The 65,224-nt window shown below is 32.5% G+C and overlaps 7 protein-coding genes, 2 non-coding genes and 1 pseudogene across 16 annotated transcripts; 4 read left to right on the top strand and 6 right to left on the bottom strand.

The window, feature by feature from the left end:
• The first annotated feature begins 15,844 nt into the window (after nucleotides 1–15,844).
• Nucleotides 15,845–17,877, top strand: IQD52 (protein IQ-DOMAIN 52). Its single transcript, NM_001255245.2, has 3 exons — nucleotides 15,845–16,367; nucleotides 16,789–16,995; nucleotides 17,096–17,877. The coding sequence occupies exons 1-3, from the start codon at nucleotides 16,044–16,046 to the stop codon at nucleotides 17,699–17,701; spliced, it is 1,137 nt and encodes a 378-aa protein (NP_001242174.2). The 5' UTR covers nucleotides 15,845–16,043; the 3' UTR covers nucleotides 17,702–17,877.
• A 1,393-nt stretch (nucleotides 17,878–19,270) lies between these two features.
• On the top strand, nucleotides 19,271–19,344 carry TRNAI-AAU (transfer RNA isoleucine (anticodon AAU)). The gene has a single exon. It is a non-coding gene; the product is annotated as a tRNA-Ile (tRNA).
• Nucleotides 19,345–20,773: 1,429 nt separating this feature from the next.
• Nucleotides 20,774–20,914, bottom strand: LOC112999671 (small nucleolar RNA snoR135). The gene has a single exon (XR_003264881.1). It is a non-coding gene; the product is annotated as a small nucleolar RNA snoR135 (small nucleolar RNA).
• Nucleotides 20,915–22,993: 2,079 nt separating this feature from the next.
• On the bottom strand, nucleotides 22,994–24,736 carry LOC100809393 (profilin-4). The gene is made up of 3 exons (XM_003546542.5): nucleotides 24,036–24,736; nucleotides 23,806–23,943; nucleotides 22,994–23,360 (listed from the first exon to the last, which is right to left on the bottom strand). Exons 1-3 carry the CDS (start codon nucleotides 24,156–24,158, stop codon nucleotides 23,226–23,228), a joined length of 396 nt encoding a protein of 131 aa, XP_003546590.1. The 5' UTR covers nucleotides 24,159–24,736; the 3' UTR covers nucleotides 22,994–23,225.
• Nucleotides 24,737–24,983: 247 nt separating this feature from the next.
• On the bottom strand, nucleotides 24,984–29,090 carry LOC100810996 (mitochondrial-processing peptidase subunit alpha). Its single transcript, XM_003546545.5, has 13 exons — nucleotides 28,850–29,090; nucleotides 28,307–28,504; nucleotides 27,903–28,199; nucleotides 27,653–27,820; nucleotides 27,278–27,445; nucleotides 27,080–27,160; nucleotides 26,874–26,940; nucleotides 26,535–26,632; nucleotides 26,055–26,127; nucleotides 25,904–25,974; nucleotides 25,620–25,669; nucleotides 25,342–25,454; nucleotides 24,984–25,252 (listed from the first exon to the last, which is right to left on the bottom strand). The coding sequence occupies exons 1-13, from the start codon at nucleotides 28,886–28,888 to the stop codon at nucleotides 25,200–25,202; spliced, it is 1,476 nt and encodes a 491-aa protein (XP_003546593.1). The 5' UTR covers nucleotides 28,889–29,090; the 3' UTR covers nucleotides 24,984–25,199.
• Nucleotides 29,091–31,669: 2,579 nt separating this feature from the next.
• On the top strand, nucleotides 31,670–35,873 carry LOC100815278 (ATP-dependent 6-phosphofructokinase 3). 5 transcript variants are annotated; one of them, XM_006597112.3, is made up of 13 exons: nucleotides 31,670–31,801; nucleotides 32,205–32,382; nucleotides 32,675–32,721; nucleotides 32,822–32,861; nucleotides 32,972–33,034; nucleotides 33,121–33,258; nucleotides 33,407–33,619; nucleotides 33,796–33,864; nucleotides 33,995–34,124; nucleotides 34,343–34,608; nucleotides 34,941–34,989; nucleotides 35,067–35,221; nucleotides 35,471–35,873. In XM_006597112.3, exons 2-13 carry the CDS (start codon nucleotides 32,281–32,283, stop codon nucleotides 35,642–35,644), a joined length of 1,446 nt encoding a protein of 481 aa, XP_006597175.1. In that variant the 5' UTR covers nucleotides 31,670–31,801; nucleotides 32,205–32,280; the 3' UTR covers nucleotides 35,645–35,873. The 5 variants fall into 5 exon arrangements, with proteins under 5 accessions (XP_006597175.1, XP_006597174.1, XP_003546601.1 ...); XM_006597111.3 differs by having other exon boundaries at nucleotides 31,789–31,990; XM_003546553.4 differs by lacking the exon at nucleotides 31,670–31,801 and adding an exon at nucleotides 31,821–31,979.
• On the bottom strand, nucleotides 35,670–45,925 carry LOC100791181 (DNA repair protein RadA). 2 transcript variants are annotated; one of them, XM_003546913.5, is made up of 15 exons: nucleotides 44,827–45,923; nucleotides 44,395–44,450; nucleotides 43,803–43,861; nucleotides 43,616–43,687; nucleotides 43,133–43,213; nucleotides 42,062–42,169; nucleotides 41,395–41,457; nucleotides 41,110–41,190; nucleotides 39,977–40,042; nucleotides 39,285–39,440; nucleotides 38,783–38,863; nucleotides 38,536–38,574; nucleotides 37,588–37,670; nucleotides 37,265–37,337; nucleotides 35,670–36,062 (listed from the first exon to the last, which is right to left on the bottom strand). In XM_003546913.5, the coding sequence occupies exons 1-15, from the start codon at nucleotides 45,390–45,392 to the stop codon at nucleotides 35,889–35,891; spliced, it is 1,758 nt and encodes a 585-aa protein (XP_003546961.1). In that variant the 5' UTR covers nucleotides 45,393–45,923; the 3' UTR covers nucleotides 35,670–35,888. The 2 variants fall into 2 exon arrangements, 1 of the variants encoding a protein (XP_003546961.1); XR_005888719.1 differs by lacking the exon at nucleotides 35,670–36,062 and having other exon boundaries at nucleotides 37,269–37,337; nucleotides 37,435–37,670; nucleotides 44,827–45,925.
• Nucleotides 45,926–48,190: 2,265 nt separating this feature from the next.
• Nucleotides 48,191–51,786, top strand: LOC100819899 (protein CHUP1, chloroplastic). Of its 3 annotated transcripts, none has more exons than XM_003546561.5 (5): nucleotides 48,198–48,548; nucleotides 48,848–49,119; nucleotides 49,219–49,271; nucleotides 49,920–50,699; nucleotides 50,789–51,786. In XM_003546561.5, the coding sequence occupies exons 2-5, from the start codon at nucleotides 48,972–48,974 to the stop codon at nucleotides 51,593–51,595; spliced, it is 1,788 nt and encodes a 595-aa protein (XP_003546609.1). In that variant the 5' UTR covers nucleotides 48,198–48,548; nucleotides 48,848–48,971; the 3' UTR covers nucleotides 51,596–51,786. The 3 variants fall into 3 exon arrangements, with proteins under 3 accessions (XP_040865722.1, XP_003546609.1, XP_014623728.1); XM_014768242.3 differs by lacking the exon at nucleotides 48,198–48,548 and adding an exon at nucleotides 48,560–48,769; XM_041009788.1 differs by having other exon boundaries at nucleotides 48,191–48,548; nucleotides 48,848–49,271.
• Nucleotides 51,787–52,480: 694 nt separating this feature from the next.
• On the bottom strand, nucleotides 52,481–54,065 carry LOC102668141 (GDSL esterase/lipase APG-like; annotated as a pseudogene).
• Nucleotides 54,066–54,886: 821 nt separating this feature from the next.
• On the bottom strand, nucleotides 54,887–60,009 carry LOC100791717 (putative leucine-rich repeat receptor-like protein kinase At2g19210). The gene is made up of 13 exons (XM_006597116.4): nucleotides 59,643–60,009; nucleotides 58,940–59,486; nucleotides 58,276–58,751; nucleotides 57,769–57,919; nucleotides 57,611–57,682; nucleotides 57,264–57,332; nucleotides 57,106–57,186; nucleotides 56,808–56,968; nucleotides 56,346–56,569; nucleotides 56,133–56,259; nucleotides 55,960–56,022; nucleotides 55,671–55,860; nucleotides 54,887–55,548 (listed from the first exon to the last, which is right to left on the bottom strand). Exons 1-13 carry the CDS (start codon nucleotides 59,800–59,802, stop codon nucleotides 55,152–55,154), a joined length of 2,718 nt encoding a protein of 905 aa, XP_006597179.1. The 5' UTR covers nucleotides 59,803–60,009; the 3' UTR covers nucleotides 54,887–55,151.
• Between the last annotated feature and the right edge of the window lie 5,215 nt (nucleotides 60,010–65,224).

The raw sequence follows: 65,224 nt of genomic DNA on the forward strand, positions 1-65,224 counted from the left end.
AAAATGTTATGGTATTAAAAAAATATATAAATTTCGATGGATTATTTTTTAACATGAATTTTAATAAATTTTAGAGATTTTTTTATGAAAAAATACACATTAAACAATCTTAATAAAATTCTTAAGATTTCATGAGATTTTCTCTCTTTTCCTGCAAATTGACATGCTTTTCTTTTCCTATTACATATAATCTCTTGTCTCTTTGTTGAAAGAGGTAGATATTCATAATTTTTTTTTATTCTTTTGACAAATGGTCAACATGTTCTTATAAATATAAATGAACATGTGATATAGTGAGAAAATTTTCCAATTCTTTGAATTTGGTGAACATCTTGATACGTGTTTATACATATAAATGAACATAAATATATATGATATATTAACATGAGACATATATAGTTTTAATAAATCTAAAAAGTTGATTCATATATACATGAATAAATATATAAATTAGGTTTGGAACAATTTGTGTGCATAATTTTTGTTTGGCGAGATCGTTATTCTGAGAAGAACTACAAGTATTCATCTATCGACAAACATTGTGGTATATAATTTTTATACAATTAACATAATTGATGATGGAAAGAGAATGAACCTATTATGTTTGTTAATATGTTAGGGGAAATTAATTTGTTAAGTAACAATTTTATGATTTTTGTATAAGATGAATTTTATTTAAAGTGTTAGGTGGACAAATTTCATGAATTTTTATCAATAATTTTAAATATTTTTAAAAAACTCATGAAATTCTTTATAATCTTAAAAATCCATAATGTCATTTGAAATCTTATAAATTCATATTTTTTAAATCAATTAAAATCTAAACTACAAAATCATAATTATAGAAGTCTTTTAAAAAATATCTTAAAAATCATTATATTCTTACAAAATCTTTTAAAATCCATAAGATTTTTTAATGTTAAAATAAAATATTTTCTTAAAAGCCTAATCCAATACACTCCCTTAATCTATCATTCCACAAGATAAATGTTTATATATATATATATATATATATATATATATATATATATATATATATATATATATATATATATATATATATATAAAATAAATATTTTCAAATATATAAATAATATTGTAATTAAATTATAATAAATAAATATCCTGATTTAAATATATAAATAATATTTTTAAATTACCATGTATTACTTAAGTTTTGATTTAATTTAAAATATTTTTTAGGCCTATATAAAAGAGTATAAATTGAAAGAGACGGAAATCAAATATAAAGAAAAAAGAAATATAGGTTGGAACTCGAGAGAATTTTTTTTTTCACTAGTTATAGAGATAATGTAAAATTGAGAATTAATAGAGTACCCCAAAAAAAGAAAGTGGAGAAGGTAAAAACTCCACTCTCAAAAACATATGCATTTAATTATTTTACAATATATAATATGAGTAAGTTGTGATGAAAACTAACTGCTGGTGATATTAAATTAAAGGGAAACATATAAATATGTTTGGAAGACTCGTCCATTATCCTTTACCACCGCTATAATTAGGTTATTCATATATATATATATATATATATATATATATAATTTTCATAAAATAATAGTAATAAGAAATATTTTAAATTAATGTTTTTTTAGAATTTCTTTAATATGGTATGAATTGGAACAAACATCAATTTGAATGTTTAAATTGTAAAAATCATATAATTATTATAATTTGATGGGTCTTAGGTGTCAATATTATTGAGATGTCAAGATACCTATTGTGATGACTGTGCTCTCTAAGTCTTTATATAAAAAAGTTTAATTTGCTTCTTTGAATTAAGGGTTTCTTTCGTAAATAACCTTCTTTTTTGTGAAAATAAAAGAATGCTTCTTATGTGGAGGTTATTTTTGTAATTAAAATCATGTGATCAGCTTGGAACCAATTCTGTTTTGGCTATGCTATAAAAAAAACACTTTTGTTGTAGTGTGATACACAATAATTTAATTAACGTGGGAAATCTTCAAGGAAAAGGGAAAAAATAACAAACATGAGAGAATATTTTTATTAAATAGAAGAAAACTATAACTCCTCTATAGTTCTAAAGAGAGAATAATTACACACTGTCTCTCCTATAATAGGAAAATACACTTAAAAAAACTCCTAAGTATTTCACTCTATCTCTCACAATGAGATGCTACTATTGAGATGGAATGCAAAAATGATGAAAGGAAGGGGCTATTTATATATAGCCAAAGGATGAACCTTGGTCTTTAAATGCATTGTAGAATTTTTCTACTCCCGGACCAATTCACATTCTGCTATGTAGAAATTTTACGGCCGTGCTTGTTGAAATTTTATGCCACCAAAGAGGCTTTACTTACTTTCACGGTTTCACAGCTCCTAGCATTTTACAGCATTTATCCATTATGCAGTAGTAGTGATCTATTACTAGTACAATAAAAGGAAAGATTTGATCGATCGCCAATAAAGTTTGAATATGAAGGAAACCTTGGTAATCCTTGAGCTACCGAGATACTATCCATTCTGATCATTATTAGCGAAAATGCTAATTAAAGTTATGAAGATCTCATCATCCGTGTGGAAATTTAAGCGTTCCAAAACTCTAAGCATGCATGTTACAAACAAAAAAAGCACCTAGGATGAAATCATTCTTATCGCAACCAACAGAGTAGGGTTCTAAGGAATGCGATACATTTTCAATTAATTAATCTCTCTCACATGACTCAAATCCTTACATTTTAAGACAAAATAAGCAAGAAATTGGTTAAAACATGTAGGAGCTAGCATCTTACTAGATCCCTTCACAAGAATCACTCAAACAAAGATTCCATAATAAAGAAAGAAATATTTTCTTTATGATCTCTACGGAATTATTTAACAGTCCGCGACAGATAAAAATAAAACCCAAATTTCATAAAAGGTCAAACATATCATGCACCCTGAGAAGGGGCAAAACATGAACAGAAAAATAAAAAAATTATACATCTGATTCCATCCCTAATTAATAGCTAGCTAGCCTCTACCCTATTGAAAAGTGAACTCAGCATAGACTTTAACATCCTTCTAGTTGTATATATGTTATCTATGTAACATGTTTTTTGAAGATAAATAATACATACTAGCCAAGGAAAGAAACAACAACCACATCTAGTTCCTTGATGTTTCCAAAAAGGGGGAACAAAAATAGGTACTAATTAAGTATATAATAGGCTTCATCAATAACTTGCCTGGCTTGAGCCTGTGTGCCGCATGTGTAGACTAGACGACAGTATGAACAAGAGAAATCATGGAGTCATCACCTTCATCTTGTGTTCAGCCATCTCTGCAGTTAGATCCATCCTATTAGGTGGATAGTTTCAGCTAGAACAGGTTCTGAAGCCATGGGATATAGTATATATAGTGAGAATAGGCTGTTAGATCAGTGAGGGAAAAAAAGCCAAGTTAATGGGGTTTGGCAAAATAAGGGTGATGATATATATTGTAGTTGTAGTTGTATATATGAATAATGATAATGGATCACCCATTAGTAACTTTTGTTCTTTGACCCAACCCTTCCTGTATTCTTAGCCAAAGATGTAATCATACAGGTCTGAGTGGGAATCCTTTCATTTTTTTTGGTTTTATTTTTATCCTTTTGGCTTTATATATATATATATATATATATATATATATATATATATATATATATATATGTTTTTGCTTTTGTTGTGCTCTATCAGAGTTCAGACAATTATGGTGGCACACTCGAGCAGGATCCTTTAAAGGGTACAGAACATGATCGATCATGCTCTGGACACTGCGCAAAAATATTCAGTTATATATGTTTATTCACGTTCTTTTTATATATATACTGATGATGATTGGCGAAGTTACGGAATTATGATATTATGAAACGTTCACACATGGGAGTCCCATTTTTTTTTTTTTTAATTTCACGAACATTCTATTAGAGTATATTACACTTCTTAAAATTATTATTGATCCATGTGTATTTTTCCCATTTTCTACAAGTGGGTCAAGGTTGTGAAACTCGTCAACTAGGGTTTGATTTCTTTATGGACAAATAAAAAACAAAGCAGTACTCGAGGAGACTGCAACAATTTGGTTTGGGGCACCTTCGCCAATATATATAAGTAACTCTATTGGCCAATTGGACGCCCTTCGAATTCTTAGTCAAAATATAATGACTATGTCAAGCGGCTATTCTTTTTTATGCATTCTTTTGTCTGTATGATACGAATTTAACAACGAAAAAGAAAAAGAAAATGTATACACCACCGACTCTATCTATTACTATAATTATTATATATTAATATGCTATCTCACATTCGTAAAACTTTACTGATTTTATTTTTGAAAAAAAACGCAAACTAGCATTTTCTTCCTTTTGTAATTTGTACTTTAAGAAACTCGTGTGTGTATTAATATGTATTTGAAAATTTGTTTAGAAAGCACTGAAAGCAGAAAGCATGCAAAGAACATGTAACAAAACAACAGGCCTGCCTAGGCACACACGCATGGGGATTATGGAGTACTGATTATTTAAATTTAGCGGGTTTCAAATGATTAAACTATGAGCTTCAAGAACATATGCTTTAACTTCCGCACAGCAATATAATAAAGTTTTTAAAGCCATCAATTATTTCAATAACATAATTATTGACACCTATCTACATCTTAATGTTAACTTCTATTCCATTGTGAAATTATACATATATGTATATTAAAGGCCAAAATATAAGATGATGTGAATTATTTCAGTGTTATTTGTTTTTCAAAAGGAAATGATTTCATTGTTGTTTCCCATGCAATTTTTGTCGTACTAACCACTACCACTCATCACTACTTGTGTCCATAGCATCTTCGTCTTCTTTAACGCAATTCGTGTCGTACTAACCACTGCCATTCATCACTACTTGTGTCCATGCCACCATCTTTAAGAAACGTATCCATCATAAGTTATCTAAGATGCAAGAAATGAAAGAGCATAACCATTATCGAAATAATGGGATGTTAAACAGAAGCCACGATAAACAAAAGATGTGGGGAATAAAAACAGAGGAAAAAAATAATTAAAGACCAAGTGGTAGTTTTCACTTTCAACGATAGTGGACCACTTTAAGCAAAAACCACCTCACAATCTCTGCAATTGCCTTGAGGAGGATACATCAGAAGTGGTTAATTCCTAATGGCACCTGAAGCCCAAAATGGGACATCTAGTATACCTCAAGAAAAAGCACTGAGAGGTTAAGTTGGTATATCAGATATTTTTTTTGTCCTATGAAATGGCATGGTGTTGCTCTCTAGCAATTAACATTCATATCAACACTGGTCAATATTTTTAATTATAAGCACTTGGAAGAAGTTTTAATTGAAATGTTTGCGTTAATGATTACAAAAACAACATTCTATTATTAAGATTTTATAAAAATATAATCGCCATGGAATCTAAAATTAGTCATTTTTGTCCACAAAATCATAAAAAAGAAAGAATTAAATAAAAATAACGAGGTAATCTAGTATGTATTAATTAAAACAGATTAATTGAAAATAAAAAATCAAACAAACTCTAGTTTGTTAATCAAGGCAATGGATGACATAATGTGATATGTTTAATTAATAGATAAAGAGGTCTTTTAAATATGTATTCAGAGTTCAATCTTTGAGTCCATGTGTAGAGGTGACAAAATAGGTCATCCTGCCAACCAATATGTTAGTCTAACTTGTTCTAGCTGGTCCATTTTTCTATTGTCTAAATTTACATAAATTTTGTTTATAAGGAAAAAATTATGGACTAAATAGGCTTGATAGATTTCGGGCCTACATGTCATCAGTTTGACCTAGTCTGAAGCCCATCGACCAAGTCAATTTAACTTGATTCTTTTGAGTCTAAAATTTAAGACTCTAACCTAACCTTATCTGTGAGTTATTTGGGTTGGACCAAATATATTGCTTTCTCCACATGTATACGAAGAATATCTACTAAGAAAGATCAAACTCTAAAATGAATTTTAGTATCTCCAATGACTAGGTAATGCTCGGGTAAAAGATACCTGACTTTGTAAAAAAAAATTCAACAAGGATAACGCATTTTATTTTCAGGGAAAGAAAATAATTATAGTATTATTTATGATAAACAAAACAGACACAATAGAAATTAGGTAGTGTTACATGGTTGCTTTGGGGTCTCACAATACCACCTTTTTTCGGTTGTGGAGCAGAGTCACAGCAGAACCGGCAAGTGGAAGCAAACAAACACAAAAATCCATGAGGAAACTTGCGGATATAGCAAGTTTTGGATTAGATTACCCAGATGAGATTCTAACCAATTCTCCAAATCCCAATCAAGAAACTCACTAGTCTCAGATACATGTCATATGTCGTAAAGTCCAGCTAATAAGAAATTAAAGAGCACAGTAAACTTGAAAGAATTGGTCAAGTAAAAGTGTAAAACAAGGTAAGATTTCACATCTCATGAGCTCTTGTTTCAAATGTCTACCCGTCCTCCAATTTCAAGTACAGTATCTAAGTGTTTTTTCGAGTTTGGAACTTTTTCTACCTTAAATTGACTGTTATTTTCTTACACTATTTTTTTTTAAAAGCATAGTGGAGAGCAGCTACTCCACTTATGTGTAATCTCATTGGTATGAAGTGTACTGTAGGCAACTTGCCACAAAGCAAACAATAAGTTTGGGCCCTTTTCAGTTCTAAACGAGAAGCCACTTCTTGTTTCACTTTCTCGTGATTCGAATCTAACGGAAATATCACCTTTAGTCCCCACTCTTGCTCATCACGCACACACACGCTTGCTTACACCCAAGAATTTACTCTTCAAGTGTGTTTGGTTATATATCAGAGAAGATTGACGCGTGTTTTACTGAAACAAATCATACCACATCATTTTTATGGATTGAACAATGAAATTTGTTAAGAACTAATTAAACTGGGATTACCTAAAACTTCTTAAGAACTAAGTTGTCATTTGAATTTACTTTTTTGATAGGTTAAAATTAATCTATAACTAGACATAGACCCGGCGATGTACGGGTTTATAAATAATTTAAAAAATATTTAAATAAATAATTTGATTGATAAATAAAAATTAAAAATATAATTATTAATGATATTTTTTATCATTGATGGTTAAATGAGTTAAAAAAATTGTATAAATTAAAATAATTTATATTTATTCATACATTTATAAAAAAAAATTAAAATTTGAATATGATCACTTAATTAAAGTTGAGTAATCTGAAAGTAAAAGTAAGTGTTATGCATAAATATTATAAGAGTAATATAAAAATAAAGTAAAATTGACATATTAAAACACATGATCTAATGTTATGATAACATTAATACTAATTATAAACAAAGTGACTGCTACACATTTTCGTTACACACTAATCAATTATAGTGCGTGTTTGAGTCCAAATTAAATTATAGACAAAGTTATAAAATAATCATAAATTCACCTTTGACATAACATATATTCCTAAAGTTACAAAATAATCATAAATTCATGTTTGACATAGGGTAGTGGAAGACCAATAGGCCAAACCAACATCCGAACATCAGCCACTCATGAAGTATCATATGCCAAAATATTAAAATTAGATCATATTAGCAAGCACACCCATATGATATTGTATATTCATTTAAAAGTAACATTTATGCAAGTTTTGTGTCATGCTAATCATGGTTAGGTTGTCATGGTAAAATATAATATGATGCACATTACCTTGCAATGAAAATAAGGGATAAAAAAATGACACTTAGCTGCTCACTATAGTTAAATAATATTTAAATAATTTATTTGTATTATTATAAAAAAAATAATTTAAACTATATCAAATAGCTACAAGATGAGAGGAGATTAATTACTTGAAACAAGTGTCCCATCAAATTATTCTCACAACTATTGTCCTTCTTTATGCTTTTGTCGTTGGCTAACCAAATGGTCAAACATCTCCAAGACCTCTGTCACGTTGATCAATTATCTTAATATTGTGAAAAAATTGTGATATTCATAACTAACTCCCTGAAGTCTTTTTTTACCCGTAGGTAATGAACAATTAAACATATCTTATTTAAGTTAAAATTTATTCATAAATTGTGAAAAACATTGTTTAACTATAAAATTGAGTTAGAAAAAAACTTCCTTATAGATTGTAGTTGTAAGTATATATTAAGAGCATTCTTTCCTAAGAGAGGAAGACGAGTTAAGTAACCATGATTGATAATGTCCTTAGAAGAGATAAAGTTGTGTTGCTACATTTGGACCTATTATTAGAATTTATGAAACATCTGTCACATTGGTCAATTATCTTATTAGAATTCATAACAAACTCTTTGAACTCTTGGAGGTGAAATAAAATTTCATGAAGCAACATATATAATAAGCATGTCTATACATTAACAAATATGGAGATAAATAAATTAACAAAAATATATAATGACTTTATTTGTTAAAATTAATGTATTTTAAGTTTCTGGGTGATACACGTTTAAATGTTGATCTGATGCCTTTGAGTTATACCTCTGACTCTTATGCTTATTTTAAAATGTCTACATGTATCCTTGAGGCAATGTGATTATTTAAATAAAGGAACATTTTGAAGACACAAATTCATCAACCTTATTAATTAAGTCTAACAAAAGTTCACATTCACTTAAAATTATATAAAACAATAATAGTTCAACTTTCACATAAGTGTGTACATGTCTTTGCATTTGGTTTCTGGCTTATAAAATGTTAATATTAAAGAAGAGGACATAAATCAAACACTTATGTCTATTAGATTTGAATTTAAATTCCAATGACTAATTTGAATTTGAATTTAATACAAAAAACAATTTGCATATGAAGAAATATAATTGTTTACATATCATCAGTTGGATGCACCTCTCTGCTAATCTCCTTCTTCTTTCCAAGTTATATCTTGCTTTTGTAGTGTCTACCCTCTTTTCATATTTTTACATCTATCTATTGAATATTTTTAGCAGAATTATTTTTTATAACGGGAGAATCTACACATCGGAAAAATAAATATATGACAAAAGTGAAAATAAAAATCAACAAAACTCAGTATCAAAAGTCTTGCTTGTGTGTAGGACCAAAACTTTGAAATATGCGATTGTGGAGAGACTCTCACTATGCAATGCAGTATGGCAGTATGCGATTGGGGGAGTGTCCTGCGATTCGGTCTTTCATGTGAAGATGCTTGCACATCCCCAAATTTGTTTAACCGAGTTTTCATCGAGTGTCATGCAATTCAGAGGGTCTGACCGAGGTTTTTATAGAGTGTCTGCGATTGAGAGAGTGTCGTGCGATTTGGTCTTTCATGTGAAGATGCTTGCACATCTCCAAATTCGTTTGACCGAGTTTTCATTGAGTGTCGCGCGATTCGGAGGGTTTGACCGAGGTTGCATTAAGTGTCGTGCGATTCGGGGTTTGATGCGAAGAGGCTTGCACAACCCAAAATTCGTCTGATTGAGGTTATCGTTGGTTGTCATATGTGATTGGAGGTCTTGCGATTCGGTCTTTAATGTGAATATGGTTCACGAAATACTGTTGTTATAGCATATCATCATAATCGCGAACGTAGAATCTCTAATATTAACGCAAATTTGAAGAAAGCAAAACGCGAATGAATGAAGCGATCGAATTTCAAAAGATTCTTCTGCGCCGAAGATCTAGGAGAGGATGAAGTTGTATGTGAAAAACCTTAAGATGAAGAGCAGGTACGTAGAAGGGAATGCATAAGACTGAGGCATTTGGAGGTGAGTATTACTCAATTGAAATGTATTGTGTATGATTTTGGAAAATTGTGAGTATCACTCAATAGAAGAATGTTCTTCTTTCACATCATCATTTTCGCTGACGTGACAACGTAATATGGAATAATTCAGCTTTTATATATTATAAATGGATTTTTTTAAAAATTAAAGTATATAAATTGATTTTAATTGATTAAAAGATTCATTTTTTTTATTTTCTTCTCTGCTTATTAAAAAATATATTAAAAAAATTATCTTTTTAATTTATAGAAAGATTTGAGTCTTGAAGAAGTACAACATCAATTCCTGAAGCATCATTATAGAGTATTCAGTGACAATATATTTAGATACACATCCACCAAGCAATGAGCTTCTATAAGAACTCTCTATACTCAATCCACCATCCATGGCTATCATGTGCTTCTGACTGTCATCGTTGTCTTTTCCCAATTTTTCAGGATACCCAGAGATGGCAGCAGCACAAAGACGAGCAGCACGTGTAATATGGCAGACCTACCAGCGAGGTATCATATATCCATCCCCTATAAGTAGAGAGAGTAGTAAGTTTATGCAAGAGCTATTAAAAGGAACTCCAGGTCTTGAACAATATAAATAGTACTTAAAAACTTCATTATGCAAGAGCTATTAAAAGGCCTTGGAGATCCCACGTTTTACTAGTGATAGCTAATTAAGATAGACTATATAAGAGCGAACAACCTTTACGTGAGAGCAAGTGTTCGAAGTTGAGTCTCAGACTCATCTAAATTCTAAGATTCTGAAAAACTAAACATAGAGAATGGTGATCAACGAACACGCCTTCAAATTTTTTTAAGTTTGCTTCCAACCAAAGGTCATGATCGATGTAAAAGATTGGTTTACACTACCAGTAATTGTGTGATCAATTCTCTACTACAGAGTAGCCAATCAAAAGCCTAATGGTATACCTTAATGTGAATGGAACTTACAATTTTGGAGGAACAGTCTCGCGGAAGAAACAAACTTCATTAGCCATTTTGCATAGTACTCTTGGAAAAATCAGTCCCAATTATTTCTAAGAAAATCTGGGAGTATGGTTGAAAATAAGATTTCAAGTAAGAAGTTTCCTAAACTCATCTCTTAACTCCAATGGAACTTTGAAGCAATATGAAATCACCTGTTTCCCCACTCTATGATGACAACTTGCGGTCATGTATTTATTATAGATTGTTCATATTACAAAATTGTAGCCTTTGTTTAAGACCATTCACACAATTTAAGGGAATTAAGATAAGAAATACTTACCGTTTCCGCTGGAAACAGAAATAGGAAAATGACCATGCCATTTTGGTAGTGCTTGAACGGCAAATCTTAACTGGAAATTTTTTTTGGAATAATGATATTTGGATTTTGGACACTTTAATTTTTTTTATATAAAAAATCCCTTATTTTACTTTTTTTTATATAAATATTTCCTTCTATTTTTTACATAATAATAATAATAAAAAATTGTTTATCTTTTTCCTTTTGTTTTTTTTTTCTTATCAGACTACTTTTTGGTTTTTTTTTTATTTTCTTTTCTCCATTTTCATTTTTTCCCCCTAAATCCTACAAATCATTAGAATTCAAAAGAGCAGATGGCAACATCAAAAAATAATCGGTTGCAGAAGTACAAAAGCAAAAATGTACACCTCTAATTTCAATCTCACAGAACTAAAATCAATAAGAAGGGAAACAGGCAGAAAAGCAATCAGGATTCAGAATTCACCGCATCACCACTGGAGAAGTCTTTATGTACATTGGATAATTAAGGCTCCCTGAAGCCATTGCCATTTACATACAAGGAAATGAAATAGGTAAAACCTGATTCCCTGTTTGTGCGCGTTTGGTTCATTAACAATTGCACATTTTTAGGCAAAACTTCAGTAAAATGTTTAATAAAAAACGCAGAAATTCCTTCACCGAGCTTTAAAATCATGGGTGTCGAATTGTTTACTAGGATTAACTTAAAAATTTAGGTGGGTGTTTGGTTTTATTTCAAATAATTTTAAATTAAAACAACTTTGACTATTTATCTAATTTTTACATCACATTACCAATTTTATATTAAATTTTACTCATCACTTATTTTAATAATAAAAATATCTCAACATAAACGAGATCAGTTCAAAATTAATTTTATCATATTAATAAAAAAACGGACTTGACCTTGGGCAGCAAATGCAAGTTTACTATTTAGTAATATTATAGTCAAAGAGTGCTTGAATAACTTTTTTTCTAGATTGGTCATGGTACTTCTCGTACAATTTATATAAATCAATTAATAGTTGCCAAGGGAAAAAAAATAATTGTTGTTAGTCAAATGAGCAAATTATAGTTGTCAGGCAAAAATAACTTAATTTGATGTCCCAACCATAAAAATGGGTCGAATTGACACCTCAGTTAATTCTTGCCTAACCATATATACAACTATCCCAGTGGCAACACAAAGAAGTTGGTTCCTCAGTTAAAGGGAGGGATGCTTAAGAAAAACCAAATAAATAAGATTATATTCTCAAAAACAGACATGAGAAAAGAAAAGTCTATTAATTAATTACTTCTGAAAACTTTAGCTGTTGTAGTATGAAAAATAGCACGGCATTTTTTATGCAAAACGAAATCATATAATGGGAACCCTAGATTGTTAACAGGACAAGTTCAAATGACTGGATAATTGATTAGTAGGAGACTAATAATTTAATTAATGAAAAGAAAATATACCAGTAAATTTGATATAAAATAATACATTTAAGTTTAACTTTGAAAATATCAGGTGTAAGTGTAACGAAAGATTATATGATGAATTAAGAGCAAGATTTGAATGCTAAAACTGTTTCAAAAGGGTATGGCCAATGCATTCGGCTTTTCGACTTATATATGCATGCAGCACGCCAAATAAAAAACAACTGAGTCTGTGATCGAACATGAATTGTCTACGCAGTACTGCGCTTAAATACACGTAAGGCAAGTTAAATACAATAAATTGTTTGACAAATTTCTCAATTGTCAAAAAGCTTAACCGTTATATCTTGTAATCAATGTTTTTAAATATAATTTATCTTGTAAAATACACTCTCTCCTTTAGAATAGTAAAATCCTATTTAAATAAATACATTTCTCAATAAAAATTACTTTTAACAGTTTAACTGCTTAAATTAAGCTTAACATGTGTACCAGACATACGATTTTTTCTCTCCCTAATTTGTGTCCAACTTCACTCAGCAAGAAAACAAAGCACACTAGTTAATAAAATAAATTTAATCTTTTCTAAAGCAAAAATGTTTTAGATACAGTGTTAAGTATATTTTTTTTGGTTCATAGAGATCGAAGACAGATCCTAAAGATTTAGAATAATTCATACAGTCTCTTAAACCAATTGAGTTAAACTCTTTCAATATGATTAAGTATATTATAGTTATTTATTAAAAAAAACAATTAAAATTATGCTAAAATAAAAATATTTGTATAATATTTAAAGTTATTAAAATTTAATTGTTTATTTTTTCATTAATAGTATTACTTCATTTTCAAAGTATATGAAGCTTCATTTTAAAACCTGCCATAGATTAAAAAAAATCCCATAAATTACTAGATTGTTTCAGTGCATCTGAGCAATGGACAAGATCGGACTTTAAGTTACGTCTGCCTACCTTTTGGGCCTAATCTGTGTTTTTGGAATTAATTTTTTACCACATTATTTAACTACATAATATATTAAACTTGTTTTAGAAATTAAATTTGAAAGTAAACACTTCTATAATTAAATTTTTGGAAGTGATTTATAAATCATTTTCTATAATTAAAATTTGAAAAACTATTTACTATATTTCTGAATTAAAATTTCAAAAGGTCTTTAAAATGCTTCTCAAATTAATTTTTTATATGTAATGCAAAAAAGAATAGTATAAAATTAAAAAAAAAAAAAGAGTAAATAGCGTAAGTTCTTAACTGAGCCCAACTACAAGGTACCTTCACTTCGACAAAAACCCAACTAACCCGAACTAATAACACATGTTGGGACCGTTAGGACACTGTGGAGTGTGAATAATGAATATTTAAAAGGTCATCTTAATTGGTATTATTACTTAGGGTTAGGGATATGCTGAAAGGTATGAGTCTAGTCTATAATGAATCTTTGAAGCCTGAGTCTGACTTATAATCTATGAAAGACTTTTATCTTTTCTCGGTCTGACTTTTTTAAAAGGTTCACAAAATAATGAGGAATATAAAATGACACATTATTCATATCTAAATTGTAATTAAAATCTTTGATTATAGGAATAGAAGTTATGGAACAGTAATCTGTAATCAAATAGTTTCAAAAAAAAATTAATTGTATCCAAAAAATAATATTATATATTGGTACCCAAAAAATAATATATATATATAGGCCGGCCTATGAGGCTTATAAAACTTTTTAATAAGCTTAAGTCTGGTCTATTTAATTTAATAGGCTTTTAAAAAAACCTCAACCTAACCCTTTAATTAAATATGTCAATTCAGGTCAAGCTTTATGTAGGTCAGGTCGTAGGTCCAGTAGGCCGGTCTGGCCTATTCCCACCCCTACTAGTACGATAAAATAATTTCGGTATACGCCTGTGCTTGATTAGCTTATTTAAAAAAATGATTATTTTTTACAAAAAAACGATTATTTTCTTCATAAACTGAACCATATTTGTTGTTGCCCATCTTCTCCGAGCATTAGTTTTAGAGTTTAATGGATATCTGTTAACCAAGTGAAAACCAGTTTTAGCGTGATTTTAATAGTTATTATTAAAGTAACAATCTTATTATACATAAAGTTTTTATTAGATAACAGTCTAAAAATACTTTATACTTTGAATACATATCCTTTTTTTTTTCTTTTAGTTTTATTTCCACCTTTGAAATCTATCTTTAAAAGAATCTCAATTAAAACCACACAATAAATATGTATAAATAAAAATCACACAATGATATCAAAACCCCCCAAGATATTATTCAAAATTTCAAATACATAACAGAATAAATTGTAATCAAAATTTGAATAAAAATCCAACAACCCAGATCAAACAAACATGATTAATAACGTGCTATTAATTTTGTTTACCCCAAGAGAGTCAAAACTCAAAAGCTTTGGAAATCCGAAGGAGGAAAAAAAGAATCTAGAATTGATTGCATTGGTGATGAAAATTCCGTTGACAACTCCATTTCTCACTACTTTTAGAAAGGCCGGTTTCACCCAAGTGTAGTTTCAGGTTTTGTGGCAGAAAGAAGAAACTTCAACAGAGAAGGTAAGGATGTATCATGTATGTAAGTTGAATGGTCTGCAGCAAGAAAAGAAAGTTTTTCTGCAATCACTGTTGAAAGATACTGCATGGAACTGAAAGATCTTTTATCCATTCCAAGAAAGAAACTGAGATCACAAACCCATTTTGACCCATTACATGGGACCAAAAAGATGATATAAAAGTTCCATTTTAATGGCTATGCTGATGTTTAGTAGTACAGCAGAAGAGGTTAACCCAGCGTTGAAGGGTTTGAACCAGAAAACCATCATGGTTTTGTCAGTTGGTATTTTTTATTTGTAGCAGTACACGTTGGTGCAGTAAGAGAGAGGAAAAAAGCTAGAAAACTTTTCAGTGGTAGTAGGAAAATACAAGCAACTGGGAACTTAATTGGCAGTGTCTATTGTTGTAGGTTAATAGTGACCATTATTGGAGTGAGTGACTGGAAGAGATAATTATACGCTCTTTCTTTCTTTTGAATTTATGACTTTGTTAGGCTTTTCCCAGTGATTATTATTATTACTTTTTCGTATACAATTTAACATTTCCTTCTTTGTCTCTAATTCTTGTCTCTCATCTTCATGTGTGTCAGAGGTTTGTCCTAAAAAAATACACATCTCTATCCTCTTTCATTTAATTTTTTTAAAAAGGTTTGATGCTTGTTATTATGATATAGTATTATTAATCTATTCCTCCAAAACTTACTCTCATCACTTCTTTGTTTGCAACCTGTAGCGTACATTCTGCTAGTATATGTTTTGGATGCTTTCTTGCATTGAATTTCACCCTTTTGCACTTCACTATTTTTATCTCAAAATTTCATCAGTTCCGGTTGTCACATTGCATTGAGCACCACTTGTATTCATTCCGTTACTACACTTGTTCACCTACATTACATGCTCCTTCTCTCCACACCCAGAGGGAAATTAACTTGACTTTGTTCACATTTGAGTTGAAATTTGACATTTTTTTTCCCACTCCAGATCGTTAGTGAGGGAAGCTATGGGCAAAGCTACAAGGTGGTTGAAGGGGTTGTTGGGAAAGAAGAAAGAGAAGGACTACCGTGGCTATTCGGGCTCATTGGATCTTGACAAGAGGGAAAAAAAACAATCGGAGAAGGATGAAGTGAGTCACATTACTCCAACCAATGTTACCACCTTTGATCGAACTAGGTTCAGATCCTATGCTGCCCCAAAAGAGAAGAACAAGCACTCCATTGATGTGGCTGTTGTGAGATCAAAAAGCTGTGACAGAGGCAACTTACTTATTGGAAGCAGGGAGGGCTGGGCTGCTGTGTTGATTCAATCCTTTTTCAGAGGTTATTTGGTATGTCACCATTTAGTCTCCTAAGGAGGTTCAAATCTAGTAATTGGTTTTAGTACTGCTTTTTTTCCCCTTATATGATGATGATGTCTGTTTACTCTGTTTACACCAATGCCATTTGCTGAATTGCATTGTTTTGGTACAAGATGTGCTTTGCTTGATTCTTACTCCAAAGCACTTTTTTTTTTACATTATTAATGAAACAGTGCCTTTTTCATTTATGGACCGAACTCAATTCCTTCCTCGTTTTCACCTAATGTTTTTAACAACTTAAATTTCTAACTCATTTGTTTAAGGCTAATAATTTCAACACCTACCTCTCCAGTGTTTTAATGTATGATGCAAAATGTTTTGTTATGCTGTAGTTTTTAGTATGTTCTATCAGCAATTCAATTCAATCTTTATTATAATTTGTTGCATTCAGGCGCGAAAGGCTCTTAGAGCACTCAAAGGATTGGTTAAGATACAAGCTCTTGTTAGAGGGTATCTGGTTCGAAAAAGGGTTGCTGCAACTCTTCACAGTGTTCAAGCTATGTTAAGAGCTCAAGCTGTTGCTCGATCTGTGCGAGCTCGTCGTTCCATGGACAAGGAGAATAGATTTCATCCACAAACTCCTTCCAGAAAATATATGGTAGAAACTTGTTCTTCTTCGATCCTTCATATTGCAACTTAACTCCTCCTTCCATCAACATTAGTCATATTTTTTTATGTTAATCTTTTTTCTCTTGTAGCAACGGTTTGATGAAGCAAGAAATTATCAATTACACAATAGAAGAGTACCTATATACTGTAAGGCACCCTTTAATGGATTTGATGAGAGTCAAAAAGTTGTTGAGGTTGACACTCACATGCCACATTCAAGTAGTAGGAGCATTAACACTGCAATGTCAGAATGTGGAGAAGACTTGCACTATCAAGCAATGTCATCCTCTCTTGGTTGTCCAATTCAAGGTCGAATCTCACTTCATGAGAGGCAACACCCTCAAGAGTTTGAATGGCTTTTCAATGTTGATGAAGGTAATAACAAGTTCTCCACAGCACACAACACGCCTCGTTTACCAAAATGCATGCCACCAGGTACTCCAGTGAAGAGTATTTGTGGAAAAACCTTCTTTAGGCCTTGCTCCAATTTCCCTAACTACATGGCCAACACTCACTCTTCTAAGGCCAAACTAAGGTCTCACAGTGCTCCAAAGCAAAGGCCTGAACTCAAGAAAAGGCTTTCAATCAATGAAATGATAGCAGCAAGAAATAGTTTTAGTGGTGTTAGAATGCAGTGGTCGTCATCCAACCCGAAAACTCAAGAAGATTGCTGCTTTTTTGAAAGGGTTATTTAGACATGCAGTGTCAGTTGGAGAATCTAAGATGGAAATGATAATATTGGACAATGAAGTGAAGTGGCTACTTTAAAATTTCTTTTTCTGATGTTCTTAATATAATAGAGTGAGTTTTCTTTCGCACATTTGCAACAAACGATTACTCCTGTTAAAGATCATAGAACCTGATTTAGTTTTATTTTTTCACATACGGAAAAGAGTCTAAAGACTTTGCATACGTATTAGCATCATGACCTGTGATATTTATAAATGGATTTTTTTTAAAATTTTAATCATTTAATTTTCATATTTATTTATTTATTTTTGGTATAAAAAAATGAATTACATCTTATAATAAACATCAACAACCAAGAAGATAAGATGTTAACTTTTTTGTTAAGAGAAATATGTTAACTTATGCGCTTAGAAATAAAGGATAAAAAGTTTTTATAAGAAATTATAATAAAATTGATATTAAGTCAAATTCATGAATTATAGATTACTCAAATTGAATTCGTTTGTTTAATAAATTTAAATCTTAGTAATTCATGAATCAAGTTGAAGAAATTATTTTTCAACTAATATCCTTAAAATATTAGTCAAGATTCTCTCACCAAATATGTTTTTATCTCTGATAAATTAATGAATTTTGTTTTGATCCTTAATAAATTATTAATTTCTTTTCAAAAGAACTATTATTAATGGACAAAATTTATTAGGGATTAAAAAAAATTATTAATTTATCAATTATGAAAGACTAAAAATAAAATTATTATTTTAATAGAAACTCAACAAAAAAATTATATATTTATTAAAAATTAAAAATATATTTCAGTCAAAATAAATATTTAAAAGTTATCAATATAAATAATCTCCACCTTTAAATATATAATTAAGAATTCAGTCTCATGCTCACGCATTTAGAGAAATATCCATTACAAAATATTAATTCCTTAAATAAATTTTAATATCGTGAGATATTAATCTTTAATTCTTAGATAGCAAGATATCCAAGTTAAAAAAAATATATTTAAAAATTAACTTCATGATTCTGAGTTTAGTGAGCATGTGGTGTTGAAGTCAAAAGTCAGTTGTATATTATATTTTGATTAAATGTAAAGGAAATGAGTAAGAAAGAGATTTTTACTTTTTTTTTAGGAGTAGTAAGAAACTTAAAACCTTAAAGCTATGTTTGAGAATTTGCTTGTGGAGGAACCAGCGTATGTTGACGAATGAGTTTTTATCTTTACTTTTTTGTTCTTATGTTAGATGTACGTTGGAATACATGTTGTAACATTTCCAGTGTAAAACAAATATGTTCAAAATTTGCTTTAAAACTCATTTTTAGCATATGTTTCAATGTAAATACAGAAGCTACGCTTTATAACTTTTGTCTTGACTCAAACGTGTTTTTTTGTGAGAGGGATGAACATTGGACAATGATTATATTCCATTTGTTTTTATTAATTTTATCAAATAATAAAATAATATAAGATGGATAAATAGCCTATTCCCACTTTTGCATTCAACATTGGGTATTAATGCACTATATAACAAATATAATAAATATATTGATGAATTTGAACATATGGCCTATTAGTTCAGTTGGTTAGAGCGTCGTGCTAATAACGCGAAAGTTGCAGGTTCGAGACCTGCATGGGCCAAAAGGTTAGTGTTTTTCTCGATTTTTTAAGTTTACTTTGAATTTTGCAGAGTTCTTGAGCCTAACACCGGGAGCCAATATACACCTTATTATTAGGCTCCAAAAAGAGCAACAACAAATTCCCAGAAACAATTTTGTATAACACACAATTTTACTATCAGTTAAAATCTATTATTCATTCAATAAATAAAAAAATAAGACTTTAACAATCGGTCAAAAACCTTAGTTGAGATACTCTTTTAATCAGTACACAAACTATTAATGCTGTCATTTGATTCCTCTCTTTCTTTGCCTGTGTACCTTGTTATAGTCTTTGTTAAAATTTTCTTGTATTAACACTTAATTTTTTTATTAATTTTAATATTATTCTTTTTTTTACATATATATACAAACTAATTAAGTTAATAGATCAATTATATTAAAAAATAATTAATATTATTATATATAATTAAAATTTTTAATGTATATTTAATACATATAAATTTATTTAATGAATTTTATAATAATTAATGTTAATTTAATAATGTATTTTTTATATAATAAAAATTTATATATGATCAAAATTAATTAATATAAAACTTATGTATGTGTTAATAATTGATTTATTAGTTTATTCGATTAAAATAGCATGCTAATAACAGGAATGTTATACTTATTTCACATATATGTAAAAAATGATAATGTTAAAATTAATAAAAAAAATTCAATGATATATGTGAAATTTGAATAGTGTATGAAGAAAAACACTAAAACTTCAACTTTTTCAAGTTGCGCTATTGGGCTATTCAAGGCGCATGAAATCGCCGCACAAAGAAGATTGGTCATTCAGGGGCGAAATGAAATTCCATGAACATACTTTATTTCACATTCAGTGGTGCACTTCTTTCACTGCCATACTGGAGAATCAGTGAGATCTAAAATAAATTTGAATAAAATTTCTTTTATTGTTAATGAAAAATTATATACTGAATCATTTTATCAACATGTGACTTTTTTGTCAACATATATAATCCTATATACTTTATAAAAGTTATGAGCAAAGACTACAATCTCCCATCGACGCTGCATGCCCAGTTTTAAAATCTCGGTCCACAACTAAATATTATGTGTGAGCAAGTTGAAAACATGTGGGAGGGGATTTTGAAAAAACAATAGCATAAGAACTATTTAGTGATATATTTTCTTGATTTAAAGGATGGGAAAGCCCAAACACGAAGCAATTACATGTTACAATGAGTGAAATATTAACAATTAAAAAGTGCAAAATTGCTCTAGTTGCGCTGACATTGGTTAATTTCATTTTGAAAATAAAACATCCACAAAATGGCAACAGTACAGGACTATATCGTAAGTTACCAGAATTAATGCGAGTTTTTTTATTTTTAAAAAAAAAGTAAAATGAAAGAGAGGGAGAGGGATTAAAAAGACAGAGGTGTAGGGAAAATGATTGTTGTGATTTTCAAAAAAAGATGAAACACAACTGCCCACTTTCTCAAAATAATATTGCAGGGAAGTCTTTCGGAAGAGTGCATTGATTGCAGCACAACACCGATACACACAATCCCCGCTCTTCAAATATACAAAACCAAAACCACTAAGTTCTAAAATAAGGGCTACAGAAAGACACACATATGCCATTCATGGATGAAGTACGACAGCTCTGTGTTTCTGTATATATAGGGAAACAATCAAACCCTAGAGTGGCTGAGAAGATCAACCTTTACTGGACTTCGGTCCTTGGGCCTCCAGTAAATATATAATGGTCCATCTCAAAAAAGTAAGGCCCATGTTATTCTCGCCCCCATTATTTCTCTTCTTACTCCCCAGTTTTTTTTCTTATTTCTGGATATTCCTATCCTACTCCTTTCTTTACGTTTCTCTCCCTCTTTTAACCAATTTCTCTTCCTAGTAAAAAAAATGAAACCCATTTTATCTTTCCTTTTCCTCAACCAACGGAGGCACATTATAATATTTATTTAATGAGCTTCATTTTTAATTTAAGTTCACTTCATTTAGTTTATGAACTAATTTCAACAAATCAATTATAAATTAAGTCCTAAATTTATATTTTAGTTGATTCAGTTTATTATCAGTCTTAAGTTCAAATTCCTTTTTTTTTCCAATGCATTTTCAATTTTTTTCATACTTCAATCGGGATCTCATCTTACCGTACTCTTCTTTGCTACATTTGTAACGTGCTCAGTGTAGTGTATCACATTTTTCACCGAACATGGAAACCTGTAGCAAACAACATTACTCTAAGAAACATCTAAGGTTGTGCCCCCCTAAAATGCCCAAATAGATGATTTAAATACTAAGTGATTTAGATATTGTCTTTTAATATTATTTAGTTGACTTAATTATATTGAATGTCTCTGATAAATGATTAAATTTTGTTCTAGGTTTTTACTAAATTTTTTTGTTATTTTGAATCCTTGATGTATTGATGCTTTTATTCTGAGTTTTTGTCATCACAATGGTTACGATGATGTCACACGTCATCCACTTACTGACAACAAAGACTAAAAATAAAAATTTTAATATATCAATAACTAAAAACAATGAAAAAAGCTATTAAATACCCAAAACAAAATTAGATTATTTAGTAAAAACCTTAAACATATTTAAATCTATTTAGTTTTATTTACTGACAATCGTTATATTATATATTAAATCTCTCATTTGACTATCATCAACCAATGAAGAAATTAAGCATGACAATGAAACCCGTATTCATGGGTATCCGCTCAAATTCATCTCAATTTTAACGGGAAATACCCGAATTAACCAGGTACAGGTTTAGGTTCGGAGATTACCCGAATTTTTTAATCGAGAATGGGGATGTCACTACCCGTCTCATATACATTCTCATACTCGCTCCGATGATGAAATTATTAAAATTTTATTAAGTACTTGTTAATTTTTTTTTATAATTTTTACATAATTTAAGATTATTTTCTTAATGATTTTTGTAGACAAATGTACTGCAAATACAAATAGTTAAAAATAAATTTATAACAATCATTTTTTTAAAATCAGATTTTCAATATAATTCTTTTACAAAAAAGAATTACAAATCTAAATTAGGGACAGGATAGAGTAAAAAATCTTAACCCGCCGAGTAACGGAGACGGGTATGGATATATGTTGGGGAGTCAGACTGGGGAGGTAATACCCGTCTCCACCCCATGGTCATGTCTATAAGAAATATGAATTTTATTTTATTCTCTTTAGTTTTTATCTGTAGATTTCGGAAGTAGGATAGATAGAATAGAGCTCTCTTTTAAGCCTATCAAGTATCACCCCACTCCCTAAAAAAAAATTAAGAGAATCTAATGCACCATTAGATGCTTTAGTGAAAACGCTCGCCTAAACAAGTCCTTGATCTCCTCTGGATCGTAATCATCTTTGACCAAGGACCTACACATTTTGCAATTTCACTATCCATTATAAACTTTAATTTTACTCTGCTAATTTATAACGTGATTTCATACGCATCAACTGCTCTGACCACATTGTTGTTGCCTTTCAAGATGAGAATGTCATATTATGTAACTATGATGCCTTGCTGAGTTTGCCCATCATATTTTACATGCAGTTTTCATATTTTCTAGGAGCCAAGACACCGTGAATTGTTTTAACTCCAAATGGGAATGGGAAGGGAAAAATACCATTTGACAGCAATAAGAATTCAGAAAATGGTAACACAGTATTTAACTAATAAAAAGAATGAACTTATTAAAACACCAATACATTATACAAGAAATATAAGCTTTTTGGTTCTTCGTCACACGACTATTTCAGCAATATCCAACTTGAGTACGTTTGGTAGGCATGGAAAAGAAGATGCAAGGAGGAATTAAAGAGGTTGATAGAAAAGATCTAGAGCCCCAGCTCAACCAAATAATCTCCCAACCTCTCAACGATCATGTTGCACTGTCCTGGGGTCAGAGGTTCCTCATAGATACCAATTACCAGAGCTTGAGTAGTTTTTTTAACAGTGACCCCACCAGCACCCTGCACAATATAATGTGCAAATTAATGCAACCCAGTAAATTAAATCGCACCGATATACTACCTGTACATGTAACATTAACTAGAAATAACTAATAAAACTCAATTATATCTCTGAAAATGAATTAATTGGAACCATAGACATATAGTAGTCCTTTAAGAGACCCACCACAACCAGTGTTGATACTAACTGATATTAGATCGAACTGGTTGTTGTGTATCAGAAAGGTTGAGTAAAGCATGGTAGAGTGTCAATTACCGGAAGGTTGAATCTTAAGAGCAGTGCTATAATAGACATTTGGCTATTATGAACTAAATATTACGGGACCATAGACACATGTTAGTCCAACATACTATATAATAATTTATTGTTTATCTTAACCTATCCTATGCAAAAGTATAGTGTGTACTATGTATTATAGAATATAGATGGATAGAAAAGAAGAACCTTCTTGCCGCGAATAACAGCTCCAGGTTCACCTTGGATGACCATGTACTTAGTATCACCGAGGTGCAAGCCCGTTGGAGCAAGGCTGCCAGGTTCGTCAAAATCTTTCATGATGGCTACAATTTCTTCACCCTTAAACTGCACCAAAATTATATATATACTACTCATTTCAAATTTAAATAGGAAGCACAACACAACACAACACTACAGAAAATAACTAATAAACTGACCTGAGGAAATTTGGAGCTTTGTGCCCAGACAGTGCCGTCGTGGCCGATGATGGCGGCAGCCGCGAGGGCGTGGCCATCGAAATCGCACATGAGGTGGTCATCCACGTAGCTTTGCCAAGACATCTTGAACTCAACTCAACCTATGCTAATTCTCTGATTGATTGTAATGTATAAATAAATAAAAGAAGAGCAGAGGCAGAGTGAGTTATGTACATATGAATAGAAGAATGATTCATATTATAGACATGGTCGGTGTTCACTGATTTTTTTCCTTATGCATATGATGATGAATGGTATGTTGGAATGTAAGTGGCCTTCACGTCTCCTTCATGATTATGTGCACGCACGCACTAATCACAAGTCACCACCACTTTTGGATTTGCAGGCCATCCTTCTCTTTTTAATCACCCTCGCTCCGTACCTTCGTTAAGATTCATTTACATTGATGGAACAAAACTGGTTTTTTAAGATGAGTTTAATTAATATGTACTCTAAAGTAATTAAAATGCACTTTGGCTTGGTTCTTTTCATAAGAATCAATGTATACTGCCTTTTATATTAATTAAACCTAATTATTTAAAGTAATATATAATTAATTTTAGTAATATATAATATATTTTATTGAATTTAATAATTGTAATGCCGATACATGTATATTAAACATATAACTTCTTAAATGAATCTCATCCCCTTCTTTCTCTCTCTCTATATACTATTTAGTTTTTCATTTTAAAATATATTTTGAAATAAATGTTTTTAAAATAACAAAACAACACTATTTAAAAAGCGTGGGGGAACATAATAATAATAATTTATCTCATAATTTCTATTCTTAATTATTATTTTAATAGATATTTTAAATTTAACTATATATTTCTTTCTTAAAAGATGACAGATACAGCAATTTTCTGAGCACCAACAACAGATAAAGCTATTTTCTTGCAGAAGTAGAAACCAAATCAATTATTCATGAAAAGAATTAATAAAAGAAATACAGAAAATTAATTACTTGGCAAAGGACAAAGGAAGGAAAATGCCGTGAGATCATACACTTATATTTCAAAGGGAATGACTACTCAAAACAAAACTGAAAAGGTTCATCTCAAATCCGCAATAAAAATTCTCCGCGATTTATTTTGGCTTGGTGAGAATGATAAAGCAATTTCATTTTGCATGGAACTTCCTGCTAACGGATTCGTAACTGGGGACATTGAATACTGCAAGGTGAAGACATGGCAATAGCATTATGTATGAGTAACCAAACCAAGTTCTTGCATTAAATTACTACTTATTAATTGATTATTACCATCCCCATAGGATGCCATAGTGAGAGGTGAGGAAATAATCTTCTGAGAAATTTTAGTGATATCATTCAAAGTGATTCCATCTACTGCCTTAAAGAACTGCTCCAGTGGCTTCCTGAAATGGGTCACCTCACAAATTCTCAAATTACAATTTAGGTCCATGATTTAAGTGATGCTTCTTGAATTGAAGTAGCACCAGGAGGATTTAAGGGGAAAAAAATTAAATTGTGATTGATGAATGAGAAAAAAAAAATAGAAAGGCCTCTGATTGATTAAATACCTTTCTCCATAAGTCAATATCTGCCTTCCTATATCCTCTGATGCAATCATCTGCAAAAGCAATTTGTTTTTAAACACATGACAAACTATATGAAATCAATTCCCCTTTCTACACGTGACAAAGCGTGTAGAGAAATCCAAAATAGATAATATAGAAAGAAGCAAAGATGCAAGAGAGACACATTATTTTTAATTCAGGTGGGGAGGGAAGAATAAATGAAAGAAATTCCATATTATTCAAACTACCAGTTTAAGTGGAGAGGGTGAGAGTTAGAGAGAGCATACTCTGGACTCCAAATTCATTAGAACTGCAGACTTCGTGGATACCTTAGCACGGTCAAGCTGTACCTGTGAAACTGCCATTGCAGGAAGCCTATATTTAATTTGGCACATATCAGGATTCACAGCAAGAGACAAAAAGCAATGCAGATTAAACCTTGTCCTGGTGATGCAATTGCAATTAATTCTCTGGCTGCTAAATCCACAGCTTTTGCCACAAAATCAGAGCCCTATATTGACACACAAGAGAAAGCGCTCAAAATTGATACATAAAGCAGTAACTACTAAAGTACATTGTCAAAAATTCCAAAGAGCTTTAAAGGAGGAGGAAAAGAAAGACAGAGTAGTAGATAGGAAAACTAGTTTGTGTAAATTATGACAAATTATATGAACAAGAGATTGAAGGGTCATTGACACCATGCAAAATTCTACAATTAAATTTACAGTTGGATCAATGTTCAAGGCAACCTCAACTCAGAAATACGTTTTAAGTATCTTGTGTTGCGTTAGCAATAGATCATATAAGGAAACTGATTTTTCTAGACACACTAATCCAGCCTTTCAATGAAACAAAAAACTCAAAAAACAGTAAAAAAAAGAGGCATCACATCAATGTTCAGCAGAGATTGCGCCTTACCGTGCTTGCATAGATGCCAAATAACCCTGTATTGTTGAAGAGACTGTTGAATGCAGAAAAAGAATGAATCTGTTGATGTTCATTCAAGACACGAAGAACTGGATTCCATTGCATATAAGCACAAGTCATCAGAGATGATACAATAATATATATGAACAGAAAATAGTGAAATTGACTTCATATAACCAAGAAAAGAGTAAACTCTTCTCAAATGGGAAAAGTTTATAAATACATAAATATAATGGCAAAGGTAAATCAAATCATTGATGCCTAGCAAAAAAGAAGATCAAATCATTGACCAAAGTCAGCTGTAAAGTAGAAGATATAGGTCAAACTTACACAGCCTTGAGTGCATCCCTTTCCCAGGCCCTCCGGCTGAGAATGACCCACCTCCTCCCATAAGCATCTGCACACTCAGAAATACTACTTCTATTCAATTGTTTCTTTCCTCCTTTTCTTGTGCACGAATGCCAACAAAAGAAAAATATGCAAATCCATAGACATGATATCTCTTGAAATCAGAATGGCTCACACAAAGTGAGTACCTGTAGAACAGTCAAAACAATAGCTTCTTTCTCTTTTTTCCAGCCACCAGGCACTTCAAAAGCAATAGCTACATGTGCAACCTGCCCTTGTGACAGTTCTTAGTAGATAAGTAAGTATACACATCATTTGGAAGGGGACAAACAAAAAAGGAGAAATATAAGTAAATGCAAGTAGCCTTTTATCAAATTAATACACACCCCTGGTTCACCTTGACGACGGAAATCTCCACCAACATATTCAGATTTTGGTTCTTCAGGACAGGGAACACTTGGTAGATCAGAGAGAAGTGGTTCAGCGACAGATAAAAGTTCTTCATGCTCAACCCCAGATGCTGCAAGTACCATTCTAGATGCAGTATAATTCTCCTGATTTTCCACATCCAACAACATTCAGATAATCAAATCGATTGTCAGAATTTTTATTTTTTTTGAAAGGTGAAAAACAAACTCTTATTAATATGAGTTCAGTTGCAACTCAAGACAGTTAAACAACTGCTGATTGTCAGAAATTTAGTTTTGAACAATTAATAACAATAGCTTTCATGCATTATCAAAAAGGATAGCAAATCATACAGCAACAAATTCCTCTAAAAGGGAGCTATTTAATGTGTTCAGTGCTGATTCAGAAGCCAAAAGTGGATTAGCCAATGCTCCAGAATAACCAGCAGAGTGAACTGCCTCCAAAAGTAAGCCTTGGGGATTGTTTGATAGTTCTCCAAGTTCTGATTTCACCTTCCGAAGCTGTACCAATAGAGATGGTTTAACAAGATCAGAAAGAACTGCTATATATACGGCAGAAAACATCACTTTAGTGCATATATACCTCTTCATTGACCTCCCAATCTAAGAAGGCCGGGTTCCTTACGCAGTCAACCAGCAACTCAATCATTTGTGGAACATAAGTTTTTAGAGCATCAAAAGTGTAGCCCATTTGCTCCCGAGAGGCCGAGGCTCCTACATTGCCACCAACTGCTTCCACTTCCCTTACAACACGAAAGTGACTTCGGTTTGCCGTGCTCTTGAAAGACATTTTCTCTAACAGGTGTGACGCCCCGCTTGACAATGGCGTCTCATAGAGGGAACCACAGTCAACATATAACCCAATTGAGGCAGCAGGGTTCTGATAGACAACCAACCAAAACACACACCTCATTTATACTATTAATAAAAGTAACAACACCTTGATTAAACATGCCAAGGTAGAGAAAACTATAAGCAAACACATACTGGTGAGGTTTCTGATGCAATTTTTAGACCATTGGGGAGAGTTGTGATCTTGGTCTTGCTTGGTTCAACATAATCTGGCAATGAAGGTGGCAGGGAAACCCCTCTAAGTGGGGTGTCAAGGGGAGGAAGAGGATTTGAAGATTCCCCAGTAAGCCAGTTGAATAAACCTCTGGAGGCTCCCAAGGTTCTCCCATTTCCCTACTCACATGTTTTAATCACACAAACTGAATTTCAACAAATAGAGTCTCGCTAGAAAAGAACCATAAATGCTGATTGAAACACGAAACAAAAAAACTTAACATGCAATGAAATGTGTCATCTATGAACAGCGTAGGAGTCATAAAAACCGGTTACGCTGGATTCACGTGCATCATTAAAAGAAGAAAACAAACATTTCTCACAACGTACAAATAAACCAAAAACAACCTTCATGCAATAATATGTTTTACCCCACAAAACCAATCAAAACGGAAAATTTGAAAAATAAATAAAAAATGGGGTTGGGATCTTGAGAGAAAAGAGAAAGAGAGGCAATATAGGGACCTTGGGAAGGGTGAGACGTGAAGCTACTGCTCTGTACATGAGGAAAAGAATGAAACCCGGAGATACCAAAGGTGGCTGCTATGCTAAAGCTAATGAAGAGAACCCAAAAATAGGCTTTTGATTCATTCAGAAACCTACGCTGAAATTGTTGCAATTATTATAAAAAACTAGTAATGCTAGTGCCCATGCACAAGTTTGTTATAGAAGGTGTAAGTCACTACCCAATCCAACTTCATTTTGGTTTGAATTGGGTCATCAGTTCGGGTTTATTTTGTTTTGGTTAACCTGATTACAACACTCAAATATTGAGTTGATGAATTCCATAATCAATTAACTCAAGCAGCATCTAATATTAAATTTTCCTTTATGCAAATCTATATTAACTTATTTATTCGTAATCACACACACTCAATGTGTTTGTTTCTCGCCCCCATCGCCTTCATTTTAAATTGAATTGAACTAGTTAGTTTCTTTTTCCTTTTTTTTGTGATTGTGATGAAATGCTATAGGTAGGTACTTGTTTCGCATTATATTTTAATTAGTTTCTTTTAACATTTCAAATATAATAATATTTTAATTAGTTGATGTGATTATTCGATTCAAACCATTAATCGGATTGTTTTGATTTGAAATTTTTATATTAAAATAAGGAACCCAAACTTATTACTTTTTCATCAATTTGGGTTTTAAAATAGACTAAAGTCTCGACCCAATTATACTTCTATAGATGAAAAGAAGAGAACGAAATTTAAAAGAAAAGAAATTTGTTTTTTACTGTATAAATTATTGTTTACGAATAATTATTGTGGTTGTCCGGCCATATTCTGTGTATATTATAAATAATTATGTTTTTCCTTAATATTATTAAGTCAATTGTAACCTTCAATTGCATATTGCACCCATAAATAGGTTAGGTCTATTCTCTTGTAAAAAAAAAAAGGTTAAGTCTATTATAGAAATGATTAGTCCTTCCATTCTTTCTTGTTCTCTTTTTCTTATATTCTCTACTCCCATTTTTCATAACATTACATTTTATAATCTTTTTATTGTGTGGTGAGATTAAAATATGAAGAGAAAAAAAATTGCGAGACTCGCACCAAAAAGTATATTTTCCCAAGAATGAAATAGTAAAAAAAACTATTAGTTTTTATAGAAGCAGAACAAATATTCTTATTTTTTTATTGACTTAAATAACCTTTTGTTCTTTATAAATTATAATTTTTTTTAGCTCATTAATGATTTTTTTAGTGTTTTGAATATTTAATTTTTTTATTGTAATCTTTATTATCAAGTAATAATATTAACCGATGACGTAGTAATGATGTTGATATATCATTAACTTGTTATATCATCAAAGGTAGAGATGATAAGATGGGTCGGATTCATTGACATATGAGATTATACCTGAACTAAAAAATATTGATTCAAGTAGAATCACTCCAATTTTGGCTAGTCTGATGACTCGTCAGGTCAGATTAAACTCAAGAAATATAAGTCTAATTTCTACTTGGGCTATTTTGATATGATATTTGTATAATTTTATTTATTTTCTTTTGAATTTATATAAAGTTAGACTAAAAAAGTAAAATATATCAATTTGACTCGATCTCACGGGCCACCAAGCCTGGTTGGACCCAAAAAAATAAGATTTGTATAGATTATAAGTTACTCCTAATTCCTATCAATCAAAGGCAATTACAAAACTATCCTTCCTAACCTCTCCTATCTTCATTCTCCTCTCCCTCTTCCATTCATTCTCCCTCTTTTCTTTTTCCCTCTCTTCACTTTTTACACTCATTATATGGTAGACTTTTCTAAGGATTGAAATATGTATTATTAATATGTAGTAGACCTTTTTTGAAATATGTAATAGACATTTAGTTCATGATGAACATTAAAATGTATATTTTATTATTTTTATGGATTTGAACCTCAATATGTAATTGATATTTCTATAAAATTGTATGTAATACATGTCATTTACGTAGACTTTAAAATTATGAAAAAAAATATATAATGAAAATATGATTTCGTTATAAATAATATACAACCGAATCAAATTTCCCTTGTACATTTTTTTCTTAGAAAAATTACTAAAGAGAAGTGTGATTCTATTATACATTGCATATAATCGAATTACACATTCATTGCACATTTTTTTTCAGAAAAAAAATGTACAATAAAAATGTAATTTTGTTATATATTATAATAAAATTATCCTTGCACAAGAAAAAGATATGCAACAAAAATATGATTTTATTATATATTATACGATAAAATTGTCCTTGTACAACATGTTTTAACCCCCTTACACAAGACAATCATAATTTCATTTTGTATCTTTTCTTACACCCCAAAAAATATTACAAAATCATAATTCTATTTTACAATACATACAATAAAATGATGATTTCATTTTGCAAAATTTTTGCATCCCCTCTTATGCAAGATAATCACGATTTCATAATGCTTTTAAAGAAGAGGTAGTTTTGAAACTTTGAGGGATTGTAGGGCCCGTTAAGAAAATCTACTGAGGCCAATAACAACTCCCAATAATGAAAGATGCGCATGAAAGTCTTGAAGAAGGTGAAGCAGAGTGGGGGAGAATCTAAGATGGTCCAAATTGAATTCTTTCAATTAACCCACGTCACTCGAATAAAATTCAATCTTTACATTTGACTCTTAGAACTACTTTTTCTCTTACATGATGTGTATGTAAACGAATATTTCCAATTGGCTGCCGCCTACGCAGTTGACAAAAACTGGGGGAAAATAAATAAGCTTCTTTTTCATGGAAGAGCCATTTAACTTTGGTTGAGAAAAAGAAAAGAAAGAGCCACGACAGCTGCTAACTTTAATTTGTGGTTAAGAAATTAGCAGCCAACACTTCGTTAAGTTTATTACATAAATTATTGATCCATGATCATTGGTGGCCCTTCGTCTCAAATAAAGGTGAAAACTCTCTGGTTGGTGGTTCATGTAAATTGGAGAATAAGTTAACAAATAAGTATAAAGTATTTTCCGGAAAAAGAAAAACCAAATTGGTGGTCCTAAACAAAAAAAAATTACATAGAAATCAAATACTGTACTATGATCTCACTCAGACAATAATTTAGCTCTGGAGACTCAGGTGGTTCTAACGTAATATCCGTCCAGCCCTGCTAGCTAGTTTCAATTTCTTTTGTTCTATTTCTGTCTATAGAAAAGATATCACCCACTTGCTACTTTATATTTTACTGCAAATTAAATACTCTCGTGAATAACTAACTACTATTTAATTCCTTGCGCCATTACCAATGTTTTTATCCTGCAAAACATACATAGTAGTAGTATTTGATATTTGCTAGGATTTCAGGTGTGCAGCTGAAACCTCCGTGTCCCACGAAAACCTTACAAAATTGAATTGTGGTATTACAGTATCCAACAGCACCATGCTGGATTCTGCCACTCCCCATGACAAAATCACCACAGCAGCTTCTGGCTTCGTACTTGAGGATGTTCCTCATCTATCTGCTTACATCCCTCACCTCCAAGTAAGGCCCTTACTCCCCCTCTATTGTTCAGCAATCAAATGAACTCATGTTCTGGTTTAAGTGGATGTTTTATATTACCAGTTTACTTTTTATGTAAGTTCTATGCATTGACAGTGTAAACACTTATATTATCAATCAATCAAAGATCATGCTAGGTATGATTTTTAAGGTAGTCATTATAATAAATTTTATGTGGTCGATCAATAAGATCACTTTGTAAAAATCAACAAATTTATTGTTATATTATTTCTTTGATTTTCAACATGTGATAATTCCTTTTTTAATCATGCAGACATATCCTGACCCGTTGCAAGACAATCCTTCCTATTCTGTTGTTGCGTAAGTCAATCTGTTGGTTTACTCTATGCAGTATAGTCCCTGTTGGAATTGTTCTAGTAATTCAATTGGGAATTAAGTTGGTTAATTTTTGCTTGCACAGGCAATATTACGTGAATGTGGATGATACAATTGCACAACAGGTTAGTAATGTTTCACCTTTTTGTAGATACATAGGTTTCTATTTCTATTTATACCATTCTTGCAGTTTTCAGAATTCTTTATACGAATTGGTTTCCTTTCCTTTGTGCAGATAGTTGTACACAAAAATAGTCCAAGAGGGACCCATTTTCGTCGTGCTGGGCCTGCTCAGAAGGTTTTACATTTTTTGTGTCAAAACTAAGACCTTGATTTCACCAATGTAATTTATGGGAAAACAACAGTGATTTGAATGTCTGGCAGGTATATTTTGATTCAGAGGAAGTACACGCTTGTATTGTCACGTGCGGTGGACTTTGTCCTGGTCTAAATACAGTGATAAGAGAAATAGTATGCGGCTTATATCATATGTATGGGGTGCACAAAGTTTTGGGAATACAGGTATCATTTATGTACCAATTAACATCACTTATTATGTATGTGTCTGTAATGTATTTATAACCGTGACATATTAGTAGCTTTATTTGCAATGGGTATTGGATAGTTTATGGTGAGGGTGTATCATTAAAGTGTAAATGGTTAAATGTAGGGAGGATATCCAGGTTTTTATTCTCGAAATACAGTTCCTTTGACACCAAAGGTTGTGAATGATATCCACAAACGTGGTGGAAGCATCCTTGGGACATCATATGGAGGCCATGACACCTCAAAGATTGTTGATAGCATTCAGGACCGGGGAATTAATCAGGTTTATATACTTGGAGGATATGGAACTCAGTATGAAGCAGCTATGATTTTTGAGGTAATTAATAAATAGACTAGGTTTGAGTGCTGATATTCAGTTTGCTATAACTTTGTATTTGTTTTAATGATCTACTGACAAACTAACTTGATGATAACATATGCTCTAAAAGTTTGGTAGATATAATAATTTTCACTATTTAAATTTGTACTCACAAGATTAAGTTATTTATGCAGGAAGTTAGAAGGCGTGGCTTGAAAGTTGCAGTGGTCGGAATTCCAAAAACTATTGACAATGATATCCCAGTAATGATGCTTTAGTTGTAAAATTGTATATGTGGAAATTGCTATACTTTTATGCCATCGTACTCGAAAGGAAAAAAAGAATTTGAGTTTAAAGTGTCACCTATTTAATGTCATTCTGTATTTGATTTAGGTTATTGACAAATCAATTGGTTTCGACACTGCTGTTGAAGAGGCACAACGAGCAATCAATTCTGCTCATGTGGAAGCAGAAAGCGCGGAGAATGGAATTGGTGTTGTAAAATTAATGGGGCGTTACAGTGGTAAGCTTCATTCATTCCTCTGATAATTTACAACTTTAGAGTTCCATACTTTTTCTTTCATGACATCTTCCTCCTTAGAGTTTCCCATAGGAGACCTGTCATATTGAATTGTTCATTATTTATCATTAATCATGACAGTTGTTGCTGAGCAAAACAAGAAGAAATCTTGCTATCTTGAATTAGTTGTTACAGTGACCAAATATTGACATTTCATGCAGGATTTATCGCCATGTATGCAACTCTTGCCAGCCGTGATGTTGATTGTTGCTTGATTCCAGAATCACCCTTTTACCTGGAGGGTCCAGGAGGACTGTTGGAGTTCATTGAGAAAAGACTCAAAGAGCAAGGTCACATGGTTATAGTCATAGCTGAAGGTGCAGGTCAGGAGCTTCTTTCTGGCAACCCCTCCATTGTTAATAAGCCAGATGCTTCTGCAGACAAATTATTTCCAGATGTTGGCCTGTGGTTGTCCCAGAAAATTAAGGTAAAAACTATGCAAGTTTAGCTTATTTAGCGTGTTATTTTTCTTGTATAACCTTAAACTTATTTAAGTGGACAGTTTTGAAGTTGTGATTAAATGTTGAATTCATTGAAAAATTTCAAGGTTGCAGCATAGATAAATGAAGTTATTTCAATTGTAGAAATGTTGCAGGCATAAAGAATCACGATCATAAATGATCTCATTTGCTTAGGCAACATTTGGAATTGTGAATTCTATCGAAATTCATAGAACAATGCCTTTATTTAATTTACTAGATTTTCATGCTGCAGAATTTTCTATTTTTGTTTTTACATTTAAATATTTATTTGCTGTAGGATCACTTTGAAAAACGTCAAAAAATGGCTATAAATCTGAAGTACATAGGTGAGCTCTCTTTTTTAAACTGTATATTTTTATTAAAGAACAAAAAATTGATACCGATAAAAAAAATTGTCTCGCAGATCCTACTTACATGATCCGTGCTATCCCAAGTAATGCATCTGATAATGTATACTGCACCCTCCTTGCCCAAAGTGCTGTTCATGGTGCAATGGCAGGATACACAGGCTTCACCGTGGGCCCAGTTAATGGCAGAAATTGTTACATTCCATTCCATGTAAGTTCTTGCACTCTGGACATATCTATTTGCTATGCAACAATAGTATGTTTCAATTCACGTGTCACAAAAAAATTACTTGGCAGTTTGGTTGTTAGTCCTATCCGAAATTCCCCCTTTATCTTGATTGGACCTGTAAATATTGAACATTTTTTCTGTATTGTTTAATTTTTCATTTTTGTAAAGATGCTATTCTTGCACTATATTACTAGTTCACCCTAAAGAGGAATACTGTTTTTGAACGTGCAGCTGATAAACGAGGGAGAGAAGAGGGTTGTGATAACTGATCGGATGTGGGCAAGGTTGCTATCTTCAACCCATCAGCCTTGCTTCTTGAACCCAAAAGAAATCACAGGAGAAAGAGAGGAAAGAACGGAAAACCAAACCACAGATGGGCAGAACCATTCAGAAATAGCAGACTAAACAGGGCATATACAGAGCACAAATATAACACCAAGTTAAAATGCCTTTAAAATGTGGTGATCAAGTTAAATGATCAAATTTAATTAACGTAAGATCAACTGATTGATCATTGACGTTGGACAAAACCAAATCTAGTACATCTTTTGCAGTATTTAAGCCACAATGAGTAACATCTATATTTACAAACTTTTGAATTACATCTTAAATATCAAAAGTGAGATCTGCTTAATATCACTAGCATCTCTTAATTATTTCTACTGAATACAGCGTTAATAACCTCTTTCAGATCCTTGCAACCTACAACTTTCATCTTTCCTAGACCTTCGGTTTCTAAAAGTTTTTCAGCCTGCTTTGGTACTACACACATTCTGTAACCCAACTTCACCAATGTGTTAACCCTTTTTTCAATTCTAGGAACCTGTATCATAAAATAAACAAACCATCAGGTTAAGGCTACAAAACAATCCATTTAACTTTGACTTAATGAATACAAAAGCAAGAGGTTTTTCTTAAAAAACAACAAAAAGGTGTTTTTTGAATTATCATATTTTTATCAAATGCAAAGTATTAAAGCTTAAGATCCCATGAAACAAATAGATATGATGTCTTAGAATTTACTCTAGGTTGCATGGTTTCAATCAAACCCATTGATCTAATCAACCGAAAGGAGCCAATTCCCATCTAACAAAGGGAGATTGTGGAAAACTCAGAATACAGAATTGCAAGAGCAATGCTCCCAGCCGAAGAAAATTCTTTGGCCCAAGGCTTGAAGACTGAAAGAAACCACATAACCCCTGGCATTGCAAATTCCCCTTTCTAGACAGATCCAATTACATCTGTTTTCCCTCTCCTTTCCTTTTTTTAAATAAGCCAAAATAATTTATAAATAACGATGAAACCTAGACCTAAGCACAAGAAGTGTTGTTTTCTCTCTTCTTACTAGATTTCATTCCTTAGATGCTTCATACAAGTTATTTCCTCCTAATTTAGCTTTCTGCCAGCGAGAGTACACTTGTGGTGCCTTTTTGGGTCAACATTAGCAATTAATAGCAAATTAAATCCATAGCCTTTCACAACCCCGAATACATAGTGTGAAGATGATGCAGTAAAATACTTGAACTAGCCATACCATGTTATAGCTTATCAGAACTATAAACCAACCAGTTAATTTAAGTCTACACTCCACAACAAAGATCAACAATACAATCATTTGCACCATTTTCGTAACTAAGAAATTTGAAAATGCCAATGAAGTCAGAACACATGAAATCTCACAGGCAATTGATCTGAAAATTTCACAAACAAAAGGCTTTCATAGATTTTTTTCTTTTTTAAAGAAAAGAGGAAGGATCAAGGAGAGATGAAGGTTGACATCCCAACTATGTTGGCACCCCAACCCCTAACCTCCCAAAAAGATCCTCCTCCAAATATATTCATTAGAAGCGAAAATGCAAAACAAAAGGCTTTCATAGATTGATGCAGAGCAAATTTGAAATCTTTAAACCCTTCAATATAATAATAAGCAAATCGCTATGCTATTGAAAACTTTTAATTGATTGCCAAACATCTTAGTAATGAGTAGCAAGTAGCAACATTTAACATTAAAAAGAATATGCTTACCATGCGAAGCTCTCCACCAAGGCCAATTTCACCAATGAATGCAGTCCCCTCTGGAATTGGGAACTCCAAGAAACTGGAAACAAGAAAAAAGACGAGATAATGAATAAATGCTACCAAAAAATAATAAATCTAGAATATTGTATTGGAATAAAAGAAAGCATTCATGTTACCAGTCCCAGTTAACTTGTTGAACATTGGTATTATTAAGAATCATTTCTCCAAACAAGAAGCATAAAATGGTTAATAACTTAATCCCCATATTACATTGGGCATTTTCAGACCAACAAGAATGAACATCATTTCATATAAATCAGAACATGAACCTGCTGCAAATTGCAGCTGCTATTGCAAGATCTCCAGCAGTCTCTGTCACTGTCATTCCACTAACAACATTCAAAAACACGGCCTGTTTACAACGGCAAGATGAGGAAATACATATTAGAGATGTACTCATTATAATTTTCATTTGCATTATAATTTCATTTAACATTCATATGTGACAGTTTTAGTTTCTATTGGGCTTTCTGTTATGACTCAGTTATCTACTCATTCAGCAACGAGTTATACGGGATACAGCTATGTTATATAAACTCCAATATTGCTGTACATATAATGGAACTCTGTCAGAATCTCAAATCTCTCTTTTTGTTTGACTCTCTGATCTCTCATTTTGTTTCTCTAATATGGTATCATGAGCTTGTAGTCAACCCAAGCCACGTCTTCTAGACAAGATTCAGTTTTCCATCAGGAAAATCGTGCATCCAACCTTTTTCTCACATCATGATCACCCAGAAGCAACTTTTGAAGACCTCCTTGAGGAATACAAAGCTCTTGCAGCTATTATTAAGTGTAGATCTGAACCTTGTGATATTCTTGAGGTTGAATAAGAATGAAAAGAGCAAGAAAGCTGACCACTCACAGAACCCCCTCAATAAACATCTCTCAGGCACCAACCCTGCAGGAATTACCTGTGCAAACAAAGTCTCTGGATTCGACACTCGGACTTCTGAGTACTTTACTACTTGTTGGCAAGTTTTTACTACTTGTGACAAATTTGGTACACTTGCCAACAAGTTAACAGCACTGTTCTGTTTATTCTCACTTTTTTATTTTCATTATTTATTTTTATTTAGTCGGTTATGCGTAAACATCAATATTTATGTGATGTGTATATGATGAAACAGAACACACAAAACCTGCTCAGAAGCATTTCATAGAGATAGAAGAACAAGTCAAAAGGATATACCATCGTTATTTATAAATCAGCTTACATTATCTTGAAGATGGAGGCCTGTTTGCTTTATAAGTACCTACAGTTCAATAAATAGTGCAACAATCAATGCACAATTTAACAAATTTTATTGTGGCAGATTTTATTTGAAATAAGAGAATCCATATCCCCATCAAGGATTCCTTTCATTCATTCATTTTCTCATTAAGATAAATAAGAAATAAATCACTATATGGGGTGACTATGAAAGCAAGGATAATGTTAAAGAATCATTAAGAATGGCTTACACATTTAATAATATTAGCTTTGTTGGCATTGATCCCATTAGATAGTGAACTCGAAACTGGGCAATGTGTAAGGCAAAGTGCCTGTAAAATAAAATTAAAAATCAATAAAAATAATTTTCTTAAAAGGATATTGGAATATAAATAATAAAGATGAGCACAATACAGAATGATGAAAATTCAGGTGTATTCTTAGATCTATATCATAGATACATGAACACAATGATGTGATCAGAGCTTTTGAGGATTCAACACAATAACTTCCAATAGAAAGTCTCCAGATGATAAGTAAAGATCGTTAGGTTTCATCACCATTCAAAATCTAGAATCTGCTGTTTATCAGCTAATAATGAAGCCAAGCTCATTTTATGCATCACTACTTGCAATTGCTTTAAATATCCACAATTAATGACAAGGGCAATGGTGATGTTTCTCAAGACATAGGTTATACAAGAAAATCCACAATGGACTTAGAGCTTTTGATACAATGATACAAAAAAATTACCTGAATTTCAATTAAAAAAGTTCTTGAACCATCCATTATTACAGCAATAGCAAGCCCAGCTAAAACATTTGAATCGGAGTGTTGTTGAGTGAGAAACATTTCACTGGCATTTGAAACAACCTGGAGTCCTGACTGCGACATCTCAAGAACTGCAAGCTGATCACGTAAATCAAAGACAATGCAGATCAAACATCAATTTTCTCAGATAATCCTAATTATAGAAGGTAAAAGTACAGAACATCAAATACCATTATGAAATATACACGAATAAGGAGCTTCAATATTTAGTTAGAAGGAGCGATAATAAAAAGAAAACATGTTAAATCCTTTAGAGAATATATAGTTTCAGTCCTTCACCCAGCAGTGCATATGTCATACATCCTCATGCCTCAGTACTAAAATGATTTAAACTTGTTGCCAGATATATCAGATTAGGCGCATATATATATATATATATATACACACACACACACACATAGACACACATTCTCAAAAATTAAAGCATCACAAAAAGACACTAACAGTAACAGAGATAGACCAGAAGAAAAGAGCAAGAAATCAATGCTCGTATACTTTTTATATATAAGAGTACCACAAACACAGTTCTTCTAAAGTATTAATAGAAACAAGATAGCAACAACCAAGGAAGACATAGTGGATCTTAAATGTAATAGGCAATAGTCACAGCATACCTCATCAGTGGATCCAAACCGATTTTTCACAGCTCGAAGCATTCGATATGGAGAGTACTTCTCGCCCTGAGCATTATTTTGAAGTATGAACAATTAGTATGGAGAAAATTGAAATGAAATCCGGTGATTCCAACAACCCAAAAACAAGTACTACGCAGAAAAACAAATGTTACAGATAAAATTACACGTTTAGTTGATATGTAATATTGTAAAAACAATTAGCAATTATTCAGGCAAAAAGGAATAGGAAGAAATGTGTGCTGTGACCATAACAGATTTCAGAAAGGAATAAAAAAACTATTGTCAATGTTAATATTATTCTCTTTTTACTCATGATTAAAAATTAACTCTTTAAATAAAAGAAATCTAACAAATAAACTCTTTATATAAACATTGACTAGAGATATGAACAATGTAATCCTTACAAGGCTTGGGAAGCCCTCACCTTACAAGCCACTTTTTTAGGGTCAAGTTATGCCCCAAGCCCAAATTCTAAGATGCAGTGAACAATATATTATCAAGTTTCCTTCATAATTCCCAAGTTAAATGCATTGGATTTGGCTCCTCTCAAGTGAGGGGGTGGCACTTTAGAGGATAAAGTGGAGTCACAAATCACGACTGTTAATTTTCTAATCGACAGTGGCGATTGAAATTAAATACAAGTACATGCATAAAAAACTCTGAAGTTGTTAAAATTTCAATCATTGATTTTCTAATCCATGGTTGTGACAGCACTTCATCTTCTAAAGTGTGTCCCTTCGCATTAGATGAGTCAAATCCAAATACATTAACATTGCTCCCTGAAAATAAGGTACAATTTGAAATGAATGTTCACAACAGCATGATATCAAGAGATCATTCTCCCACCCTTTTAAAAAATTTATTTTGATTTAGCAGAATGCAAATCTAGAAATAAATACTCCTCGGCAAAATGTCCATATTGTGCCATGCCATGATACAATGCTTTACAGACAAGATACTATATTTACTAAAATTCTAAAAAAAAAGGGTAAAAGAAGCCCAAAGAAGATTAAATGCCAAGTAGTTGAAACTTGAAACTAGACAATGGGCACACATCAGCTTTTACCAAGTAACAGCTATCCAAAGAAAGAAGGGTGTAACAAGGTACCAACTTCCATATATAAAACAACATCAACAATATGCTCCAAGACACGAGGTCCTGCTATGTCTCCAGACTTAGTCACATGTCCAATCTGAAATATGAAACAAAAAAAACACTAATGCCAACAATTCGAAGGCCACAATAAGAAACCTGCCCACAGATAAATTACAAATGAAATCCACACAAGCAACAGTAATCATGTGATCTGCCTTTTCAGGGCAATCATATGATAGTGCTTTAATAGATCAATCTGCCATTTAAATATAATTCACAAAATAGATAGAGGTGTGCTCACCAAAAAAACTGAGATGTTAGTTGTTTTTGCAAATCGCATCAAAGCTGCAGTACATTCCTTCACCTGTCACAGACCAATAAAAAGTCATGTATGATGTACCACAGAATCAGTACATGACTACGGCAACTTTTGATAAAGGAGCACACAAAAGAAAGAAGGCATGACAGAAAAAGTACACCATGCATCTTAATGACCAAAAAGTCCTCTATTTGACAATGAATAAATACTATGAAGATGAAGTTAGTATGGAAAAGGGAAGAAGTTAATTAAATACCAAAAAGAAATTCCAAACAACATCACATGACATATCATTTTAATAGAATATAATTGGATGTGCATAGTGCAACATTAAATAATTCTAAGAATCAGAGAAATTGAGAGAAAAACTGATAATCTGAAATTCCATATTAAAGTTCTGATTCTCTAAAACTGAGAACAGTATTTATAGGGTACAACGAATGTGATGCAGTTACTATCTGCCTACAACAGAAAATACAACTGGCAGTAACTAAACCAGCACAGCTGGCAAACAGCTGACAGCTAATACAACTACAATATACTGTACACAGAAGAGAAATAAACCATAAACATATATGTACTCTGTAAAACTTAGTTAAAACATCCAAGAAAAATGTAAAGTCTCTTGAGGGTAACATAGATTCAAAACCTGCATAATCCCTCCAGCACTTCCTATTATAGTTTTCAGGTAAACAGTTTGTATTGAATCAACCACCAGAGCACGAGGGGATAGACCATGAGTCTTCGTCAATATGTCCTAACACCATGGAGAACAAGTAAAACATAGTTATCAGTCTCAGATAGCAAAGTGTAGCAGTCAAACCCAAAAAGGCTTTAGTGGTATAGCACATGGTGGGATGATTTCTATGCTGAATTATTTATACATAGATTAAATAATTATATTTGTATTCATATTATATACATATTATATACATATAAATGCTCAATTTTTTTTAAAAAAAGTGAAAATTCACAGCATATTCATAATTAACAATCAAAGGTCATAGCTTTTAAGCAAAACATACAAGTAAATAACAAGTCAAAACAAAATCCAAAAAGACATTATTATTTCAAATACAAGACATCCTAAACATTCAATAATGAGTGTGGGTGTTGCTCAGAGAAAAGAACAGAAGAGGTTGAGGGTTCAAAGTTCAAAACAGAGGTGATTCAGACTTCAGAGCAGAAGAGAAAATAATGGAGGGTGGGTGTCACCAGAAATACTGCATGACGTTGCATGCTGGTCGGAGTCAAACAATGTGGGTGCCGCACAATAAGTAAAAAGCGTGGGAAACTACATCCAATTAGGGGTTTTGAATATTCTAAAAAAGAGGGGGGATAACAGCTTTACCCCTACCCACCCCACCCCCAACCCCCAAAAAAATCACAAAAAACTTCACTATTTTGAGGGAAAAAAGATGAGTTTTTGATCGCTCTGTCACTGCAGCTACAGCAACCACTATTAAAAAATGCACTGTTATTATCACTTTGGAGCAGCCTATGGCCTCTCTGCATAGATATAGTGCACTATTGATAACTATGAAGTAAAATAAAAGAGGACTATTATTGAGATTTGATCACACATTGTTCCAATATAGCCAATTAAGAATAACGTTAAGCGATGTTGCTTGATTGTGTTGAGACAATAGCTTCACGATCAAAACTAACATATAAAAAATGATAGAAGCAAAACTAATCAGCATAATTCAAGACAATGTACCTCTATATCAGTACTTGAATATAAATAAATATTGGACTTAATCCCAAGGCGATCTGCTCTAATACCAATTTGCTGAAGGCTCTGCCACATAACAGAGAACAAATGGACAATAAATCAAAAAAGTGTCAGAGACCCTAAAGAACACTTGTAAATCAAAAGCAAGAATATGAGGACATTATTTTTAGTTTACGAAATTCTCCTTAGGCCCTTATGCATTAGTCAAGTTCAGAACAGTATTTAGATTTCTAACTTATTCTGTTATAAGGGAGTTATCAGATCAATGTGAAGATGATCAGACAGTATAAAAGAAAGCATCTCCTTTTGGTTATGGAAATAGAGACTACACATGGCACATTTCCATAAATGATAGACCAAAAGAAAATGCTTATTTTTTGAGGGACTAACAATGAGCATTACCCTATTTGCAGGGACTAAAAACATATTTAATCCTTAAAACTATTAAGAGGCTCACTAAAAGCAAACCTCTTCACCAGAGACATATACAACTGGAGGTCCTTCATAGTCACTGCATTCATTTGCTATCATTGCTGCAATCTTCCAATTCAACATCACAAACAAATCAGGCATTAATGACAGTTGACCAGACCATCATAGAAAGTTGGCCATCAAACTTTTATATCCAGTTTTACCATCCAAAATTAATCTGTACCTGCAACAGCAGTGTACTTTTCCCAATACCAGGATCACCACCAACTAAAGTTAAAGAACCTTCAAAACCACAATTGAAGATAAAGTTAGCCATGGATAACCAAATTTAATTTTTGCTGAAGCATCAAGAAAACTTGAATTAAGAAAGATATCATTATCAGACAATCAACTAGAAGCATTTTTATGAAAATTCAATATTCAAGATCATAAGGGAGGGAAACAGAAATAAGGTTTCAATAGTGATTCATTCACCAAGATCAATCACCAAAAGCAGTAACTCTTTTGAACTAATCTGACCCACAAAACAAACAAGCATAGTTAAGGGGAAAAAAATCTCAATGCATGACCCTTCAACAATATTAGTTGTAATTAATTCACACAATCATAGCAGGTGAACTAAAATTGAGAAGTAATTGATATGGTTTTAGCAGCTAATGCATAACTAAATTTTATGATTTGAAGCACACGCATAATGTCAAACAATGCATTGATATCTTTGACCAGGCAAACATGAGAAGCAAAATACAAATCAGTAGTTTCAATAGTTGCAGTCTCACAGGCATATCAATGTCAATAATGAAACTGGACTGAACCTGGTACAAGACCTCCACCAAGCACTGTAGAAACTTCATTTCCAAAAGAACCAGACCTGACATAAAAGCAAACTGCACAGTATAAAATTTGGGAAAAGCATCACAGCACATCTTTTGTAGAAGCCTAGAAGAGAAAGTGCTCTCTCACACACACCAAGGCATGGTATAAAAAAGTCCTCCTAATTAACTCCTTTACGAGGATGACAAATTTTGTTACAAACATAAGATTGAAAAATACAGACAAATCCTCGCATTATTTTTTTCCCCTTGCTCCTAACTACTCCCCCAAAATTTAAATCAACCACACCACTCTCTGTTACTTACTCCAGAGAAAAGCCTTACCAGCAATTACAATTTACCACATGATCCAAAACATACAAAACCCAAATGACAAATTTTGACTTTGAAAAAAGTAAAAAGAAAGGAACTTACAAAGGTATTCTCCATTGCTGGTAATTGAATCCACGGTTCACCTCTTCCAATTTGACGGGGCGCAAGTCTTCGGGTCGTTGCGGGAGCCACAAGCCCACTGCATCCTCGGAAACTTCTAACCCACCTCTGGACTTGCTGTCAGTCAATTTGCTCTCATGAAACTCGTTCATTGTGCCAACCATTTCGCATTCGGGGCATTGCCCCCACCATTTTCCTGTTGAGTGGCCGCAACTGCAGCACACCCACTGAGTTTTCACCTTCCCCTTTCCCTTTATCTTCGTCACTACTGCTACACTCTTTGCTGCTCTCCCGCTGCTAGGGTTTTCGTCTCCGTCGCTGTGGTCGTTTAGCTCGCGCTGCGCAATTGGGCGGTCGTAGACGTTTCCGTACATGCTCCAACTGGTGGTGGTGGTGGTGGTGGTGGTTTCCTTTGCTGGTTCGCGGGCCTCGGAGGAATTTGTGGCCGTGGAGGAGTGGCGGGAAAGGAGAGGTGGGAAAATACATTTGGGGTTGCGGAGGTGGAGCTTGTGGGCGATGAAGATCGTTCTAAGGAGCCTCGTCGTCATGGCGTTGGACAGTGAGAAAAGAATCTTGCTTTTGCATAAACCCTCCTCGTTTGTTTATGGGGTTTATGCGAAGCGGGAAGAGGACTTTTATTCGCTCCAAAAAATGTAAGAGGTGTGATTGTCTGAATGGGGTAGGGTAGAAGCGTATAACACCCGCGCCCAAAAAAAGCCTATAACTAAGTGTGGACTTTTTTTTTATTAATCATGTTATTATCGATTTTGTCTATGCATGGACATTTCATATAGTGTGAACACTTTTTGCACTTTTTGATTTTATTTTTTTATATCATTATTTATTATACATTTTTTTCTTTTTTTAGGGTCTATTAGTTCATGTGTACAAAAATTGGATTAAGTCAATTTTTTTACATCATCAAAATATTTCAGCTTATGTTGGGTAAAATTTTGTATCTTTTCTCTTTCAAACTTAAGGATAAAAATATGTCAAATAGCTTATTAGAGCATTTTCTTTTTGAGTGCTGTTTGGTTTATGTACATCGTTTTTATCCAAAATTTAGAATAGGTAGGATAAAAAATTGGTCAAATATCGTATTAATAGTACATGAATTGAAACGCACCGTTTCACTTAAAAAGGGGAAAGAAAAAAAAAAGAATTATCCCTCCATAAGTTTATGACTACCCGAGATCCCTCTTCCATTTCCCAAATTCCCTTTTCTTTTTCAATAACCCACCCCATCTCTCAAACCCTATCTCTTCTTTCCAAATTTTTATCTCTCAATCTTTCACTCATCTTCTTCCATTGCTTCAAAAATTATCAAGTTTATTGTATCATTGTGTCATTCCCAAATATAAGAAGGTGATTGGAGAAAAAGAGAACACTACTCATTTCCTTAAATTTTTCTATTTGATCTCTTTAAGGTAAAAATTTATAACCCATTGTGTTAGATGAGTATTTTATAACATTGTTTAATTATGGGTTGTGTGAAGAGGGTTAGAAACTAAGTGTTAGGGATTATTGTGGTTTCCTCAAAACACTAGGTTTGCTAAAAGTGGGGATTTTGTCTATTCTCTTGTTCTCTTATTTTAAATGCTTAAATCCTGTGAAAGATAGGGTGGTTGATCCTCCCAACAACATTGGAAGACATTGATTGCGTTCTTTTAAGTGAGTAGCTAATCTACTTAACAACATTTTTTAAGTTCTTTTAGGAGAAGTAAGTAAACTTCAAAATATATATATTCTCTTGTGATCTTTGAAATTTTAGGAGTACTTGAGAATAAAAGAAAAATATTTATTTTTTATTGTTTGAAATTTATTTTGAGATTTTGATAAGATATATAAGAATTAGTGTTGAATTATTTGTTCATTTTATTTATTGTAACTTCATGATTGATTGTCGTTTGTTACAATGAAAAGATAATGTAGCTTATAAGTCAATTTCTCATAATATATTTATATTTGTCGTTTGTTACAACGAAGAGATAATGCAGTCTATGAGTCAATTTCTCATAGTATATTTATATCTTTCGTTTGCTATAACGAAGAGATAATGTAGCCTATGAGTCAATTACTCATAGTATATTCATATTTTTCGTTTGCTGCATGCAACGAAGAGATAATGCAACCTTCGAGCTAAATGTCATAGTTATGTAATTATGGTTCACCACAACGAAGAGATAATGTAGCCTATGTGCACATAGTGGACTGAAAGTTCAATTATAAAGTTATTATTATTGGATAACAATTTTATGAGTAGTTTTGAAAAAAAAAATTAGTATACAATGATTTCTAAAAGCAAGTTGCATTTTATTTATTTAAGGTTATTTAAATTTCTTTGGATGTAAAGACTCGTGTTATGTTGTGCTCCCCTTTTTATTCGTTTTGTATTTTATGCTCTGACTAAGTCTTTGTGACTTATCCCCTTATTTTATTTTCTCAAATACACAAATAGTGGAGTAACTGACTTCTTGGGATTTGTTGACTTACATAGGATTTTAGTAGGCCTCCATTACGTCTGATGGATGTTAAATCATTGAAATGCGATATATATATATATATATATATATATATATATATGTATGTATGTATGTGTGTGTGTGTCTATATATATTATATGTTCTGTTACATGTTATTTAGTGAAGGGTAGACGAGTCAGACTAAGAAAATCATAGTATGTGCGCTGATCATGATCCAAGAATGAGTCATGACATGAATGGTAATTGGAGTCAATAGTTTTCCTAAGGTTTCCATAGTGGCATAATGAGAAAAAAGATCAAATTAATCTTTGTGAATAACTCGATATATTATCTCTTTTAACTCTTTGAGCGAAATGTGACAAAATAAAAAAAGAATTCATGGATTAACTTCATCATCTCATCCTATAGGAATCAGGAGATCATCCCAAGGATATCTTCAATAGACCATTTTTTACTCTTTTAATTTAAACATTCAATTTTTTCAACCCAATGCCTTTTTTTATTCTTTAAATATCTTAAATGCATCTCATCATTATATATTATTTATTTATTTTTATCTCATAAATACATTTTAGTTTTATTTTTTTTACTTTCCAAGTGATAATCTAACCTAGTATTTACTATCTTCAGATATATCATTTTATTTTTATTTTACTTTCGTAGATGAAATTGTTGTTTTCCATCTACGTAAATAAAAACACAACTGGTTGGAATTAAAAAGAAAAATAAATAGCAACGACGACCTCTATTACTAAAATTAAAGTGCTGTGACAAAAACATGCCTTTATTTGTGTTATCTTGCCGTTTCTCATTCTAATTGATAATGGTTTCGCTGTTAACTCCGTGGAACCAGAATCGAATCGAATCTTATCTTAATTTTTATTCCTTTCTTAGCTTCTTTCTCTTCATAATTCCAACTTATTTAATTTCAATTCTGTTTCTCTCTCTGACATGACCCTCCTCCCACGTTGCCATCACCATTACTACACACGACAAGAATCAGTGGCCAACGTTTGTTGGTATAGACTATAAAGACATAATTTTTCAAAGAATTCGTTTATGCCCAATTGTTATTTTGGCCATGAGAGGGACAACCTGACACGCAACCCAAGCTACTTGCCAAAAGACAACGTCAATCCTATTTAAGTAAAGCTCCAAATTCAGATTTTTCTGTACTCCACACCTGAGTTGTTGCCTTCTCATGTTAATTTGTGTTGGGTTGTGAGTATTTATCTTCCTTTACAGCTTATTTTTAATGTCTTGCTTATTCATGTTCCCTTTGAGACATTTAGTTTTGACTTTTGATAGTTATGCATTAGTTTTGCTTATTTATTTATTTTGACTTTAGCTTATGTGTAGAATCAATCAAACTAACCAGCTAGGTACAAGTAGGTCTCGCATGATTTGATTTTCATGTGATTCGTATGAATGAATGGTTTCTGGTAAAATTGTAAGACTTTCTTAATAAATATGTGGACTTTGACTCTCTTTGCTTATTTATGACTTTGTTGTGTTTCTAGGCATAAAACATAAATGAATCTTGTGCTTTTTCCGTGGGTTTGAGATGGATGAGGATGATGATGAAGGAAAACTATGTGATCTTTCTCTCTCTTCAAGGATCAAAGGGAAATTAGATTAATTGTGATGATGATGATCAGAGAGGAAAAGGGTGTGAAGCCTGTTCTACTAAAATTTGGTTTGGCTTTGGCTCTTTCATTTGCTGGATTTATCTACTCACGCCTCAGAACCAGAAGAATCAAGCCCTCCAAGTCACGCAAGGGGTGTTCTTTCGGTTTGTTTTTGCCTCTTAGCAATATTTTATCTCTTCTTTTGCCCCTTTGTTTCCTTGATGGTGAACCTAATGTCTTTTTCATTTTTGGGGGAGGTATAGGGGCAGCATTAAGTACTTGCAACGCCATTTCCGAGGGAAATTTTCTATGTTCTGTAAGTTTCTTTTGTGGCACAAGTATTTTTCTGATTTTTTTAAATCTGTCATTTTAATTAGTATTTAATGTTGATTCATTATTATCAACGTAAAACTTGACTATCTAGGAAGTGTAATTATTTTAGTAATGGAAAAAAAAAGGTGCTAAGAGAGCCTTGTCCCTCTCAAATGGGTCCACCAAGCTTTATTCTATAAGTTGGAATTTATGTAACTTCTAGACATCAAGGGTTTCGGACAAAAAGAAAAGCAAACATCTAGGAAGTGTAATTCTTTTAGTGAATTAGTAGTGTGTTAGATAGTAGGTACCCATAGCCATTAGTTAGTTAGGTTAATGGACTAAACTAGTTTGAATAAGGCTTGTTGTCTATAAATAAGAGTTTGAGGTTGAGAGAGACATCTCTGTCAATTTGAGAAAGGATTCTACAAAAGAGAAATAAGAAATTTGTAATAGGAAAATAAGAAAAATAAACTAAAGTAAGGAGTTCAGAAAATATTTGCTCGGCCAATTGAGTTCAAACATTTAAACCTTCTCTGTTATAGTCGTTGTGTCTAAGATACTTTTGAGTAAACAGATAATTGTATAGCTTTTCTCCTTTTTTTAGAAAAATAAAAACTAAGATAGGGTTATTAAATTCCTTTTAATGCAGGAAGAAACATGCATCAACAAGGTGATAAGTGATAAATCTCCCATTTCTCTCTCTCCTGACAGTACACAAAATGGAGATGAAGATGAGTTCCTCCTACCTGAATTTAATGATCTTGTTAAGGACGTAGACTTTGAAGCCACTGTTGTCAGAAATTCTTTTAAAGAAGATATGGGAGCACCATGGTTAAAAGTAGGATCTTCTATAGCATATTCTGGTCCCGAGAAGGATGACTATGAGCAAGAGGTACGTCAACTCAGGAACATGATTAGAATGCTTCAAGACAGGGAACAAAGTCTTGAGGTTCAACTGCTTGAGTTCTGTGGTCTTAGAGAGCAAGAAACAGCAGTGATGGAGCTCCAAAATAGATTGAAAGCAAGTACCATGGAGGTAAAGATCTTCAATCTAAAGGTTAAGACCTTACAGTCTGAGAATTGGAGATTAAAGGAACAGGTTGCTGATCATGAAAAAGTGCTGACTGAGCTTGAGAATGCAAAAGCGCAAGTCGAATTGCTCAATAAGAAAATTAGGCATGAAACTGAACAGAATAGGGAGAAAATCATAACTCTTAAACAGAAAGTTTCAAGGTTGCAAGACCAAGAATGCAAAGATGCTGCTTATGATCAAGATATTCAAATAAAGATGCAAAAGCTAAAGTATCTTGAGTCTGAAGCAGAAGAGTTGAGGAAATCTAATTTAAGATTGCAGATAGAAAATTCTGACTTAGCTCGAAGATTGGATTCTACCCAGATCCTTGCAAATGCATTTCTGGAAGACCCAGAGGTAGGAAGATTATAGTCACGTACTCTTTTCCTTTAGTTTAGTCACTGCTTGTTAACAGTAAATTTTTATCTTATGCTTTTGGGGTGCAGGCAGGTGCTGTGAAGCAAGAAAGTGAGTGTCTTAAACAAGAAAATGTGCGCTTGATGAAGGAAATTGAGCAATTTCAGTCTGATCGATGTTCAGATCTTGAAGAATTGGTATATCTGCGGTGGATAAATGCTTGCTTGCGATATGAACTAAGAAATTATCAAGCCCCACCTGGTAAAACAGTTGCAAAGGACTTAAGCAGAAGCTTAAGCCCTATGTCTGAGAAGAAAGCCAAGCAGCTTATACTTGAATATGCAAATGCTAATGGACCAGGGAACATTGTGGACTTTGATATAGACCAATGGTCCTCCTCACAGGCTTCTTCTATCACTGACTTTGGAGAGTGTGATGATTTTTCTTCTGCTGATAATTCATCTGCTGCCAGAACTAACACAAACCCGACCAAACTTTTTGGCAAGCTCAGGCAACTGATACAAGGTAAAGGTAGTAGTCATCACCATAGTCATGCTTCATCACAAGAAAAATCTGGATATCAAGATAGCAATCCTCTTTGTTTGAGCACATCAACCAGAAGTGAGGGTCTTAGGAGTGAGTTTGCAACCCCCATTGCCACCTCTAGAACTTCCCTTGATTTCTCTAGTTTGACGAGTGTGAAGGAAGGTGATAGGAGAAATTCAGATAGTTGTGTCATGGGAAGCTCAAATAAATTCAGTACACGAAAAAAAGGTTCCTTTTCAGATTCCTTAGGCTTGGAGAAAAATAATTTGGAGAAATATGCAGAAGCTTTAAAAGATTCTAGCGTGAGTGCTACACATCAAAGACGTAGAAGATCAGCATCATGTAGTTAGTTTATTGTAACTTATTATCAATATGCAAAGATCTTATCCTTTTGAACTGTGAATATCATGCATTAGAAATATAGGTGGTACAGTAGACAACGTAAATTAGCCGTTAGGTTAGTTCAGACACCATCCATGTATTAAATAAGAATGCATTTTCAGTCATAGGCTTACTTCAAATAAGAATGCATTTTCAATCATTGTCATACTTCAATATTATCTTAGTTCATATTACCACTGTACAACATTTTTTATCTTGGAAAATGATAGTTGTCACAATTTTTTTTCCGCAATTGGTTTACGAAGTGGGACGTGGCATAATGTCAGGCCTTATATGGGTGACATGATTAACCAGCAAACACGTTTTAAGATTTGGTGAATTTGCAATGAGAGAACCATGAGCCACATCATTTTTTATGACTTTCGTAACTCTGTTTTGGTATAATATATCATTGCTCACAAATTGTTAATATTTGCCTAATGTGTGCTTAGTATTGAATAACATCACAACTAATTGTTAGGATCAATAGCCTATATGTTGACGTCAATTCGTAGCTAATCGATGATATCATTGTAATAAGAAAATATTAAAATCTCATTTTAGTGTTTATGTCTATTCTGTTCTTCTGATTTATAATGTTTTATATTCTCTTTTTTAGGTGATTCCGCAGGCATGTGCTTATGAATGTAAAATGGAAAGCATAGCAGCAGCAAGAATTTTATTTCAAATTTGGACTTCGCTGTTCCTTGATTTTCATAATGACCATGACTAAATTTTGGAATAAGGATTAAAAAAACCCAATTAACATAACCGGTGTACTCCGAAACGAGTTAAAATGAAATTTCCTAAGATTTTATTAAACACTACAATACAGCAGGCTTTTACGGACTGTAGAAATAACAAATTTGTGCATAATGAATAGTGGTACACAGTTAGAACGTTTATGGCCTCATGAGCCTTTAAGTGATAAGGGCTATGCCTTGTAAAATCAATGCATCGGCTAAAACTTGGTTAGCAGCTTGTGAAGGATGGACACTGTCCCAAAACACATATTGGGTTGCATTAGAACAAGTTCCTAATGATTTTGGATTGCACAATAAAGATGTTGTCTCCACTATCCCAGTACCACAGCAACCTTTCCTTGCCTCCACAAAACATATTGATTGAATATATCACAAGACAGTTTAGAAGAATCAATAGCACCCTTTTACACAAACAGATGAAAGCCATGCCATTGTATTCTAGCCAAAGTATTGCTTACCAAATTTTGAAGGGGACTGAACAAGGTCATAGAGTGGTTTGAAAGTATCAAAGACTACAATCTTAAGACCAGGAAGTTGCTTTTGGAGATTTGCTGCGGCTGATTTGATTTTCTTGTTAAATCCTTGGGTATCATTGTTGATCCTCGAGGCACAACCTTTCTCATGGAAACCAAATAGAGTTCTTGCAGCAGGTAGGCAACCCAGAGGTGGGAGTGAAGTCACTCCAATTTTCCTAGCACCCGATCTGGTGAAGTTATATATAGATTACTTCGTGATGCTTATGATCTGTGACTTATTATTCCAATTAACAGACAATAGTTTGTAGAGTAACAATAACAGCATACCTTAACAAAGCTTGAAAATGCACCCACAAGGTATGCAGAATAATGATCAGGAGTGAAGACTTTGTTGATCAAAGGATTGACGTAATAGTTTTGCACAAAGTCACTGCTGCCAGCACTCAATATGTAGAGTGCATTCTTAATAATCAATGCTGCTTGTTTTACTGCCAACTACCTTGGCCAGCTTGCCTTGGTATTCCTTGTAATATTTTAACTGTTGGGACAATGGAATCGCATGCTGCAAAAGAAAAACAAAGTTAAAAAACCATTAATTTTCGCAGATATGTGTGAATTTGTGAGGGGGCGCGCGGATGTACTGTTCATTCCTAACTTACATTCAAAATAGCAGCCTTTTCATCATTACCAGAGGCAGCTGAAGCAAAGTTTCCTCCAATAAGAAGATTCTTCCCTGATGCCTGAGGGCTAAGATATGCAGGTGCAAAACTCTTAAAACCCAGTGTTTCAGCTACAAAAGGAAACATCATTTCAACAAGAATGAAAATTATATATATATGAATATATGTGCACTATTTCTCTCCAAGCTAAATAAGTTCCAAGCTTGATGTTATTTCCTCACCAGTAATATCGGTAGCTAGTTTCCCATTGCAGAACCTCCCAGTGGGTTGATGGTTGCTAAAGTCCCTTCCATAAGGAGGGTAGTTAGCCTTGAAAAGGGTAGGCAGATAATCATTGTTCCCAATATCCACAGCTGAGTCACCAAATGTTATGATTGCTGGCACAAGGGTATTTTGTGCATTGCCCCATGCCAAGAAGACAAATGCTAAGAGCACAAGAAGTGCTTCTGTGCTATTGATAGTCATCTTTGTAGGGCCAATTAACAATAAGCTTGTTGAGGTTTTCTGCTTGTGTATGTATTATATTTATAATTAAGTCGAAGTGTCGAACTAATATGGTAACTGAAATGACCCTTTATCACTGATCTATTGATGAAGGAGGACTGAAGTTTGGCATGGCTATTAAATGAGAACACGTGGAGACCCTTTATCTGAGACCATTCGTTTTAACCTTGCGCGTGATTTTGCTTTCTAATCACACACTCTCGTCTCGTGTCTGTTAACGTTGTTTCTTTTATTTGCTTCGGTGGTGGACTGGTGGTCGATGAGGAAAGTTGTTGAAAATTTGTGCTAAGGAGGCAGCATAATAATCTTGGTCACGACTCGCGAGAGAGCTAGCAGCATGCATTGGAGTTATTTCCCATTGATGAGTAAGCGGTGCCTTTTCATCTTGAAAATAAAAAATCCGGATAATTTAAGTTGGACGTTTTTCATTTCGGATTTAATTTTGATCGACAACCAATATAAATGATTTTATATCACCGTCTAACCATGTTACATATTTCACACCTCTTCTTTCATACTTATAAAGAAGAAAAAAAATATTTTACACCTCTTTTGTACACTATAGATACGTTACATTGTACACTATACATACGTCACAGAGATTTGTCTTTTTTTTTTTTTTTTTATAAATACCTATTTTAATCCTTAAAAATGAAATAGCATAAATTAATCTGAAAAGATAAAATATTCAAATTTAATCCCCAAATATAAAAAATATGACAAATTAATCCCTAAATAATTTAATGATAAATTAATCCTTAAATTCTGTAATTTAATTAATATCAAATTGACTTTAAAAAATAAATTATTATCAAATTAATATTTAAACATTATAATTTGATGACAAAATGATATCATAAATTTAATAATAGAACTAATTTGTCATACTTTTATGGTATCTTACACTTTCAAACACTTAAATGAGTATTTATCCCTCCTTCAAAGCCAGTGTGTAAGCCTTTTACTTTACATGAATAATGGATTTATTCTCTTGTAAATCCACAAGACTATATATAGTAGGACATGTACAACAAATTAGAAAATTAAATATAACAAAAAGGAGGGGGAAAAAAAACAAAGTAGAAAGCACATTCTTGATCACTATCTTGCATCTGGGCCACACAAAGCTTCAAGATCAACAACATTGATTTCAATCGAGTTGATGCCTTCTTTTTCACGAGCTGCTTCCATTTCTAAGGACTCTTTGAGTTCGCCGACAATGTAACTCATTGATGGCCTTTGGATAGAAATTGAAGGCACACAAGCTATTGCTGCCTCCAAGGCCTTCCACACAGAGCCAAAGTCAAAATCTCCCCGCAACCTTGGATCAACAATTTGTTGTATATCTCCTTTTGCAAGAAAGTTGTTAACCCATTGCGCAATGTGAGTGTTCTGATGACCTTTTATTATTGCTGGCTGCCCAGTAATTAGCTCCAAAAGCACAATGCCAAAACTATAAACGTCGCTTTTCTCGGTTAGCCTGCTGGATGTGTAGTATCTGTAAAAGGGAACTCATTGGTATCATGACTTTAATAAGCATAAATAGGTTGAAAAAGATATGTTCAACTTAAATCCTCGTAAATAAAAGAAGCAGCCTCATGTTTGCGTGACATAACTTACTCTGGATCAAGATATCCTAATGTGCCAATAACTACAGTCGATACATGACTTTCATTTTCAGCTGAGAAAAGTTTTGAGAAACCAAAATCAGCTACTTTTGCTTGCATTTTCTCATTCAGCAAAATGTTTGCAGTCTTAATGTCTCTATGAATTATTGGCGGCTTGCAGCCATGATGCAAGTACTCGATACCTAAACATATAGGTTCCAGTGCAGTAATTCAGTACCATTTTAGTCACCGAAAAGTGAGGAATAGACTAAGTAATTAATGCAGTCGGTGTCACTGCTAACCTTGAGCAGCATCAACTGCTATCTGAATCCTCTGTCTCCAACTTAATGGTTCTCTCCTTGCATCTATTCAGACACAAAATAGACTATGATTTCTACTTTACTTGAGTATATGTAGTCCTTAATCAAGTAACTGTGCAAGCATGAAATTAATACAGGAGAACAAATTAATACACCTGATAGATACTCTTCCAAGTTCCCATAAGCCATATATTCGTAGATGATGCCTGTGTGTCCAACTTCATTACAGTATCCGACAAAGGAAGCTAAGTTCTTGTGATGCACACGCATTAAGAGTTGAGCCTGCAAATATGCGGAATGTATTTTAGCTAGAACATTTCTTTAAATTCAAAATATATCATCTTAAATTTCTGTAGTGAGAAGCATGCCTCAGTCTGAAACTGTTGTGATCCCTGAGGACATTTTGGCAAGAGCATTTTGACAGCAACCTGTGTGCCATCCTGTAAGGAACCAAGATAAACAATTCCACATCCTCCCTTCCCAATCATTTTGTCGAAGTTATTGGTAATAGTCGATATCTGAGAGTATGTGAACTGTGTATTGTTTGTCTTCAGCACAACCTCTTCATTTAATCTCACAGCTTGCTTTGATGCTAAACAAAGTAATCAAAATTAATGATTTTCAGAAAGTCATGTCCATTCATTATATATTGTAATTTAAATATATGCGACTTTTTTCATTTTATCAATTACACTATTTCTTAATCAATTGAATTGCAAAATGTTAGTTTGGTCTTTGTATAAAAGGCATTCAGTTCATTGCATATTGAAGTCAATGGCTGAGACCCTGAATCTAGTTTCAAAATAAGACAAGTATATCTATTATCAGACCTGGTTTTCTGTTGCATCTCCTTCTCCAAATGATATTCAGTACAATACCCAATACAATGAAAAAGACTACAACTGAAAGAATGCCTGCAACAAGTGGGGCAATATTCATTTTATCCTCTTCACATGGGCCCTCCCGGCAGAGATCCAGATTTCCATCCACACTATGGTCATATCAATTTTTTTATGAGTTTGAAGCAGGAAAGAAAAATAAAGAAGTTACAACAAAAAGTAGGTACACATCTGTGAAGCTTAGTTCAGTAAGTAACTTATTAACACCATGATTCAAACGAAAACAAACCTCAGCAAAAGTGAACCATTATTTGATCTTTCCTTGAGAAGTGAAGGAATTTCACCTGAGAGTCTATTCCCTGATAAATTGCTGCAAGATAGCACATATTAGATGGCTTGTATTATTTCCACGGACAAATATCAGATACTGAAATCTCAATAACTTACAGAGCCTTTAAGTGTTGCAGTTGTGAAAAATCAGGTAGAGGTCCTGTTAAGCTATTGTTTGATAAATCCCTGAAAAACAAAGCATTGTTTTTTTGTTAAATTAAGTGAACCTGACACCACACCTATCCAAAACCTTGAGACTCAAGATTATGAGTCTTCTCCTTACTTATATGGTGATAAACTTTTTTCTTTCTACTCGATGTGAAACTTCACCTCACACTTGTTTTTCAACCAGATCTATGTTTTATGTTAAGTATACTCTTTAGGAAAAAAAGTATTCTCTGATTTTTATCCCCTTCTTTTTTGGAAGGATTAGAATTTAGTCATGTTGCCAAATTAATACTCACAAGGATTCTAAGAATTTGAGCTCCAAAAATGATGCAATTATTGTGCCACCTAATCCACTGGAGGCCAGATATCTGCATGCAGTTCAATTATGTCGGTCAAGTGTTGGTCTGCCTTTATTTAATGAATGCAGATTTGAATTTAGGAAAATAAAACTTACAATGCAGTTATTGTGGGTGGATTATATCCATTATTGCTGCAGTTGAGTCCATTCCAAGAGTATTTCGATGGTGCGCAAGGATCTCCTTGCCAGGATTTACCCACCGATGATGTCAACTTGTAATGCGATTTGATGTCGATGATAGCCTTAACTACAATTCTCACAAGCATATAATGTTTATGTCTGTTATTTTCGTTAACCGACTTTTCCAAAACTTTGAACTAATATTCCTTAATACAAGAACCTTTTGCGCATGATGTGCGATCAATGCTCACACATCTAGAAATTAAATTCAACTTTTTTACTTAGAATTGCAATGGCAATGATTGTACTCTAGATCATGGTGAGGGCTATGATACCAATGCTATGGATAAATGATAGTAAAAGTTTAAAGGGTTAAGTGAAGGCACATGAATGATTTATACTTTTTTTATTTAATTTTCTGACAGTTATTTAAAGAACAAAAAACAAAAGCAAAATGCAAAGAGTGGGCAAGAAACAACTAACCATCATCTTGGTTTGTAGGAGAATGCAAGAATTCTTTAACAATGTAAATCTCCATTGCATTTAGAATGGGTGGATGGGTGGAATTTGGTTTCTTGTGCATAGAGAACTTGAGCTTACTTCCCCTAATGGACTGATTACCATCTATTGTATTTGACTGCAAATACGTGGGAGTTACATATTCAGCCCATAATTTTCCATTCAATGTAATGTCAAATGCCCTGCATTCATTTTCATTAAGCACTTCGATTTCAGCAAAGTGCATGTAAACATAAGACTCTGAAGTAGGTTGCCCAGTGTCAAATTCAAATTCCAGGGAATCATTTTCATTTGTCGGCCTCACAGCAGTTTTCATTACTGCTGATGGCAAGTGATATGCAGTATGGTTCAAGGAGTCGACGGTGAAGGAAGTATTGAGTGGTGTAGAATCAGGTAAGTTGTACGGATACCACATTCGATCGTAAACATCTTTGTCATACCTACATGTCATCAAACAACATATAAACCAAAACAAGTGAAGCTAGATTCAATTCTTACCTAGACAAACAGAAGTTAAATCCCCATGACTTGTATAGAAATTTAACTTGGTTTAATATCCGTGAAATGGCTTACATATGTAACAGATTTATAAGTTAAGACAGGCTTTGCTAATAAGTAACTAACTAACCTCACTATTTCATTGGTTGTTGATCCAATGTCAAAACGTCTATAGAGGGATAAGAGTTCAGATTTTGTTCTGTAACTGGAATGATCAAAGTGCCTCACCTCCAGTGCTGATATAAAAGGAGTTCCTTTATCAGTGTTCAATAAACAAACATATAATTCATCCAAGGATGGCACATGTAGAATCTCCTTGATTACCACATGAGTGGCATTTTCAAACATCACAGTGTCCCATAAATTAACCCCAATATAGAGATCAAATTGTGGCAGCTTATTCAAGTCATCATAGTTCCCATACATGAACGAAGCTCTTATCAAGTAAATAGTATTTCTGCCTTCTGGATGTCGTAGCGTGTAGCAATTCTTTTTCCCCTCAGGGAAGCTTCTTACATTTGTGAAAGTTCTTTGGGGTGTGTCAGAAATGAACTTGTGGGATATGCTTTTGCTTGTTCCAGTGCCAATGAACTGTGCATCTGAAGTGTAATGAATCTGAGTTTTGTCATCAGTATAGTCAAGGCCTTCTGCTATCCCACAGTCAATGCAAATAGAACCTAGAATCAACACAATCAGAAGAATTTAATAATAATAAAAAATTTGGTACTTTTCTTTAACCTGTTAAAGTTTTTTTTTTATATTTAGTATTTAAGTACGTATAAATTGTCAGAGAATTTTGATGCAAGCTCAGAGCAGTAGGAGAAAATCCTCACCAGTTACATCATCTAGTTTCCTTCTTCCTTGTTTGTGATGCATAGAGTTCTTCCCTGTGGCCATAACTATGGACTTTCCAGTAAATTCTGAAACGGTATATGCAAGGACACACCACAAGGTGCAGCTCCAAGCCCAATGGCATCTCCATTTTCCATCCATGAAATTTCAGAAAGAGATGACCACTATTTGCTATAGCCTATAAGCAGATATTTTGTGTTAGAAGAAATGGATAGGAATTTACTATAGAAAGTCGTATGGAGTGGTTGGGGAATTTATAATTATACCAGACTGTATAGGAGGAGATTTATGACACAAAGCATGTTGATGTTTAAACTCAGAAGTGCATTGAATCCGTGGACCAGATATATTTCAAGATCAATGAGCTTAAGTTTATAGTTACTGGGGGAAAAAAGTCTCAGTAAAATTCTGTATAGTCACCAATAAATCAATAATACATGTTTTTACCAGATACCTTGTGCATTGGTGACTATAGACACCCTATGATTAATACCTGTCATACTGAGTTCTTGTTTGAACCAGAGTTTTTGATAAGAACGGAAATTAATGAAATGACAAAAATGAGTTAAAATTGAGAGTTTCTGCTGACTTTGGTTCCGTTGGTAGTTTTCAGCTTTTATTCAATTGAATGCGATGCAAAATTGCCATTGGATGATACTAGTAAATAGTCAAGAAGGGGTGATGAAGATAGATACTTGATTAATACTCAGGCAATAAGATCAATGCAGATATATGACATTATTTTTTTTGAAAGAAAATAAATAACACGACGATTGTATAAAACAAGTTTAATTTTTATAATTTTACATAATTAACCAATTAAAAATTATCTTAAATATAAATTTCAAAATTATTATTATAAAATTAAACAATCTTTATCATACTTTATATTTTGTAGGTTAAATTTTATTTTTGATAATCTCTCTCTTTTTTATTCAGATTGGTCCGTTACTTAAAAAAAATTAATTTAATTAGTCTTTTTATGTTTTAAAGTGGTTCAAAATATAAAGAACTAAATTAAATTTTATAAAAATAAAAGACTAAAATATAAAAAAAAAAGATAAGATAAAACATCAAAAGTAAATTTAACCTATTTTATAATTGGATAAAAATATAACTTTTTTACATTATCCATATGATCAATGCTAATAATTGACTCCCAACATATTCTCGCTATTGATAGAAAATAATAATTTTTTATGGCTCTATTTTTAAATTAGGAGAGAGTGTTGAAATGAAACCCATTAAAATTTATAATTTTTTTTAAAAATTTAACCAATAAAAAAATGTTAGAAAAATATTTTTTTATAGAGTGAAAATTTAAGTGACATTATTTTTCTCCCACATTAAAAAATTTAACCAACAAACTCTACTTTTTTTTTCTCCCACATTAATTTTCTTTAATTGTTTAAAAAATATGACACAACACCCCCTATACTATATAACTTTCTTATTTGAAAAATATTGCATCATACACTTTAACGAAGGAGGTTGCTGTAAATGTTAAAAAAGTATGATAAATTTGTGTAATTTCATAAAACTTCAAAAGCAGTTAGAATAATTTACTCATAAATTTAGAATTTTATTTATCTATCTATTGAATTATAATTATATATTATAATAATTGTATTCTCGTATTTTGTCAAAATTTAAAAAATAGGAAGTTAATCAAATTATTTATATATTATGTATATTTTGAAAGTATATATAATGTCACTTTTTTTGGTAATATACGATCACTTTTGATGTATATGAATGAAATATTAAATATTTTTAAATTAATATATATTACTTTGTGAACTGAAAGTTTAACGGTGAGTTTCAGATAGAACTACCCATGCCAATTAATAAATTATATAACAATGTAAAAGTTTATACAAAGTATATCGGTATAATTTAATATTATATATATATATATATATATATATAAATTTTTAATTACTTATTTTGTTATAATTTTTTTACTTATCTGTTTTAATCGTATGGTTAATAAATGAATTTTGTATTCCCTAAAATTTATATTTTAATTTCTAATAGATTTATATTGTTTAATTTTTTTAACTTGAATTTTAATGACAGATAACTTTTAGGAATTAGAAAGTAAGTTTTAAGAATTAAAAATCTATTCATTAATTAGAAAATATAAGTTTAAAATTATAAGAATTAAATACATAATTAAACCATAAATAAATAAAGATTCAGATATTATTAAAGTCTAATAACCTTTTCTCTCATGAAAAAAAAGGCTTACCACAACGAATGCAACACACGGTGGCAAAGGGAACAGTGAGGCACAAATTTTTGAATTGCTCTTCACATTTGACTTTCCCTTTTCTCCTTTTTGCACTCAAAAAGCAAAAGCAAAGTTAGTGCATTTGTGATGCAATCCTACCCCGCAAGGACATTGGATAGAAAACTCCAAGTAGATTGGGCCAGAGATGCAGGAGAAGGCCCTAGGGTTCTTATGAGTCTTAGGGTAGATTTCGGGCCCATGGGCTAAGTACGAGCCCACTTATCTTTGTAAATATTAGATTAAAGTTTCATTATTTTTGGGCCTTGTATTTAGGGCTCCATAATGTAGGTAGGGTATCCTAGAAATATAGGATTTTTCAGCCCTTGTATTTTAGGGCACCTAGACTAGTTTTTGTATTAGGGGTAGTTTTGTAATTTCACATGCACTAAGTGGATGTTTGATGTGTGTGGTTGGAAATAAATTTAATTGAATTGGTAGAAGCCCAATCCAATTAAATTTTAGAGGGAGAGGTGAGCATTTGCTTACTACACCCCATTGCCACATCATATAGTCACACTTTATGCATGTCCTTCATGCTTTTCATGCCTCATGATACCTAAGCACACTTAGTGGAGAATCTTGGAATTGATCTTGGATTAGTGGGCTGAACCATAACTAAAATTCACTAATCATAATTAGTGAAATTTTGGCTCCAAAGTTTGGCTCCACAAATTCAATTTCAAATTCAAGTGAAATTTGAATTTCCCTCCAATTTTGTGTGACACTTAGGCTATAAATAGAGGTCATGTGTGTGCATTTTTTTCAACTTTGATCATTTGAATATTAAACTTCAGATCTCAAAGCTCATTTAGAGCACAAAATTTCGTGTTCTTCTCTCCCTTCATTCATCTCCTTCTTCCTCCAAGCTCTTATCCATGGCCTCCTATGGTGGTGAGCTTCTTCTAGACTCATCTTCTCCTTGAAGTGGCGTCTCCTCTCTCTCTTCCTTTTTCCATTCCGCTGCCATTCATCTTCCAAGAAGCAAAGGAATCCATTGATGAAGAAGATCCTAGGCCTACAAGCTCCAATGGAGCTTGCATCATGTGGTATCAAGAGCATCTTCATCTAGGTGATGTTCTTTTGCTTCCTCTATCTTTTTGTTCAGTTAATTCTCTTTAATTCCTTGTTCTTCATCTTATTCTCCATGTATATCCTCCATTGTCTTGTGGTTTGGTGCTGTTTAGAGTAGATTCAAAAAAAATAAACCGATTAAATCTTAGATCTACAATTGTTCTTGCATTTCTATGGTTCAAATTTTGTAGATCTACTCTTGAATCTTGTTTTTGTGATTGATTTTAGGTTCTATCAATTTTCATTCATAATATTCTTGTGCTGAACCTTTAGATCTAAATTTTGTTCAAAAATATTGATTAGAAAAAAAAAACACAAAAATCTAAGTGTAAATCACTTAATCCATGTTGTCTTAGAGTCATGTTTAGTCATAGTACTTGTCACATTATGTTCTAAGTTTGTGTTGAATTTTATTTTGTTGATTGAATTCTAGATACATTTGTTCATGTATTCTTGTCATTCTTAGCCTATCTTTTGAATTTTGAGTCTAATTCATGCATGTTATTTAGTTCATAACATGTTCTAAATCAATTCCTAGAGGTAGTCTTGTTCTTGAACTTTTTTTTTTGCTTTCTAAGTTTCCTACATGATGCCTATGATGAAGTGAGTTGTGGTGCTGAGTTGTGGCTGGATTTGTGAATCAAAATAAGTCTTAAGCTCTCTTTAATTGTGTTACTCAAGATAATTGAGCATAAGCAAACACAAATTGTAACTATCCAAGCCTTAAGCAACATAAACACTACTCTTGATTTCTAGGTTGAAATCGCTGGTGCTGGCAGCTTGAACATACGAACTTGTATAAATTACTGGGAATTGGTCACTACGTTTTTTGAGCTGAAACTTTTACTGAATTTTCTAGACATCTGGAACAAAATTATAAAAAAAGAACCAAGCGATGTGGATTAAAGGAAAAAATAAGAAAAATCTTACAAGTTGGCAGAAAAATCAGTGTCCAGGAAAAAAAAAAGAAAAGTGAAAGGAAAGTGTGCTTGTTGTTTTGGCTCAAAATTTGTTCTATAATTGGTGCCTATTTTATACCAATCCTAGTTCTGAAATTTCAATTGAAAATTATTGTGAAAACAAGTGCCAAAACTAGAGGTTTCTTGAGTCTTTTTTTTTTAGTTTTTCTACTCTACTCTAGAGCCATTCTAGGTTTCTCTTTGAGTCGTAGCTTGCTTTTTTGTGCTTTTCATTGCTTTAATTGTTGAATAATCCTTGGAAATTTGTCTTGTTAAAACTCTATTGGTTTAGCTTTCATTTCATTTTTTTTGTCTTTGGTTATTGCTTGTCTCTTTGTTTCCTTGCTTGTGACTTGTCATATAGGGAATTGGAAAGGAGGATTTGTGCCATATCTTGAAGAATTTGAGTCAAGAAGAAAGGGGCCAACCACCTTAAGAGCTATTGGAGTAAGAAGCACTCCAAATTGAGTGAAATACTAAAGATATAATAGCCACCACAATTGAGGACTTTTTTTTTTTTTTGTAATTTTGTAATTGGCAATTTGTTTTGCTTTCAAATTTTGTAACAAAAAGGCCTTTCATTGGAAGTAAGTTGAGAGCCTCCAATAGGTCACCCTACTTCCATTTGTGTGTAATAATTTTAGGCAATTTCCCCTTAGGATAGTGAGTGTTTTGTTGGGAACCTTAAATGAGGTCATCCAAACACTCTTAGGATCCGCCTAGTTTGCATTTCTTGCACTTTAATTTCTTGCTTATTTTCATAGCTTATTTCCTTTACCCTCCATTGTCAAATCGCCTAGATAGTTTGCCTTTTACCAATTAGTTTTTACCTTATCTTTCACACCTCTTTTAGTGTTTATTTTGGCTAGTTTCAACCATAGTTTCTTTTAACTTTTGTTTTCAAACCCCCAACAAGAAAGAACCATAACTTAGGAACCAACATGAGTCTTCATTCTTCATCTAGTGTTAATGGTGAGGGTTCTACTCCTAAGGACCCCTTGTATAAGATATTAGATGAGTTGAGATCCCTTAAGTTGTGGAAAAAAAAACAAGAGAGAAAAGAAAAAGGTAAAAAAAGAGTGGAAGAAATAAGTCAAGATGAAAGAGAGAAAATAAGAAAGGAAGAAAAAAGAAAAATAATGAAAGAAATGAAAAGAGAAAAACATGTCTCCTATAGTAGTCATAACTCTTGCAAGAGCCTAAGTGAAGAACTTCGTGACTATTATGAAGGAAGGCATAG

Source organism: Glycine max, chromosome 15, assembly GCF_000004515.6.
Source record: "Glycine max cultivar Williams 82 chromosome 15, Glycine_max_v4.0, whole genome shotgun sequence".
NCBI lineage: Eukaryota > Viridiplantae > Streptophyta > Magnoliopsida > Fabales > Fabaceae > Glycine > Glycine max.

Coding starts and splice junctions, on each gene's coding strand:
- LOC100819899 (XM_041009788.1), top strand. CDS start 48,972: ATGATGATGATCAGAGAGGAAAAGGGTGTGAAGCCTGTTCTACTAAAA. Junction 49,272..49,919: donor AGGGAAATTTTCTATGTTCT/GTAAGTTTCTTT, acceptor CTTTTAATGCAG/GAAGAAACATGCATCAACAA. Junction 50,700..50,788: donor CATTTCTGGAAGACCCAGAG/GTAGGAAGATTA, acceptor TTTGGGGTGCAG/GCAGGTGCTGTGAAGCAAGA.
- LOC100791717 (XM_006597116.4), bottom strand. CDS start 59,802: ATGGATGGAAAATGGAGATGCCATTGGGCTTGGAGCTGCACCTTGTGG. Junction 59,487..59,642: donor GAAACTAGATGATGTAACTG/GTGAGGATTTTC, acceptor TGTTGATTCTAG/GTTCTATTTGCATTGACTGT. Junction 57,333..57,610: donor CTCAAATTCTTAGAATCCTT/GTGAGTATTAAT, acceptor TTTGTTTTTCAG/GGATTTATCAAACAATAGCT.
- LOC100791181 (XM_003546913.5), bottom strand. CDS start 45,392: ATGACGACGAGGCTCCTTAGAACGATCTTCATCGCCCACAAGCTCCAC. Junction 43,688..43,802: donor AAAGTACACTGCTGTTGCAG/GTACAGATTAAT, acceptor TTGAATTGGAAG/ATTGCAGCAATGATAGCAAA. Junction 41,458..42,061: donor GTGCTGGAGGGATTATGCAG/GTTTTGAATCTA, acceptor GGTCTGTGACAG/GTGAAGGAATGTACTGCAGC.
- LOC100810996 (XM_003546545.5), bottom strand. CDS start 28,888: ATGTACAGAGCAGTAGCTTCACGTCTCACCCTTCCCAAG. Junction 28,505..28,849: donor CACGTCTCACCCTTCCCAAG/GTCCCTATATTG, acceptor ACATGTGAGTAG/GGAAATGGGAGAACCTTGGG. Junction 26,633..26,873: donor AGGGATGCACTCAAGGCTGT/GTAAGTTTGACC, acceptor AATGGAATCCAG/TTCTTCGTGTCTTGAATGAA.
- LOC100815278 (XM_006597112.3), top strand. CDS start 32,281: ATGCTGGATTCTGCCACTCCCCATGACAAAATCACCACAGCAGCTTCT. Junction 32,383..32,674: donor CTTACATCCCTCACCTCCAA/GTAAGGCCCTTA, acceptor TTAATCATGCAG/ACATATCCTGACCCGTTGCA. Junction 35,222..35,470: donor ATTGTTACATTCCATTCCAT/GTAAGTTCTTGC, acceptor TTGAACGTGCAG/CTGATAAACGAGGGAGAGAA.
- LOC100809393 (XM_003546542.5), bottom strand. CDS start 24,158: ATGTCTTGGCAAAGCTACGTGGATGACCACCTCATGTGCGATTTCGAT. Junction 23,944..24,035: donor AAAGCTCCAAATTTCCTCAG/GTCAGTTTATTA, acceptor ATTTTGGTGCAG/TTTAAGGGTGAAGAAATTGT. Junction 23,361..23,805: donor CTGTTATTCGCGGCAAGAAG/GTTCTTCTTTTC, acceptor TATATTGTGCAG/GGTGCTGGTGGGGTCACTGT.
- IQD52 (NM_001255245.2), top strand. CDS start 16,044: ATGGGCAAAGCTACAAGGTGGTTGAAGGGGTTGTTGGGAAAGAAGAAA. Junction 16,368..16,788: donor CCTTTTTCAGAGGTTATTTG/GTATGTCACCAT, acceptor TGTTGCATTCAG/GCGCGAAAGGCTCTTAGAGC. Junction 16,996..17,095: donor CTCCTTCCAGAAAATATATG/GTAGAAACTTGT, acceptor TTTCTCTTGTAG/CAACGGTTTGATGAAGCAAG.